This window comes from Quercus suber, unplaced genomic scaffold (assembly GCF_002906115.3).
Source record: "Quercus suber isolate HL8 unplaced genomic scaffold, Cork oak 2.0 scaffold_117, whole genome shotgun sequence".
NCBI lineage: Eukaryota > Viridiplantae > Streptophyta > Magnoliopsida > Fagales > Fagaceae > Quercus > Quercus suber.
In genome coordinates, this window is record NW_027069582.1 from 1,060,755 (window position 1) to 1,132,843 (window position 72,089).

Here is a 72,089-nt window from a genome sequence, read left to right on the forward strand (position 1 = left end):
ATCTCGGTCGTGTCCTGGAAGTATCCGGGCCGTTTCTGATTATTTAAAAAATACATAAAATAAAATACAGCTGGGACACGCATGTAGCCATGTCCTAGGAATATCCTGTGTTGCGTACGCATATGACACGGACACAACAAACAATTTGCCATGTCCATGCTTCCCAGCTCTCAGCAGTCCAATAATTTCTAATAAGATCAAGCTATGGACCTAATAAAATAATAAGATTGAGCTATGATTTTTTTTTTTTATAAGTAACGAATATTTTATTAAAAAACTAAAAACAACCAACCCAAGTACATTGAGAATGTACTATGGGGGCCTAAATCAAAAACCAAGATTACAACAATCAAATAAAACAGGAAGGGAAGAACAAGAAAAATGACAAAAGACCACACTCCAATCAAGGAGCGTGTGTAAAAAAAAAGACTTAATCTCTAACATAGAGTGTTTACATCTCTCAAAGCTTCTAGCATTCCTTTCGCGCCAAATACACCATACTAAGCAATGAGGCACAATTCTCCTCAACTCTATATTTCTATGTCGACCAAACTTACCCTGCCAAGACTCAAACAACTCAATAACCTTTTGAGGCATAACTCAATGAATTCCAAACAAACAAAACACCAACGACCACAACTCACCAGCAATGGGGCAATGATGAAGAAGATGATCCACTGACTCCCCACACTTCTTACACATATAGCACCAATCAAGAACTAGCACACGTCGCTTGCAAAGGTTATTTGTTGTTAAAATCTTACCTAAGGAAGCAGACCATGAAAAGAAAGCTACCCTTGGAGGAACTTTCGATTTCCAAATCATCTTCCAAGGGAAGGATAAGATGGTAGGAAGGTAGAAAGAAAGATATAATCCTCTAACCTCAAAACCTTTATCCTTGCTGGCTTCCAACACACCCTATCTGGACCCAATCCCCGTACCATCGAAGAGTAGACCATATCCATAAATAGATCAAAGGATTCTTGTTCCCAATCTTGTGAAGGGCGACGAAATTTAGCATCCCAATGAATCCTCCCACCAGACCAACACATCACCTCCGCTAATGAAGAATCCTTTGTTCTACTAATACAATAAAGTTCTGGAAACACCTCTTGAAGAGTACAATCTCCACACCACAGATGCTTCCAAAACTTCACTCTAGTACCATCCCCCACATCATACAAAAGTAGTTTAGAAAAACTCATCCAACCACTCCTAATATGTCTCCACAAACTAACATCATAAGCACAGGTCACCTTTTTCGTGCACCAACTACCCCAATCATTCCCATATTTCACCTCAATAACCTTCCTCCATAGAGCATCGGTCTCCATGCCATACCTCCATAATCATTTTCCTAACAAGGCAGAATTAAAACTCCTCAATCGTCTAATACCCAACCCTCCAACCTGCAACGGCTTACAAACCTAAGCCCAACTAACTACATGTAATTTAGAATCACCATTAATACCACTCCACAGAAAATCTCGTTGTAACTTCTCCATACGATTTGCCACCTTCCCAAATAAAGGCAGAAGGGAAAAGAAGTATGTAGGTAAGGAGGAAAGAGTACTTTTAATAAAAGTTACCTTACCCCCCTTAGATAGATACAACCTCTTCCACCCAGCTAATCTCCTTTCCATCTTCTCCAAAATAGGGTTCCAAATTGATAATTCCTTAAATTTAGCTCCTAATGGTAGCCCCAAATATCTTAATGGAAGAGAGGATTGCCTACAACCCAACATCCCCACCAGAACATCCATATTGTGCACCACCCCTATAGGAACCAACTCAGATTTCCCCTAGTTAATCCTTAAACCTGAGACCTCCTCAAATCTAGCCAGAATTGCTCTCAAACTAGCTATTTGCATAGGATCAGCATCACAGAAAATAAGAGTGTCATCAGCAAATAAAAGATGAGACACTAACACCGAGTTGCCAGTCGTATTACCTACAGAGAAGCCTGAGAATTAACTAGTAGTAGCTATCACATCCAACATACGACTCAAACCCTCCATAACAATATCAAATAGCAACGGAGACAAGGGGTCCCCTTGCCGAATCCCCCTAGAACTACCAAAAAAATCAGAAGGACTTCCATTGATCAAAATGGAGAATTTAATAGTCGAGATGCAACACATTATCCATTTTCTCCATTTCTCTAAAAACCCACATCGCTGAAGCATATACATTAAAAAACCCCAACTCACATGGTCATATGCCTTATCCACATCCAACTTACACAACACTCCAAAAACACCTGACTTCAATCTACTATCAACACATTCTGAAGCAATTAAAAAAGAGTCCAATATTTGTCTACCTTTCACAAATGCATTCTAAGAATCTGAAATAAGCCCATGTGCCACCCTTCTAAGACGATTGGCCAACACCTTAGAAATTATCTTATAAATCCCACCAATTAAGCTAATAGGCCGGAAATCCCTGATCTCCACAGCATCCACCAATTGAGCTATGATTAGACACAGGCCTTGGAAAAAGTCACCAAATCACATTGGGATAATGCTCCGATGACACTAAGACTTGATCAACCAAATGTACACCCCTTCCTCTAAGGGTAGATCAATTAAGTTCTAAATTGAAATAAAATCACTAAATTCTGTCATATTGGACTGTATCTAACACATCCAACCCTTTCACTTGGGAATCTTATAGCATTAAAGTACACAAGCCAAGACACCTTCATGATATGCCCCCAAACTCCTCACCTAGGGTTCTTCCAAGTCAGTCGTCATTCAGACTGCAAACCCCTCACATAGTATCAAAATCCCAAGTCTTCTAACAAATAGCCATCAATTAACTCATCCAACCTTCTTTTAATTCCTAACACAACCCTAAAACCATTTATTCAACAATTCTAAACTCTAAATTAACATATTCTCCTAATCCTAAACCCACCAAAACCACACATAGACAATTTACCCAATTTTTCCTATGTCATGTCATGTCATCTCATCAATTTTAGTTTCTTGTAAGGACACTATAATGCATTTCTTTCACCATTATTTCACCACCATACATCTACTGGACTGTTTAAACCCCTCAAATTCCAGAACAACAACCACAGCATCACAAGTGAAGTGTTAAAACCCCTTCTTTGTGAAGCTCCCCACCCATGTTATGGCCCGAACTTCTAGCATCATATTAATTGAACATAAACTAGCAAGATTTGAAGAAACCCGAGGCACATAAATGGTATATTAGGCCCAAATCACTTACAAAATACAGACACAAAGAAAGAATGATTGAATTGGGGGGGGGGGGGGGGTGGTTGAGATCTCTTTAGTTAGCTCATTGGAAGAGGTGGAAGCTACTTGAGGAAGGTCTCAAACGGCCTGTATTCACAACCACTGCTAGGTTGCCATCAGTGATCAATCAAGTTTACCAACCTTCCAAGAAGCTAGATATTTCAACTTACTTCTGGATTAGGCAATGCAGGCACACCAATTTATTAGAGAGAGAACGAATCATCCCACTGGTAAATTTCAAGGACAACCACTGCCACAATTCTTAAACTTTCAATTAAAATGACACAATGCTGCAAAGTTTACAATCAAAGCTTATTAAAGAAACAACAACATCATGATAATTAATATAAAGAAAAATCTACCTTTACCAGTAGTATCTAGTTTAGATACAATGAGGTGACCATAGGAATCTACACTTCCCAACATCAAGTAGTCAGTGCCTGAAAATATCAAATCTGGTTAATTAGTTATGAACGTCAAGACCTGCTACCACATTAAGAATCCTGAAACAAACAGTAGAAAATAATAAAACAATGAAAGTTGCTATAACATTATCTGGGAATAATATCATTAGTACCTTGATCAAATGGTCTACATTTTAAAGATTTCATTCATTTATATAGGTATTTGGAACCACCAAAGCCTTCCCACTTTCCCCAACTATAAAATTTGATATATTTAACCCAATTGATAAAAAAAGCATACATAAAGTCTAGAACTCAATTTCTACAATGCAATCATTTTTTCTATACACATCTATAATCATGAACTTTAATGTGAAGAATGCAAAGTATTGCCAAATGAGGAAAGCATAAATAGGATGATCTTACAGAAACAAGGAAAAAATTGTCTAACACACCACAAATGCAACTCAGCTGTCCAACTTTAGAAGCATACATTTGAGACGAATTATTGTCAAAACAACCCACACCAGTGTTGCATAACATTCAACAGTTTCTAGTAGAAAGAAAGAACTAAACCTTATTTAGACTTGATTATAACTTCAAAATGTTCATTCAGGATCCAATTAGAGGTAAGGACCCACCAATGTTCCAGGTGACCTGCCAAACCCAACTATCATCTTAAGAATATCAAAAGATAAGAGACGGTGAAGTTAGAATCGGTCATTGTTGGGCCAGATGTTTTTAAGAGAACTTTTTCTTTGTCTAGCTTAGCAGGAGGCAGAATAAAATTATGGAAATTTCCCCACTATGTTTTTAATAATTTCAATAACAGCACCTTCTCAAAAATTTATCATAAAGTTAATACGTTTGAAGTTTGGAAGTAGATATAGAGTTGGATAACATTTAAGTTACATACTTCTCAAAAGCAAAATTTTGTGGTGTCATCACAGCTTCAAAGATGTCCTTTCTCCATCTTAAGCATATATTCCTTAATTTTCCATTTCTTTTTGGTTAGTTCCTCAATTTTATACTTCATACCATTAACCTGAATCAACCAAGTCAATTTAAATTTCATACACACACACACACACACAGAGGAGAGAGAAGAACCATATTTCTCAAATTTTGAATTAAAAATTTACAGTTCACCCAAATAATCTTCTTTTATCCAGTAGCAAGCCAATTTATTATACCAAGATAAACGTGGATAAATAATATATAACCACATTATATCATACCCTTGGGCTGCAATGTATCTAGCTTCTTCTTTTTTAATATAAGAAATAAATTTAATTGAACACACACACACACACAAAATAAGGGCACAATCGTTAAACACAAACAATACAATAGAAAACACCCTAATACTAATATAACATCTAAAATTCAAAACATCTAAGAACTCCAACAAGTTCGAAGAAGAAAATGAAGTTAGTTTTAAAAAATCAACTGCACAGTTGCTATGCAAAATAGAACTTGCAATGGAATAGCTAGTGTTGTTAAATATTTATTTGGTCGTTTGGTTGTGCTTATTCTTGCTAAATAGCTGTTCATGGGGAATAAATATTCCTTGTCAAAGAGGTGGAAATAGGTATTCCTAAAACTAATGAATAGTTAAATTGATAAAATGGAAAATTAATTTGATAATTTTTATGAGTTATGATTAACAATAGAATACAAATAGAAATGAGACTAAGAAGTAAATTTAAATATAATTATAATCATAAATTATAGATTTATTATTCTAACCTTATGTTTGGATGGAGGGATATGGAGACAAAGTAGAAAAATTAAGATCATCGGAATAGACTAAAACTTAGTACATTCCAACCAACCTCCCCTCTCCCCCATCCCCCTCTGTCCCAAACATACCCTAAAAGATCATTTATTTTCATATTATTGTATATTAAATTATACATTTCTTGATATTTAGTTACATTTGTTTGTATTAGTAAGTTACACATGCGGGTGTGGGTCTTGAAGCCACAATCTTACCCTCTGTTGTGCTCTTACAAGGGGAGAGGTGCTGTTTGTAGCAAACCTCATTAATTACAAAAATATTACATCGTTACAATTAAATTAGGGAAACGCTAACGAGTGCCCTTAGAACACTGTTTAATAATCCATTTAAAGAATGTTTTTATGGGAAATGAAAAAAAAAAATTAATATTTTGACAGCTTTTTTCATTTCCCATAAAAGTAATATCAAAACTTTCTTTAAATGGATTATTAACCAGTGCTCAGCATTTCCCATTAAATTAAACAGATCATAACCTATTACAAATAAAATAAAAATAAAAAAAACTACACTTTTTAAAGTAAAACTGTTACAATGTGTTCTTACTTCAACCATCATTTGAAAATTTTTCAATGATATGCATAATTATATAATAATACTATAAGATAAATTTTCTTCATTCTGGTTTCTATTCCACTATGGAACCAAATAAATGAATAAGAATTACAATTTCATTCCTCGTAATATTTGTTCCAATTCCTACTCTTTTTTATACAACATTCCAAACATTCCCTTAAATCTCATTGGTGAGGATGAAACATTCCAACTGAAATTGCACCACACAGTGAAAATGAAGCTGTTTAATCGAACAGATTGCCACAAAGCAAATTAACCCTGCAAACTCCTAGCAACTTTGTTTATAATATTTACCAAAAAGAATTTAATCAACCAAAACAGAAAATAACAACATGAAAAGACAAAGGCTCTTATTTTTATTTATCAGAAAAACAGATTCCAATAATTTGATCATCCACAAAGTTCTTACAAAGACTCAATCACACTTAGAACTTGTCATCAGTCTAAGAGTAAACATAATTTTATTCCAAAAGCTTCTTTTTTTTTTTTTTCTTTTTTGATGTGAAACCTTACCGATGCAGGGTCCTTTGGACCCACCCCTAGGGAGTAAACCACGGATGCATGACCCCACCCACCAAATTGTGTATTAGGTAATCCAATGGAATTCCTACTGGGGATCAAACCCAAGACATCTAGGTCTATAGACCATCCCAAGCTCCAACCCTACGCTACACCTTCATGGTATATTTTTATTCCAAAAAGCATAGCATTATATCCATCTGCCAGCAACATTGTGTTTAAAACTAAAAATAAAAAATAAACAAACATAACTTGGGAAACAGCTAAGCACACCAAACATAACTTGCAAACATTGCATTAATACAAATTTATGCTTTTCATCAGCTGTGGCCTAGGCGCCTAGCAAGCAAAATCCAATTGCCAATGCAACAGCCACTTACTCTCAGTTTCTGTAAGCACTATACTCGGATTTCTGAACGATGAGGACAGCGGTTGACTAAGAAAGAGTCCATAACCTTCAAGAAGGAAGATCACAGTTGACGGGTAATAGATGAATAATAGAGTAGCAGATATAGAGTTCTCATTTCCAAGTGTCAAAGAGGATCAAATCTATGCTAATGGACAATAGCCCATGATTCATACCTGTGCCTGTCCAGGGATCAGGAGGCTTTCTTTCCTTTGTAACCAAAGAATCTTCCAGAGATATCTAAAAAAAAATCCATAACCATTATTATTACCCCACTTGTCACGTCAAACAAAAGAAATTATTTTGGAATGCATCAAAAAAGAAGAAGAAGTAAAACATCAATTAATGCTTATGACAAACAAGCAACCAGACTTGTGGTCTTTGCTATTCTGTGCTGCAACCATTCCTCGTTTTCTGTTTGTACTTGTAATGCAAGTTTTAAGTTTTATTCCTTTTGATTTTGTCATTTAACATTTGAATCCCTCATAAAAGTTCAATCCGCTTCTATACAAACAAACCACAATNTTCAGACTCCAGGAAGAGAGTTCTTACTCCGCGTGTCTTATCTTGAAATCTATAATGAGGTCAGTAGCACCAAGATGAGTTTCCCAGTTTGAGACTTGGGATTGCATTTTACAGTTGAAGCTTAAAACTTGCATCAACAGTGATTTGAGTCTGAATGTGTTTCTCTTACATTTGATTGATGTTATTTTGTTCAACCAGAACTTTTAAAAGTTTTATTGTTATAATACTATTGGAGCATGTTTATTTATATCTTTTTGAATATGGAGTTTTTCACTCGTGAACAATTATCATCATTTGAGGTGAAGTAATCTATAAAAAAATGTTTGTTCTTATGTGAAAGTTATTTGATTTGTGGTCTATTTGTGCTTCTGATATCAGGTGATAAATGACTTGCTTGATCCAACAGGTCAGAATTTGCGTGTTAGGGAAGATGCACAGGTCTCTCTCTTTTCCTTTCTTAAAAATTTCTTACTTCTTATTCATGACTGTCTGATTTCATATTTTCTGGTCTCATTTGAGTGTTATCTTTTCAGGGAACCTATGTCGAGGGTATAAAAGAAGAAGTGGTTTTGTCTCCTGGACATGCACTTTCCTTCATTGCTGCTGGGGAAGGTACTTTTACCTCTTCCTGTTGCTATGTTCATTGATTTTTGTTTTATTTTTTTTCAAACAATCTTTTGTATTACATCGGTGACCACTTAAGGTATTCATCACTGATCTCTCAAGTGATGTGTGGCAATGGCAGAGCATCGTCATGTTGGATCAAATAATTTCAATCTGTTGAGTAGCCGAAGTCACACCATATTTACACTGGTAAACATTCCATATGTAGATGAATGATATCTGTTGCTTTATCAGTATTGAATATTGATATAAACTCGATAGGACTAAGTTGCTACTACTGATAAATCTTTGAGTTTGAGCTGTACTTTTTTTTATTGGTAAGTTACACTTATGTAGTGGGTTTTGAACCCATGGTCACACCCTCCACCTTATTCTTTTATGTGGCGTTTGGTACGGGAGAATCCACATTACTTCTGGCATCCAGATTCTTAGGAATGTGATTCCTAGGAATCACATTCCTAAGAATATAGCTATTCCTATGTTTGGTTTATTCCCAAGAATCTTAAATGAATTATTTATTTTTCCCATTTTATCCTTAGATTTGAATGTGAACTACCAAGTCATTTTAAAAAAATGGTTAAAATTGTCAATTTATAAAAATACAATTTCCTTTAAGTTTAGGAATCTGGATTCCCACCTGTTTTAAAGGGAATCCACATTCCTACTGAGAAGGGTTTAAGGGGGGTATTTAGATTCTCCTGGCATCTGATTCCCTAGTATGATTTGTAACCAAACATGAGAATCTTTAAACATTCCTAGGAATTTTAAAACATTACCCTGTACCAAACGCCACATTAAAGGAAGGTCTTGATTGAGCTAAAGTTCATTGTCGAAGTTAGTACTTCATATTATTATTTTGAAATGTTAAGGACTAGCTTCACACTCTCGCTTATGTGTGCACAATCACTGCCAAATAGACATTCAATTCATATTTTCTGTTATATATATATTTATTTATTTATATTCCTGAAGGCATCCTGAGTACCTATTTGGAAATCGGAACTGAAAATTGGGTGCTACTTTGTGAATCTTGAGGTGGCCATAGGTCCTAATATGTAAAAGTTAGCATTTTCAATGGCTGATTTATGAATGTGATTTTATATGAAATAAAATTTCTGTAAGCTGTGTTGTTCATGGAAATTTGGTCATGATTCAATGAATGTGGTATTATTTTGAGGAAATACCTAGTTTTGTTTTATGAAAGTACACATTCAAGTACTTTTTAAAAATTATTTATTTCATCATTGGTGCTATACTCTATCTTCAGATTCAATTCTTTCTTGTCTTCTGTCTCTAACTCATCAATGCATTTGCAGATGATTGAAAGTAGTGCCCATGGTGATGAGTACGATGGAGTGATCTTCTCTCAACTCGTATGATAAGAGCATTTATTTATTTTTGTTTTTTCAAGAAGATAGAATGTTATTTTTAAGTACATGGTTGACTCATTGGTCTCTCTCTCTCTCACAGAATTTGATTGATCTTGCCGGATCTGAGAGCTCAAAAACTGAAACGACTGGACTACGGAGAAAGGAAGGATCTTACATAAACAAAAGTCTTCTAACTCTTGGAACGGTTTACTATTGAAGTATATAAAAAAAAAAAAAATACCAGTTTAAAATTATAATTGGGTCAAGTATTTTCTACCTAAAATAGTCTTTTATGATTTGATCTGTGAATTATTAGGAAACATTATTTTAGTTTCTAAATAAAAAGGATAGTTTATTTTAGATTAAACACTAACATTAAAATGACAACATATGGTTTACTTTATATTTAATTTTAAGGACAAAACATAGTTACGGATCTAGAATTACTTAAATCTCTCATTTGAAATCAATTACATGGTTGTTTTGGCCAATACACCAAAAAGAGTATTATCATTCTGAATGAAAATTAAATTCAAAAATTATAACAAAAATGAAAAATAATGTGGAACTTGAATCATGGACATTTTTACTAGAAACACTAATGTGTCGTTTGGTACGGGAGAATCCACATTACTCTTGACATCCAGATTCGAATCACATTCCTAAGAATGTAGCTATTCCTATGTTTGGTTTATTCTCAGGAATCTTAAATGAATTATTTATTTTTACCTTTCTATCCTTAGATTTGAATGTGGACTACCAAGTCATTTAAAAAAAATGGTTAAAATTGTCAATTTATAAAAAATACAATTTCCTTTAAGCTTGGGAATCTGGATTCCCACCTGTTTTAAAGGGAATCCACATTCCTACTGAGAGGGGTTTAAGGGGGGAATCCAAATTCCCTTGGCATCTGATTCCCTAGCATGATTTGCAACCAAACATAGAAATCTTTAAACATTCCTAAGAATCCTAAAACATTACCCTGTACCAAACGCCACATAAGAGGTATCAACTAATTGAGTTATAAAGTTTTTGGTAGTACAATATTTTAGTACTTTATTGACAATATCTAAAAGAAATTTGCAAATGTGAAAGTAAAGTGTATAGGCCAAATTTTGTAAGAGAGATATAAAAGAAGAGAAAAAAAAAATGGATATGTTATTAGGAAAATGCTAGAAGCCTAGAACTATTACAAATTTTATGACAAAAAATTTACAAATTAATGTGAAAATAAATGTGATTGACGGTGTTCAACCATTTAATAAATGAATATTTGAATAATATTTTTTGTGTGAATAGTGACACATTAATTTGTAAGTTTTATATAGTATAATCCGTAGTATCCTTAACTTCTTTTATTGGGTTCAACCAACTAACTCAAAAATTTATGTTCAAAACAAGTCCAACAACTTATTAGATGCTCAAAACCCAAATTAAAACAAAAAAAAAGTTGAAATTAAACTTACATATCTTTTTTTTTTTTTTTTTTTTTGAGAATCAAACTTACATATCTATACATTTATATATCGTTAACATCTCTGTATCATTTGATGCATGAGCATGATATTGATCAATATGTACCTTCAATCTTTTTTCACTTAATTTGGTACGTATCGTACTGGTCTTTATCTATTAATATAAGCATTAACAAGATTACGTGTTGATCAAAAGCGTTCAAAAAAAGTGATAAATGTTATTTGTTGATCAAAACCAAGTATTAGAATTAAATTAGCACTTGACTTTTCTGATAACGACGGGGAGAATAGATGGAGGGGTCAGAATTTGAGATTTTATTAACGAAGTTTGTGACCGGGGAAGGTTAAGACTCACTTTATGCATGTGCAAGTGCAGCGTCAATATTGCCCTTAGATGTAGCAAAATTTGTTTTTGAACTCCACGGTCCCCTCCACTATCAAAACAAGCAGCAGTCCAATTTGATTTTTGCTTTGTGGCTACGTTATCATCATATGCGTATTATGAAAAGCACTCATAACTCATAAGCTGCTTCTTCTTCTTATTCTTAGTTTTTACTAGTAGCTAACTGGTGTGTAGGGGTGGCAAATGGGTGAGTTTGGGGTTAGGGTGGGAATAATTGGGTTAGGTATATAAAATTCATTTACCCATTTATTGCCCATTTAACTAATTAAATCAAATCCAAACCCAACCCAACCCAACCCAGTAATTATAGGTAAACCCAAACTCACCAAATTACCCAATAATCAAAATTACCAAAATGTAACTAAAACTTGAAAATGACCAAAGTACTCATAAAATCCTTAAAATTTACCAAAATACCCCCTAACCCTAAAAAAGAACAAACATACTAAAAAAAATACCACTAAAATGACCAAAATATCCTCAAAACCTAAAAAAGGGCCAAAACATCTCCAAAACCTAAAAATTGACCAAATACCTCTAAAACCTAAAAAATGACTTAAATATCCCTAAAAGTAAGAAAATGACCAAAATACCCCCAAAACTTTAAATTACCAAAATACTCGCTAAACCTAAAAAAAATGACCGAAATACTCCTGAAACCTAAAAAAGACCAAAATACTCCTGAAAACCAAGAAATTGACCAAACTACCCATGAAATACAAAAAAATGACCAAAATACCCATGAAATACAAAAAAAAATGACCAAAATACCCCCAAAACGTAAAAATTGACCAAATACCCGCTAAACCTAAAAATTGATTGAAATACTCCTGAAACTTGAAAATGACCAAAATAATCCCTAAACCTAAAAATTGATCAAAATACTCTTGAAACCTAAAAATTACAAATATACCCCCTAAACCTAAAAAAAGTGACAGAAATACCCCAAAAACCTAAAAATTGACTAAAATACCCACTAAACCTAAAAAATTACCAAAATACCCCTCAACACCTAAAAATCACCAAAATACACCATAAACCTAAAAAATGGTTGAAATATATCTAAAACCTAAAAATTACCAAAATAACCCCTAAATTAAAAAAATGACTAAAATACTCCAGAAATTGAAATACCACCTAAACCTAAAAAATAAATGATACATTTTTAGGTTTAGGGGGTATTTTGGTCAATTTTTAGGTTTAGAGGGTATTTTGGTAATTTTTAGTGGTTTTGGGGTATTTTGGTCATTTTTAGATTTAGGGGGTATTTTGGTCATTTTTTAGGTTTAGGGGGTATTTTAGTAATTTTTAGTGGTTTTAGGGTAATTTAGAGTTGGGTGGTTTGTATAAAGAGAAATGATATGTCTACAACATTTTTACAACAAATCCTAAGTGGTAGGTTGTTACTGGTTGTTATTGTTGGGGCAAAAAAGTAATCTTAGTGTTAGTTTCAAAATTTGAACCAATAACAACTAACCACCTGTAATTTGTTGTAAAAATGTTGTAAAATTGTTGTAGACGTAGCATCTCTCTTGTATAAATGATACATGGATCATAATTGGGTCTAATTGTGTACTCAATTAAAACTTAATAAACATTAATGTTAATTGAGTCTCACTTAAGTGGGTGGGTTTGGGTAGATTTTGCCACCCCTACCCGTGTGATGCACAACAAATTCTTTAGCATATCATGTCTAAAATAAATTATGTCAAACATATAACATGCATGCACTGATAACAATGATCATTGTATTTTCATAGTTTTGCAAGTCAACTTAACAAAGTCTTATCAAATTAGTTGCTAACCCATGCATCCTTTAGATCAAATGTTAATATGTTCAGATGAAAAACGTAGTCTAAACATCTCTTATAATAAATTGTCAAAATTTTACTCAAGATCTTTAAAAATGAGAAATATACAAATATATTAAGTAATATATTAACATACTCTTACATTTTGTTTAATAAGTATTAAACCACAAAAGAATTAGTAAACAAAATAAATATATAATTGTGCTTACATCTTCAAGCTAGCTTTATCCAATGCTTTTTTTTGGGGGGGGGGGGGGGGTGGTTGCTTTCAATTTCTGATTCTCTTTTGTTCATTGTTAGAGTTTAGATCCATACAATATTCTAAAAAGATCAAACATACTTAAAAAAAAAAAAAGATACTAACCAAATAGGATCATGCCTTTAACTCTTCCAATTAGTAAGTTCATAAGAATTTTATTAAACACGTTGGTCATTTTATAGGTTTAGAGGGTATTTTGTCATTTTTTAGGGTTAAGGGTATTTTGGTCAATTTTTAGGTTTCGGGGTTATTTTGGTCATTTTTAGGTTTCGGGGGTATTTCATTCATTTTTTAGGTTTAGGTGGTATTTTTCATTTTGANGTTTAGCGGTATTTTGGTAATTTTTAGGTTTTTCCTGGGGGGTATTTCGATCATTTTATTAGGTTTAGAGGGTATTTTGGTAATTTTTAGGTTTCAGGAGTATTTTGATCAACTTTTAGGTTTCAAGGGTATTTTGGTCATTTTTAAGTTTCAGGAGTATTTTGATAATTTTTAGGTTTAATAAGTATTTTGGTCAATTTTTATGTTTCAAAGGTATTTTGATCATTTTTTAGATTTCAGAGGTATTTTAGTCAATTTTTAGGTTTTCGGGGTATTTTGGTCATTTTTTAGGCTTCGGGGGTGATGATGGAAAAGAAAATCAGTAGGCTGAATGCTTTAGGCTTCAATGGGCTAGTGATTACTTGAGAGGCTTGAAAAGAAAAAGACAAGATCAAAGTTGACTAGGATGAACCGGCCAAGAACCTTATGATGCTTAAGTTAGTTTTTTCCTCTGGAACGTTAGAATTCCAATTTTTGGGAGTCATGAGAACTTACCTCCATTAGATGTAGATAAGTGTTTTTATAGTGTGCTTTGGAGCGGTTACTTGTTTCACAACTTTCCCAATATTTGTGAAAGTTAGAAGATTTAGACTTAACTTCTACAAATCGCTATAGAAGTTGGAATGTTCAATCTTATCTTCTATAATTGTTATTGGAAGTTAAGTATTTAGTAGGAAGTTGCAGCGTTGAACCAGGATCTTGCCAATGTTTCAAAATAGTAACACGTAGTACGATTCACTAGTCTTTTGTAGGTAAATCTTTTTGGAAATTTCCCTAGTGTTAGGGGGTTGTCTAGGTGTTGGGGCTAGTCCAGGTGCTTTCCTGATGGACGACCCTCATGCCCATGAATGACCGTCCTATGAAGGATGACCATTCCCGTCTTCTTGACTTGGACAACACTCATGGACGAATTGAAGTTTATTCAATCTTCAGTTCACCATTAGTTGCCCCCTTGTCCAAGAGTCGTCTAGAGCATTATAGAATTTATTGCTGTTCTTTGGATGTGTGTTTTTTATGCCAGTGATTAGATATTGTGCCATATGTCATGACCACATTGGTGATTGGTAGTGTCAATTTAATTTTTCGAGGAATATACCTCGTGTCATTCTTTAGTTGGTCACGTCGTTTCAGATGCCAAATTTCACTGTCTATAAATAGTAGAATTCCTTTCCTACCCTTCACATTTCCAAAATTTTCTCCCTTGACATTCGTCGCCCAGTGCCTCATCTAGAAGTATTTTCACGTCCTTAGTCTTCCTCTATCTAGAGCTAAGTATTCTCCTCATCCTCGTTCTCAGGTTTTCCTTCAAATTTCAAAATGTTTAAGGTTGTCGTCTCTTTGTCTAGTAATAGCGTAGATAAGGCTATAGACAGGTACCATGACTCAACTAGTTATAGTGGTTTTAGTAGGAGTAGCAGTAGTAGGGGGAACACCACGGACGAGGAATACACGTTTGGTGTTCCTGGGGTTCCTCTAGAGGTTTTCTAGGAACATCTTAGGATAAGGGCAACTTCCGGATCTTGAGTTGGTACCTCGACGAGTGTTCCTTCATCCACTCCTTTAAACGAGGTAGAGACAGTGTACATTTATGCTATAGGCATTCCTTCTAAAATAGATGAAAGGAGACTTACTACATTTAGGAGTTGGTACCAAATTCCAGACGACCTTAACCCTAGGTTAGCTGTCTGTGGGGAGTGGTGTTGCAACTCTTGTTTTGGGATAAGCGTCTATGAAGCTTACCTTTTAAGGGGACTTAGGTTACCCCTTAATGCCTTTGCTAGGGAATTACTAACTAGGTTAGGTTTAGGAGTGTGTTAGTTTAACCCTAATGCATGGAGATTGGTCGTTTCTATGCAAGTTTTATGGAGGGAAGTGTTTGACGGGGATCGTCCTCTCACTGTGGACGAGTTCCTCTTTTGCTACAAACTCTCAAAGATTAACCAGTCTTTTATCAATTCACAGCCAGAGGCAAAGATTGTAGATTAATAGTCATTGGTAACGTCTGATAGAGACTGGAAGACAGAGTTTTTCTTCGTCTCTGGTTTTTGGTCTGGGCACCTTGTTGAGGTTGGTAGGGATTCATTTGCCCCCTATACTAGAGAATTAGGGAACCTTCGTCTTGAAGGTATGTTCTTTTTATTTATTTATTGTGTGTATATATATATATAGTGTTTTTATCCTTTACTTATAATTGTCTAACCCTTTTCTTTCTTTCTTTTTAATTTTTTTTTTTTTAGCTGTTAAACGACCATCTTTAAACAAATTTTATCATGACCGCATCCAAAGAGCTCGTCTATACGTTGATAGGAGTTTCCATTCATTGGTCACCCTTCAACGTCTTGCCTCATGGGGACTCGGTCCTAAGCCATTTGCTGAAACTATAGCTCATGAGTTCACTGTTCGTAGACGTGAGTTTTCTTTTTACTTAGAATTTATTTGAGTATTATTTGAGTTATACTCTTTAGCTAAACTTTAATATTTTTCTTTTAGGGATGGCAACCATGAAAGAGAATAAGGGAAAGGAGGTGATGGGTGAGGTAACCAGGCCTGAGGCTCAATCCCAGCTTCATCCTTCTGTTGAGGACAAAAGGAAAATTTTATCCAAGACGCTTGACTTGGGAAATCTTCCCAGTCGTTGAGGAAAGAAGGTGAAGCATGGGTCGTCTAAACTTGGGGTTGTCAAGCCTAGCCTTCCTATATCTTAGCCATCCGTCCAAGTCCTTGATGTAGACTCGTCTATTCCCATCAAAGTCACTCCGTCCAAGACCAATGCGCCTACCTCGTCTCAGCCTTCTCAGAGGGTTCCTATGAACCTTATTGAAAATGAGGATTTGGCTTGGGAATGTTTTCAGAAGGCTGTGATTGATGAGGATGTGGCTGCTTGCTATGACATGTCCTTGAAGGAATTTGAGTATTTTGCTGTTCATGATCCCTTCAAGGTATGTAATCTTACTTTTGTCTCGTCTTGTCACTTTTACATTTTTCTTGTCTAACAAATTTCCTTTTTTTTTTTAAGGCAATGTCAAAGTTAATCGCAGCATCTAAGCAGGCCTTAGAGATGGGCAAGACGAGGATACAGCTTGAGACAAGGATCCAGGAGGTCAAAGATGACTGCAGAGGTTGGGTTGAGGTGGCAACCAAGAATAAAGACGAGGCCAAGGAACTACAAAACCTCGTCGAAGAGCTCAGAGTTGACATCATTGAGAAGGACACTCATCTTGACTACCTTCAAAAAAGGAATGATAAGCTGAGTACCCTTCTTAATAAGGCCAAAGAAGACGATGTGGTGGAGTTTAGAGCTTCCAAACAGTTCACTGATCTGTTGGACACCAACTACACAGCTGGCTTTGAAGATCTTCGTATGGACGCTATGGAAAACTTCCCTAAAGTTGACTTTAGCTCCATCAAGCTCAACCTCAGTGCTGCAAGCTCTCTCATCCGGATGAGTTCTGAAGATGTTAATATTGAAGATGATGCCACCACTCAGCTTGCCCAGGACGAGTCTAACGTTGGAGATGACCCCCCACAATGAAGATGTGAAATTTTAGCGTCTTAGTTTCCCTTCTCTCTCTCTCTCTCTCTCTTTTATTATTATTAAATTTTTTTTTTTTTTATTATGAGGTCCATTGTTTTGGACCATTTGAAGTTATTCAAGTACATTTCACTCGTCTATAATTTTTGGGATGAGCTTCTAGATAGTTGCTTTTTAGGCTTTACTTTATAAGGGTTTTTGGACGGTGGTTGTCTACCCTTTTTCTAAACTTTTATGAATGAATGTTTATTTCCATCATTTTCTATTAAACATGTTATTGTATGGACGTATTTTTCTTCATTTACATCATCCATGTTATACTGGTTTGAGTGTGGTCCGTCCACTCATGAAGGCACATAGCTCGTCCATGTTAATATAAACTCCTCATGTTCAAAATTTTACCATTCTTTAAATTTTGTAAGTATAACTCATTTTATGAATGGCATGGGTTTTTGCCAGCTTTAATCATCCAGAGATTGGATTGTTTTGGCTGGATATTTATCCATGGAATTTGAATATTCTTGTGCTGCCACTTGATGCAACTATGCCTTCTAAGCTTAACTTTTATTATTCTTTTTTTTTTCTTCAATTTTGTGCTGCCTAAAAGAAGAATAAATTGACAAACCATAGAAATCAAAAATTGGGGGAAAAAAGAAGAAGATTTTTTTTTTTTTTTTTAAATGGACGAGAAGAAGTTAAGTTGATATTAAATTATTAAGTTTTTGTGTCTATCAAACTTTATCCAAGGAAGTGATTTCAAATTAAAATTTTTATCAACTTAAAAATTATAGGAGAAAAGATAAGAACAAAAAAAAAAAATCATATCTATTTTTTTTTTTTAAATCTATAAAAAATTCTGTGATTTAGTGAAGCCACTTAGCGCAACTACGGTTTTTAAGCTCTATTTTTATTATATAGTATATGATATATAATAATCGATTATTGTTATTGTTTTTCTTTTTTAGTCTCTTAGTATGAGACATTAGCATAAATTTTTTATTGAACAGATGGACAAAGATCTTCTTGTACACGCCATGGTGACAGTAATAGTAAATTAAGTCGTATCATGAATATAAGAATTTAATTAATTTTGTTTTACATTTTTTTATTATTTATTTTTTGGAATAACTTTATTTCATTGCAAAGAACCAAAAGATGCAGCTTGTAGCTAGCCAGCTACAACGGAATTAACCCCTCACCACCGCTTTTTTAGTTACAATGGCCTAGCTTTAACTTCAGCTATGAAATGATCTTTTTCTTCAATAATTTCAGCTTGCTTACATTATAAAAGACACTGTGTCTTATGCAAGCTCCCTTTTTTCTTTTCTCATGTTGTTTGGTAAGGTAATATAATTGCACATTTTTTAATTCAGAAAGCAAGGTTTTCTTTTTCGTTACAAGTCTGAATATAGTCTATTCCACCAAATTTAGACTCCTTTGTTTTGACCGATTTACCAATCATTTGAATAATAAGTTGCAAGTTCTTTTTTCTCCAAAAAGAAAAAGAAAGTGAAACTTTGTATTTTTTTTTTGAAAAACTCAACATTGTCAAACTACATGATAAAAGCACTAATGCTATAGGGATATGTTCAAAAATGAAATAAATAAATAATAATGCATTATTTATTTATTTATAAATCATAAGATGTTGGGATAAACAATTTGAAACAATTATTTTATAATAAATCTTGTAACAACAGATTATTACAAACATAACTAATATATAATTGTATTAAACATTTAAACTATTTAATTATGTAACTTTGACTATGTTTATTTTGGTCCTCTACCTTTAACCTGTATCTAATCTGTAGTCATTCCTTCCAAAATTTTTTGGTGTGTTGCTGTTAAGTGATTCAAAATGACGTAGTTTAGTTATTAAAAATATAAAATAATCATAATATTAAATATTAAAAAAATTCTCATTGTCACCGCGCATCTTTAGTGCGACGGTCATTTTACAAATATAAGTGCTTGTGGAGGGGGGTAAGTGCCGGGGTTCAAGTCTTTAGGAGGGAACTTTATGCACATATACACTTAGATTATGTTAGAGTTGAATTTCTATCTTGTATTAAAAAAAAAAAAAAAAAAAAAAATCTCATTTATACCTTCTTTGTGGACGGCCATTTTGGGCTCTTGACTTCCTCTGATATGGACCTTGAAGTAGAGTCTCGCCCATGACCATTTGTTTGATCATGAAAGTATAAGATGAAAGATTGTGTTAAGCTGGTCAACGAAGAATTTGTTGCTGCTAACAATGGCTTCCATTTGAGTGGAGGGGTGGTAGGCAACAATATTCTTCTTGACCCAATTGGATACCCCAATGGAACCTGAATCTAGAAAAACTTAAACAGAACAAAAAATGAAGGTGAATGTGAAAAGTTTGTTTGATTCTTGGGAAAAATGTGAAATTCCGGATTTGGTTGATTTTGCTAATAGCTATTAAGATTTGTATATTTGGTTGAATTTGTGTATATAAATGTTGTATTTGGATAAAAAATTTTGGTTGAATTGTATAGAAAATTTGGAGAAATATTTTTTTTATTTAAAAACTTCAAGGGGGAAAAAAAAGCAATACTTAACCACTGTTGCTTGTTGGATACTAACTACAACCCACATGTGTTGTAAGCCCTTGTTTGGGAGGAGAGAATGGAATGGAAAGGAATGAAAATCATAATTTTAGAATATTATTCATTTCCCTTGTTTGGGAGTTTTAATGGAGGGAATGGAAAGTTCATTCCCTTACTTGGGGGTTTAAGTGAGAGGGAATGAAATAGATAGGAGAGAATACTCATTCTTCTCCATTCCTTTAAAATCTTAAATTTTCATTCCTCCTGAAATTGAGAAGAATGGGAGGGAATGAAATTAAATTTAATGAATTTTTTTATTAAAACTTCCAAAATGCCCCTATATATTCAAACCCTTTATTTAAAAATAATGGTTTAATAGTAATATTGTCATAAAATGAATCAATTTCATTCCCTCTATGTTACTCCCAAATAAGATTACTTATATTCTATTCATTTTCATTCATTTTTTATTCATTTATTTTAAAACATCTTAATTCTATTTCGTTATTTTCCGTTCCTTTCCATTCATTTATTTTAAAACATCTTAATTCCATTCCATTCCATTCTTTTTCCATTTCTTTTCTGTACTTGAATACATTCTATTCCATTCCCTTATGATTATTCCATTTCATTCCCTTATGAATTCCCAAATAACATATTAATAAGAATACTAAGGGTACGTTTGGTACACTGAATGTAGATTACATTAGGAATAGTAATCTTTATTACTGAGAATAGAAGATATTGTAATGGAATAATTATTACTGTTCATAAGTTTGGTTGTTACACATGGAAAACTTGTAAAAGAAGATGTATAAGGAAACTTTACATTTTTGGAAATATATTAATTTTAAAACCTATTATATACACTAAGGAATAGCTATTACATCCATTTTAAAGAGGAATAGCTATTTTTCAATTTAAAGAATAGTTATTCCAATGTAATTATTAATCCATGTAATAAAGATGCAACCAAATAACCGAATTGATATTACACATATTCGCTATTCCATTACAGGAGCTATTACAGCGTACCAAACGTACCCTAAGGGCATGTTTGATAAACTGTAATTGTAATTACATAGGAATAGGAGTAGATATTACAAGGAATAGAAAATGCTATAATGTAATATTTATTACTATTCATTTGTTTGGTGACAATACAATAATAGAACCCTAAAGATAATGGAATGAGAGTATTTTAAATCAAACTTAAGATATATTTTAGGAAATATCTTATTCATATAATTATATTTACTAAAAATATTTTTTTTTTTTAATTTGAAAAAAATATTAATTATTTTTCATAATTTTTTATTTTCATAATTGTTATATGCATATGAAAAGTTTGTTTATTTAGAAATATATTAATTGTAGAAATTAATACACCTACTAAGAAATAGCCATTACATCTCTTTTAAATATGAATAGTTATTCCACATTTTAATGAATAGCTATTCATAAAGAATGACTATTTCCTGTAATAAAAATATAACCAAACTATTAAATACATAAACTATATGAATAACTATTGGGGTACGTTTGGTATATTGAATGTAGATTACATTAGGAATAGTAATATTTATTATTGGGAATAGAAGATATTGTAATGAAATAATTATTACTATTTATAAGTTTGGTTATTACATACGGAAAACTTATAAAAAATGATATATAAGGAAACTTTATATTTTTAGAAATATATTAATTTTAAAACCTATTATATGCACTAAGGAATAACTATTACATTTATTTTAAAGAGGAATAACTATTCTTCAATTTGAAGAATAGTTATTCCAATGTAATAACTAATACATGTAATAAAGATGCAACCAAATGACCGAATTGATATTATACATGAATAACTATTCCATTACAGGAGCTATTATAGCCTACAAAACGTACCCTTATATTACAGTGCTCATTACAGTTTACCAAACATACCCTAATCCAATTAATAGCATTAGTTAGAAAGGTGTGATAGTCCTTATAATTAGAATGATTTGTAACTCTGTTGTGAATGTGTGAGAGTTACACGATAATACTTTGTTTGATTTGTTTTGTGCATTAGTGTGGAACCATCTATTGTTATTATTTTGCATTAAAAAAAAAAAAAAAATCTTTTCAGTAATTATAAGGTCTTCATGGTAGACAAGTGGCGTGATCCATCATTCCACTAAAATATTCCCACATGTTTAAAATGGCTGAGTTAGAATTTTTTTATAAACAGAAACTGATTACTGACTCGGTAATTTTAAACAAGTAAGAGTTTTTTAGTGGAATGGTGGACAAGTCACGTAATCCACTAAAGGACCGTATAATTTCTCCCAAAGCTCACTTGACAAGGGTAGTAGTGTGCCAAATTAAGAGAAGTTGCAATGACTTTCTCTTTATTTAGTCCATTACCTTTTCTTCACAAGAGGGTTCTCGCTATTGCTCCACTTTTTGGCCAATTAACAAGCAAGTGGTACAACCATTTAGAAACCGCTTATAAAAAACCTACATGAGACTGCCAAGGAAAAATCAGCTTTTTTTTTTTTTTTTTTTTTTTTTTTTTTTCAAGAATTAGACAAAAATCATGTGCATGAATGACAAATGTCCATGATTTTTAGCTTGTATGACTTGGATTGAGAAGTGCCACTTTATGTGGTCCTACTCCTAAGCTAACCAGTGTCATCAATTGGACTTACATGATTTAATGCCCATATTAGTGATTTTTGGGCTGATTACGTGGGGCTTAACAAGCATGTGGTCATGTTAATGGCCTTTCTGGGTTTACTTTATGGGTGTAGGGGCCTTTTTTGTGTACTGTGCATTGGGCTGAGCTGCCTCCTGTAGTAATGAGCCCGAGTATTCTGAGTAGAAGAGTTGAGACCGATCCAACTGTAATTCAATTTAGGCCGGCTTGTGCACAAACTAGGCCTCGTCTGCCAGGAGTGTACTTATCGCAGACAGAGATATTTCAAATGAGTTACAGCAAGCAGATATAACAACAACAAAAAAAAAAAAAAACAGAATACAGTGACCTTTTCTTAAGGAACACCAAGCAAAAATTGAAGTCAAGTGCATCAACCTGGTGTGCATGCCAAGATGGAGGAGGACGATATGGTGCATTAGAAAGGTGGTAGTAGGAGAGATTTGTTATAGAGGCTGGATCAAAACTTAGGTATATATCTTTAATTATAGCAGTATATATACTAGGTTTCTCATATAAATTTGTTTTTTTGAAATAAAAAATTCTCAATTAAATTTAAGTATATGTTAGCACTGACCCAAAAATTGCAAAAACTAAAGAAGTATGATATTTTCCAAGAGAAATTAAATTAAATAAAATTCAATTATTATTATTATTATTATTGATGAAGCCAAATTTGTCAGTTGTCAAGTTAGTCCAGACGGAGTGTGACCAAATGACTTTGGATTCCTACACAAGACCAGAAATGGGGTTTCTCTTGGGAAGGTCATTGTCATGGTGCCAACCAATGAGCCTCTGATGGCAAAGTCAAGTACTGAAAGATGAAATGACAAAGAACTAATAATGTTATAATATGTGTGTGTACCTTTGTTTGAGGTCTGATTTAGTTTATATAGTTACTTGCTTTTCTAGCCGTTGGAGGTCTTCAATGGAAGCCTTAATGACTTGGGTAACGCTTTTGGTGGTTTAATGTGGTGTTTTTAATATCTGTCCAATGGTCATGCTAGCTTTATTCGTCCGTTTAGTAATGGAAGGTGTATTAAATACATATTTATGGCTTGTTGATTGTCCAAAGGCCTCTCTGGATGATGGTATTTTCTTGGTTCATCAACCCCCTATTCTGTGATCATTAAGTCCTTGTATTGACGAACTTAGGAATATGATAAGTCATTTCATACTAGCTGTGAACTTTGAGATCCCATTTCTTACGCATTTAATGAGATGTGACAGCGCTGCATGCTACGTGGCCTCGTGTCATGTGTTGGTTGGTTGGACGTGGGCACTCCTTTTGACGAGGATTTTGTTTTTCCCATGCCTCAGTTTTTTTGGAGGCATTTATAGGCCTGTTTGCTTCTTCTTCTTCTTCTTCTTCTTCTTTTTTTTCTTCTTCCTTACTCCATTTTTCTTGCAACTCTTTTCTACAACTTTCTTCTTCTTTGAGCTAGAGCTTCCTAGGCCTTCTTTTCTCCAGGTATAATCCTTTTTAAACCCATTTTACTTTCTTTTCAATGTGTAAATGGTAGAGCTTTTTGAAGTTAGGAATCTTTGTCCCTCAATTTCTTTATTTTTTGCTCGCTCAGGGGCTTTTCTCGAAACTTCTAGTGGCCATTGCCCCCACGTTGGTCTTTCTATTTCTATGAATAGTGCATTTAGGCCAGTTTTGACTGATTTGTATCCATTGTTGCGCCAATCCTTGAATTGGTATCGTTTGTTGTGCAAAATGTTTATGGAAAAGAGAGAGAGAGAGATCCGTTGTTAGGTCGAGTGAATTGGAGATGGGTTTATCATCTAGTGATAAACTTATAGGAATGAAGGTAGACACTACTACTTCGAAACCCTTTTCCTACAAACCCTCTTCCTCCAAATGCTTGTCTTCCACTAAACCTAGGACCTTCCATGCCCTTGAGGAGTCATGTGGCTTAGACTAAGAGACACTTTTTAGGTTTAGGGATTGGTTTCAGTTCCCAAATGGGGCTAAGATTTGTCTTCCTCGTGAGAACAAAAGAGCTTGTGCCTTTGCCCACAGCAAGGTCTATTTCTACAAGGCTGCGTTTTTTAGTGGACTTAGATTCCCCGTCCACCCGTTTGTAATGGAGCTCCTCCACTATCTCAATATTGCTCTGGGGCAACTTATGCCAAACTCATGGCAGACCGTTATTAGTTGCATGACGATTTTGTTGATTGCAAATGATGGAGATATGATTAGGATGAACGAACTTTTACATTTGTATCGTCTAAAAGAATCTAAGCAATTCGGGTATTATGAACTCATACCTTAGGATAGGAAAGCTAGGATTCTAGTTGATTTCTCTTCGTCATTTCGACATTGGAATTCTAGGTACTTCTTCATCTCTAGTAGTGGTTAGGAGACTTTGTCTGATGATTTTTGGGATGATGTACCTAAGTTGCTGCATAGGTGGGAGGTTCCAAAAATTGGTGCGTTTCCTTTGCAAAAAACTCTTAAATATTCCTTATCATTGTTCGTCATGACTCTGGTTTTCTTCTATGTGTTTGTTTTGCAATTACAGTCCATCCAAGGTTGAAAAGCAGATATAAAGGACGAGTTGACGCAGCTTTTGATTATGCGAGGACTATCGATGATTTTGATAAGCTCATCGATCCTTGTGTCCTGCATCGTCATTTCCTAGGGCCCAAGTCTTCTCCTTTTGTCTTGAGGGCCTTGTTGAGGGAAGAAAGAAGTACGTTTTCGTTTTTTAATTTTTTTTATTTATTATGCTGATCATACCTTATGTTGTTGCTTCAGAGATGGCAACCAAGTTTAGTTAGGAAATGTATGCTCGAATGAAAGCCAGGAAGAATGAGCCTCTTTCTAGCATTGGCTAGAAAAGGTCATGAGTGGTTGAGAAAGAAGTCATCGAGAAGGCTTCATTTGCTCTCGTTCTTCAAGAGCCTAGAGTTGCCTCCCCAACGGTTTCCCTTGAAGAAATCACTCCTCATCAAAAGAAGCGTAAGAGTGGTGATTGTAAGGTTGAATTTAGTCAACCATGTATTGGCTTTATTCTGTCCCAAATTTGTTTATAATTCAACAATTAGAAACCCTGTATTTAGGTGAGAATTATGTAAGGGTTGTGTGTGAGAGAGTGTGAAGGTTTGATTAAGTGTGTGCATTCAAGAGCAATCTCGCGATTGGAATTCGCGACTAACTCGTCAGTGGTGACTTGCCAGAAGTGTCACACGTGTGGAGCATGTAGGAAGTTGAAGGGTCATGATAGCTGGATCACTATAGGAATAAAAAAAAAAAAAAATACAATCTGGCCATTCTGTTAGTTGGTGATTGGAACTTGTGACTCATCCCAGTCGCAAGTCATTCGCCAAAGCCCTCTGTTTTGCAGAAAAAATGACTTTTCACATTCATTCCCATACCCTACTATAAATATGCTTATACCCATTAAATGTAGAGAGTTTCCAGATAGAATTTTGAGAGATAAACCCTAGAGAACAACAAGATTGATTCATCCACAATCTTATACTTTTGATTCTCCAAATTCCTCTACTTTCACCCTCTCTATAGACATACCCTTGAGAGGAACTTTAGTAGAATCTTTACTTCACCATATTCATATCAGTGAGAAGGTTATTTGGTGCTTGGGAAGCAGTTCAGAGATGACCAATTCATTTGGTTGATGCAATGGGCTTATTGCTGGATCTGGTAAGCTAAAGAAAACAAGGTTAGGCTTAACCATATTGAAGCAAGAAGCTTGGAGGGCTTAGGTACATCAAGTAGATTAGGCTTGGAGGGTCTATTGCTATTCATGTATCCCAATTGATTTTCTAGTGGATCATTTCACCACTTGGAGAGTGGTGGAGAGGTTTTTTGCTGAGTTCTTCGAATTTCTCTTCGATAACACGTGCCGGTGTTATCTTGTGTATGCTTCTCTCTAACCTTTACTCTTTGCATTTAATTGTTGTTGTGTTGTGATTAAATTATGGCTTAGAGTAGTTTGATTGTTTGGGTATAGCTTATATTTATCATTTCGCACATACATTGTTTGAATATAAGCTTGTGTTGGTATTTTTAAAATTAGGGGTCTAAACATTCACTAGTGTTTTACACACCAAGTGAACATTCAGTGATAAAGGAAATGATAAAATTGGGGCCAGCGTTTGAGAGGATGCTGCCACAACCTTGGGGAGGAAACACAGCATCGTCACTCTTGACAACCTTAAAGAGCTTTCTAGGATTCCTTCTCACGAAATAGTGAATTGTCACATCCCTAAGCTCGTCTAGGTATCACTTGTTCATTTTGTATGTTTCCTTTCCTTAGAGTGATTTACCTTCATCCTTACACTTATGAGTGCTAGTTGTTAGGGGAGACGATCCATATTACCATGAAGTATCTTACCAATGAAGAGAAAGTGGTTATGGCTAACTTTAAGGTGGACGCGCTTGAGGTTGAGAGTTCCAAATTGAGGAAAGACCTTATTTCAGTAATGGAAGAAGGAAACACTGTCAAGGAGAAAGTCAAGGCCTTGATTGAAGAGCTCAGGGTTGAGAAATTGCTGATGGTGCAAAATGACAAGCAACTCTAATCAGCCAATCAAAAGATCAAATTTGTAGGAGTCAAAGCCATGCAAGATTTTTAGCTTATTGAAGAGTACAACAATGTTCTGTTCATCTTGTATTTCAAGTGCTTCGAACTTCTCAGGAGGTATTTGACAAAGCACAATCCAGGGTTTGACTTGGAGGGCTTGGATTTTGAAGACAAAGAAATAGATGTTGACGAAGCTGCTGAGGCCACTACTACTGCTGATGCTGAGGGCAATGTACTTGAGGCTGAGGATGATGCCCCAGGACCCATGGTTGGAGATGATGCCCCTGCTACATGATGTTTCTGCTTAAGTTCCTTTATTTTTTATGGTGTCCTATTTATTTTTGGGCTTTTATTTTCAAACATCTACCCTACAGAACTTTTAGGTTTATTTTGAACAATATTTCCTCTTTATGCTAAAGTTAATTTCTTCTTCATCCTCTGCTTTTTTGATCGTTGAATGCTTACCTTTATATGTGTTGGCTTTTTATCCTTTGGTATTGCATGGATGCCCATAAGATTCTACATATTGGATTTTGCATTTGCTTTTGGTTTGTCAAATGACCTGCACCCTCCTTGAGAGGACTTTTGTTGACTTGGATTCTCCCAAAAGGATCTAAGCCACTTTTGTTTGTCCAATGGTGCAAACTTTGCTTCAGGAAAATTTAGATCATTTGAATATTTGTTTGATTTTTGTCTTTAGGAAGATTTGCACCAGTCTAGTTCATTGTATGATTCGCATTTTCCTTAATAGGATTTTTGTCATTTGGGTGTTTCATGTGATTTACATCCTCTTAGATGAGGGTTTTATCACTGGCCTTGTCTAGGTGATTTATATCCTTTTTGTTTAAGGATTTTTTATCATTTGCCTTGTCAAGGTGATTTATATAATTTTTGGCTAATGATTTTTATCACTGGCCTCATCAAGGTGACTTATATTCGTTAAGAATTTTTATCACTGGCCTCGTCAAGGTGATTTATATCATCTTTAGTTAAGCATTTTTATCACTAATTGGTTCTCCTTTTGAACACTCATTCGAACACATTTGTGAAGATTGTGACTAAATAATTCTTTGATTGAGCTACTTTAAAACATAAGTAAAAACTGTCAATGATTACAAAACTTGCTATCTACTGATGATACCTTTTAAGGTGTACAATGTTCCACGGATGAGGTAATCTGCTTCTGTCCATGGATTTCAGATGGTAGCTTCCTTGTCTTGAGTAATGGATGATCTTGTAGGGGCCTTCATAAGTTGGTCCTTGTTTTCCCTATGTTGGATCTTTGGTCGCTGGTGTGACTTTTCGTAGGACAAGGTCTCCTATACTGAATCTTCTGAGCTTCACTCTTTGGTAGTAGTAACTGGCCATCTTTTGCTGGTACTTTGCTATTCTTTGGGATGCCTCAGCTCTTACTTCATCTAGGCAATCCAAGTTCACCTTCAGTTTATCATCATTACCTTCTTCATCAAAAAACTCTCTTCGCATGTTGGTGACCCATACTTCGACAAGGATTACATCTTCAGTGTCGTAGGTGAGTTTGAACAATGTTTCTCCTATTAGGGTTCTGGCCATGGTTCGGTAGGCCCATAGGATATTTGGTAGTTCATTAGGCCATGCACCCTTTGCTTCCTCTAGTCGAACTTTGATGATCTTCAGCAATGTTTGATTAGTTACCTCCGTCTGTCCATTGGCCTGAAGGTGTCCTGGTGAAGAGAATTGGTTCTTGATACCAAGGCTCGAGTAGAACAACCTGACTGTCAAATTCGTGGCCATTATCTGAGATGATTGTTCTTTGTATGCTGAACCTGCAAACTATGTTCTTCCATACAAATTTCTGTATTCTAGCTTCTGTGATGGTTTCTAGGGCCTTTGCTTCTACCCACTTTGTGAAATTGTCAATTGCTATAAGTAAGAATTTTACCTACTTTTTACCTTAGGGCAAGGGACCCACTATGTTGATTCCCCATTGAGCAAATGGCCATGGTGATGTTATGGTCGTCATCTTCTCCCTAGGCATTTATTGGATGTTTCCATACCTCTGGCATTTATCACACCTCCCAACGAACTCATTTGCTTCTTTCCGCATCATAGACTAAAAATAACTAGCCCTAATGATCTTCCCTACCAAAGACCTTGCTCCCGAGTGATCTCCACATATACCTTTGTGAACTTCTTCCATAATATATTGAGCTTTTTCTTGCTCAACGCATCTCAAGTAGGGTAGTGAAAAGCCCCTTTTGTAGAGTATGCCATTTAGGATTGTGAACCTAGTAGCTCACTTCTTAATCTTTCTTACCTCTTCTGAATTTGATGGCAATTGTCCATCTTTGAGGTATGATAGGATTGGGGTTATCCAACTAGTGTTATCTTTTATTGAAAACATGTGGAACTCTTCGATACTAGGGGACTTCTGTATTTCTAGCATCATATTTGGCTAGCTTGTTCTGTCTTCTGATGACGCATATCTAGCCACTTCATTTGCTTCTGAATTCTGACTTTGTGGGACTCGTATGAAATTCGCCTGCTCCAACTCTCTAATTATTTGGTTCGTCAGCTTCAAGTAACTTTGCATCTTACTTTTTTTTTTTTTGCTTCATATTCACCATTGATTTGCCCTATTACCAACTTTGAATCTCTTTTCAATAGTACATTTCTAGCTCTTAAGGATTTTGCCACCCTGAGCCTCGTTAGTATCACCTTGCACTTTGCTTTGTTGTTGGTGATAGGGAATTGGAGTTGTACTCCATATTTCAGGATGTCTCCCTTTGGGGAAGTAATGATGACTCTAACTCTACCCATCTTTTGTACTAACGATCCATTCTTGTGAACCGTCTGTAGTGTTGATGTATCCTGCATATTCTCATCTTTTAGTAAAGTAAACTCAGCAATCAATCATCTAATACCTGGCCTTTTATTGCTATTTGAGGTTCATACTTAATGTCAAACTGGCTTAGTTCAATATCCTAATGTGCCATTCATCCTACTACTTCTGGTTTGTTCATAGCCTTCTTGATTTGTTGGTTCGTCATGACTAGAATCGTATTTGCCTGAAAGTATGGACGCAATTTTTGAGAAACAACGATCAGAGCAAAGGTGATCTTCTCTATGCATGGGTATTTTGCCTCTGTTCCTTGGAAAGCTTGGCTGACACAGTATGTTGGGCATTGAACTTTAGACTCCTCTCAAATGAATGTAGCACTTACGACTGTGGCTGATATTGCTAGATACAAGAATAAATCATCGCCTTCTTTGGACAGACTCAAAAGTGGTGGGTTACTCAGTTAATGTTTTAACTTCTAGAATGCTATTTCATAATCGTCTGTCCAGGAGGAAGTCTACTTGAGAGTCTTGAAGAAGAGCATACACTTGATTGTTGCCTTAGAGAAGAACTTGTTGAGGGCCGCGACTCTTCCTGTTAGTTTCTATACTTCCTTGATGGTTTTGGGTAATTACGTCTCTAGTATGGCCTTCACCTTTTCTGGGTTGGCTTCAATTCCTCGTTGCGACACCATGAAACCAAGGAACTTCCTGGAGGAAACTTTGAATGCGCACTTCTTTAGATTTAACTTCATCTTGTATTGCCTTAGTATTTCAAAAGTTTCCTTAAGGTTATCTAGATGGCTTCCTTCTTCTTTACTCTTGACATGCATTTTGTCAACATAAACCTCCATGTTCCTTCCAATCTGCTTGTTGAACATCTGGTTCACCAATCTCTGGTAAGTGGCTCCTGCGTTTTTCAGCCCAAATGGCATGACTCTATAATAATAGAGTCCCTAATTGGTGATGAATGTTGTCTTCTCCTGATCCTCCTTTGACATCTGGATTTGGTTGTAACCTGAGAATGCGTCCATAAACATCAGGAGCTTATGTCCTATCGTTGAGTCAACGAGCTGGTCAATTCTTGTTAATGGGAAGCTATTCTTTGGGTAGACATTGTTTAAGTCCATGAAATCTATACACATTCTCCATTTTCCGTTTGGCTTTTTCACCATGACGATGTTGGCTAACTAGTTTGGATAATAGATTTCTTGAATGAAATTGGCCACCAACAATTTGTGTAGTTCATCCATTATGGCTCTATTTCGTTCAGGAGAAAAAACCCTTCTTCTTTGCTGGATTGGTTTTCTTTCGAGATTTACATTCAGGCAATGTTGAATAATATCATCGAATATGCTGGGCATGTCTTCATGACTCCAAACAAAGACGTCTAGATTCTTCTTTAGGAACTTGCCTATCTCTCCCTTCATAGAGGGATTGAGGCTCATCCCTACTTTTGTTACCTACGTCGGCTCCCCTTTTACCAGTTCAATTGTTTCCAGTGCCTCAATTGCTTTTGAATTCTCCTCCTTACGTTTGGTTCTCCTTTGAGGCCAGTATTGCTTGATAGCATTCACAAACTAAAACTTGGTCTCCCTTTATCAATCCTACGCCATATTTTATTGGAAATTTCACCTTCAGGCAGTATGTTCACGTTGTGGCTTTCCAACGGTTGAGTGTGGGTCATCCTATTTTCAAATTATAGGATGAGGAACAATCAACTACCAAAAAATTAAGTTGTTTGGTTACATGGAGAGGATATGAGCCAGCTGTGACCGTTAGTGTTACTATTCCCTTCGGGTATACTCTATCTCTGCTAAAACTGACAAGGCAAGATTCAAATGGACGAAGATTCTTTGGATTTACTTGCAGCTGCTAGAAAGCTGACAGGTAAATGATGTCAGTAGAGCTCTCCTTGTCTACTAGAACTTGTCTAGTGTTGAATCCTTCTATCATAAGCATGATAATCAGTGGGTCATCATGAGGTTATTTCACTCCTCTAGCATCTTCCTTTGAAAAAACCATGTCCATGGTTTCTCTTCTTCTATGTTTCAATAGTGGTGCTGTGTGGATTCTGTTGATTTTTCTTTGCTGTGACTTCTTGAGGGACTTGAAAGATCCCCCCTGCTGTTGGGCCTCCATTGATCATCCTTATTTCTCCTATGACGCTCTTTGGGGTTGTTTCACTCCCCTAGCATCTTCCTCTGAAAAAACCATGTCCATGGTTTCTCTTCTTCTATGTTTCAATAGTGGTGCTATGTGGATGCTGTTGACATGTCTTTGCTGTGACTTGTTGAGGGACTTGAAAGATCCCCCTACCGTTGAGCCTTCATTGATCATCCTTATTTCTCCTATGACGCTCTTTGGAAGATCTTGCTGTTTTTCTTCTTCTCTGGGCTTATCTTTTGATCTTGCCCGTTGTTCATGCTTGTACCATCTTGGCGTATCTTTCTTCACCAATTTCTGTAACTTCCCTTTCTAGATCAGCTTTTCTATCTGTTCTTTTAAGTCCCTACATTCCTTCGTGTAGTGTCCATGATCTCAGTGGAAATGACAATACTTCTTCTTATTATGAGTGCAATGTGAAAAAAGTGGCTTTGACCATTTAAGCGGATGATCATCCTTAATTTGCATCAAGATTTTGTCAACAAGCATTACTAGGGGTGTGAAATTTACTGTCCTTCTAGTCTTATCATTCTTCAGCTTGACGTTGTCATGGCTAGACAAATAGTCTCTTCTCTCCCTCTTTTATCCTTTCGATTATTCTTGAACATTTCTCCTTTCTTTTCGCGTGTCCCCCACTCCAATGCTGCTAAAGCATCTTCTGCGTTCATGTACTTCTGAGCTTTCAATAGCATCTCTGTCATTGATCTTAGAAGGCTCTTTGCAAGTGCAACCACAAACTATTTGGACTTTAAACCGGCCTTGAAAGTGGTCAGTTACACTTTGTCCTCAGCTTCATCCACCTCTAGCACTTCCTTGTTGAATTGCTCCACATACGATCTCAACGATTCCCATTCTTCTTGCTTGATCATGAGCAGGTGATCTGCTGGTCTTTTCTACCATTGTCCATTGACAAAGTGGCTTACAAACAAATTGCTCAGCAGTTCAAAGTCATCTATGGATGATTGAGCCAATTTGTTGAACCATACTCGTGCGACTCCTTTAAGGGTTGTTGGGAAAGACTGACATAAGATTTTGTTTGGGGTTTGCTACAGGCTCAAGGTCATCTTGAAGGTGGTTATGTGATCTAATGGATCCTTAAAATCATCATACAACTCAAGTTGAGGAAGGTAGAACTTCGGTGGTAAAGGGCACTCCAGGATCTTTGTTGTGAAAGGAGAATCAGTCCATTTCACCATTCCGTCCAAATTCTTAGTCTTCTTCTCCTTCATTGCATTTTTTAGTTCATCCATCTACTTTCTCATGCTTTTAAGAAGGTGGTTACTCGCCTTGTCATATGGTTCCGTCCTCCTTGAACCATCTCTCTTGTGGTTGTTCTTCGGGCCTTGGGCCTCATCTTTGTTCCTATTGATTTCGATCCTTGTTGGTGAGCGATTTTCCTCTTTTTGTAGTTGTTGTCTTATCTCTTAATTCAGCCTAGTGAGTTCTTCTATATTGGGCGCGAGCGTTTGAATCTACAAAGCCAATGCTGTTGAGTCTTGCAGTACGTTGGATTCCATTTGGATATTGAGAATGGTAGAGCTACGTTTTCAAACTAGAGTTCGAAAGTTGTTCCCCATAGACGGAAACAAATTGATGGAACCAAATTCGTCAATTATCAGGTTCTTCCAGATGAAGCGTGACCAAACGATTCTGGATTCCTGCATAAGACAAGAAATGGGGTTTCTCTTAGGAAGGTCACCGGCGTGGTGCTAGCCAATGAGCCTCCGATGGCAAATCAAGTACTAAGATATGAAATGACAAAAAATTGATAATTTTATGATATGTGTGTGTACCTTTGTTTGAGGTCTGATGTAGTTTATATAGTTACTTGCTTTTCTAGCTATTGGAGGTCTTCAATGGGTGCCTTAATGGCTTGGGTAATGCTTCCAGTGGTTTAATGTGGTGCTTTTAATATCCGTCAAACAGTCATACTAGCCTTATTCGTCCATTTAGTAATGGAAGGTGTATTAAATACATATTTATGGCTTGTTGATCACCTAAAGGCCACTCTAGACGATGGTATTTTCTTGTTTCATCAATTATTAGTATTTTGATGGTACAATTATTATTTTTAAATAATTAAAAAAAAAAAATCTAATGTACTGCATTTGAAGAGGTATACTTAACTTTTATCCTAAGGTTATAAGATATATAATTGCACTAATTATTGTTTTTACGAATAATATTTTAATTTAAGATTAACTAGAATGTTTGTTTCATTATTTAAAGTCAATGTGATACTGTGATAGTAATTAGGGGACTAATTAGGGCAAACACTACAAATTTATTATATTAATTTTGATATATGACTTTGCCAGTTTGCCCATCACCTAGCCTAGCCAATGTAATTATTTGCTAATTTTGATCTTGATTATGGACTTAAAAATAAACTCTTTACAATTTAATTTAAAATTAGGAAGTAAATCATATAAAGTTCATCATTCAAAATGATCATTGCAAATGATACTCATATAATCTTAAGGTAAATAAACGCAGACAACCCTTACAATACTTAATTTGAGCACTAGTTCTGCCGTTTATCCTTAAAAAAAAAAAATTAAGCACTAGCAATCCACATTTTCAGACCAACAGTCAATAAAGCTACACGTCCAGCATTTTAATTTTTTTTTTTTTATAGTATTTTTCACAAAAACACTAAAAGCATTGCATCCGAGAATGTAAAAAGTTCTATTTTGTATTCTCAAAACCTATTTTATCTATTTCACAATCTTATTTTACAACTCACTTAACATTTTAATTTCTATTTTTACATACAACTTATTAAAATAATATAACCTACAACATTGAATAATATAAACAATTCATTCTCTCTTCTCTTCCCTTCTGTCTCTCTCTCCAGTAAACCCACACAACCACTTTCCAATTTCCACCAAAACTCAACCACAAACACCAATTCTCCACCGCTAAAATTATCCAAAAAAAAAAAAAAATTGCCACCACCACACCACCACAGTCAATCCCCATCCCAAAATCAAACCCATAGCAAAAAAACTCACCACTAAAACCCAACCACCATTCCTAACCCAACCATCACTGAAACCCACCAAAGCAACCACCACCCCAGCAGCAGCAACAACCACCAAACGAAAAAAAAAAAAAAAAAAAAAACCAAAACCAAAGCAGCTGCTGATCTACCATGGCAACAACCCCACGGTCGCCACCACTGTTGCACCAGACACACACCATCACCACATCCAACTCACAAAACCCACAAATCCACCATCAACACCACCAGTAAACTCACCCAAAAAAAAAAAAAAAAATACACACACCACCACCACCTCCAACCCACAAAATCTACAAATTCACCATCAACACCATCGGTAAACCCATCCATAAATCCACCATGAACCACACAAAAAAAAAAAAAAAAAAAAAACCTACTAGTGAGTAGAGAAACACCATGAACCACTAGTAAATCCATATTCGTCGATTTCTTGGGGTGATATGGCAGTGGTCCGGTCTGGTGAGAAAAGTGGGTGAGGGAGGCGGAAGAAGGTGAGAGAGAAAGGGTGAGGGAGGCAGAGAAAAGAGGAGGAGGTAGAGAAAAAAGAGGGAGGCGAGAGAGATTGAAGGTAAGGGAGGCGGATGGAGGTGGAGAGCAGAGAGGGTGATGGAGGTGGAGAGGATTGGGGCCAAAAAGGTGGGGAGTAAATTTGTGAGGGAGAGTGCATAAAGAGAGAGAAAAAAAATAATAAAAAAATAGATAGTTGGATGAGAGAAACAATTAAATATGATATTTTAGTTTTACCTTCCAGCTACAGTAAGTTACATATACACCATCTGACTGTTCATAGTTGGTAAAATATTTTAAGTATACCTACTCAAATGAAGCTTAATTAAGGCTTGTTGATGGCTAAAATAGCACCTGAGGGGGATTTTTACGCCTCTCAATGCTAATGCTCTAAGTCATAAGCACTTAATAATAAGTAAAAAGATAAAATTAGTTATAGGCAGCTGAGAACCATTAACTTTTTATCACCTAAATTTTGTTGTAAAACACTAAAACTGCTGTACTGATTACTCGTGGTGTAACTGGTTCAAAAATAGATTATGCTGGGCCAGCTCTCTCTCTCGACACGCACACACATATTCAGCCAGCTCTTGCCACCTCAAAAGATTATCCACATAGCTCACATGGCAAAGGTGCCCATGTTGATGTCACAATGGATAATCCAAATGATTAAGCCGACTTCCATTAAAAATTTAAAACTTATTTATTCATTTATAAATTTTGCTATGAAGCAAGAATTTCATTGAAATAATAAGGAAAATTATGGACTTGATTATGAAAAAAGGAAAATTATGGACTTATTGTGTTGCACTGTGAGCAGGCTGTTAAATTGTGCATAAAATTGGAAAAATGATGAGGGAGCTACAAGCATATTCCTTCTCAGTAATCATAGCATCTGACACAATAGATCATAAAAAAATTGGATAATGGAATTAATAAGTACTTTTTACCGAAGTACCGTCAAGCAAACTACTAAATTGCAAGTTCCAATTAGTTTTTTCACACAAAATTGCTTTAGATTCATGGCCTAATTTTTGGATTTGGGAGAAGTTTGGTGTTGTAAACGTCAATGACTAAATGTACCGTACGTAGCACCTAAATTCAGCTACAATAATTTATAAAACATTTCTTCTCATGATGCATCGTCATAGAGTAGCAATGACCACTTCCTCTTCAAAATTTGGCAAATTTGATTGCCTTTCAATTTACAATCGCACTATAAGATATTGTGGTATGTTTCACTTATCCTTCTTTAGAAAGGTCTGCGATGAATGTGCCTCCAGCACATTTTTTTCATCCTTTTTCCAAATGACCATCAAGGCATCAAGCCTACATGATATAAACCTTAACGGGCATACCAACAATTTATCCCCAAATGTTTTATATATGATTCAATGACGGCCCAAAAAAAAAGAAAGAGTACAGAATATTTTCTAGCTTTTATATGTCCAAGAGCTCTCGGATTTCATATATCAACCACGAATTATAAATGGCCAGAAAATCAATTTTGTAACGATCATAAGTAGATCTGATAGAACACAAAAATTTCATCCTACAAAAAAGGTCAGTGTTTTGAATACACAATATTACAAACTTCTCAGATCCATATATATAGGCACTGCAACAAGAGGTGAAAATTCCACACCTTGCACAACAGGACAAGAAAAGAGCATCTTATTTTTCCTTCTTAAAGAAAGCAAGCCAAAAACAACACTACAAATTAAGCTCCTCTATCCTCATCCTTATGCAGCTAGCAGTCTCTCCTAGCTGATACAAACAAGCGCGAAGAGAACCAACTGTAGTGCGTGCGTGTTAGTAACATGGTGTGCATGCTAGTAGGGTGGAGGAGGGCGGTACCAAGGTGGAGGAGGACGATAAGGGTCTAGAAATGGTGGTGGAGGTGGACCATGAGGTGGAGGATGGGGTGGTGCATAGGGGGGTGGGGGTGGTCCAGGTGGATGATGATGATGATGATGATGATGATGATGATGATGAGGTGGTGGTGGTGGTGGTGGAGGATAAAATTCAGGACGTGGAGGAGGTGGTGGAGGACCGTATATGTGCGGTGGCGGTGGCGGATGTGGGCCCGGTGGTGGAGGTGGATGTCTATGAAAAGGCATAATTTTTTTTAGGAACCTTAGTTGCAAAGAAAGGTAGGAGCTAGGGGAGGTTCATGTTGGTTATGGAGACATGAGATAAGATCAAGAATTGGACTGGTTTATATAGAAAATAGTTGTGAAATTAATTTGGTGCAGGAGAAGTTTCGGGATAACATAAAATTTATTGACTGTATTTTTGTTGTTGATAAAGATATAATTTATTGACTGTTAGTTGTAAGACTGGTAGATGAAACTAGCTAGGCATAACCTTAAGCCCTAAGAATTAATCCCCGTTAATTTGAAGTCCAACAGTGGTGTGTCACCTGTTCAAAAAGAAATCTGCCCATTGGCCACATCTACATATGATAAATGTAGCATTCGCCCAGCACCTCAAAAGAGACTCACATGGTAATCTCAGGTCAGGTTGTGCTAATGTGGTAAATTTAATATTTGACAAAATTTTAAAAAATGAACCAAACTAATATCCATAGGACATAAGAAAAAGTATCTAAGTTTTGCCCATAAATAAGTAGCTACCACACAATGTAAAATAAGTTTTTACCATACAATCTCAGTAACAACATTTCATTGTTTCTAATTCATTCTTCTTTACCATCCTAGATTATACCTCAAATTATACTTTATACCCTAAACTTTCATAATGCACAGTTAGCACTCTAAACTATAACTTGTGTTATACTTTACACCTGGCAGGAAATTTTTTCGTTATTTTGGATGGAAAACCAAAAATTAAGGTGCAAAATGTGATCGGGAGTATAGTTTAGGGACAATTTGACCATTTTACGTGGTATCATCCATGATAATGGTAGAATTGACGAGTGTAAAGTGTAGCACAGGTTATAGTTTAAGGTGCTGTGCATTCTAAGGGTGCAAAGTGTAATTAAAAGTGTAGTTTAGGGTGATAAAGTGTAATTTCTCTCATTCTTATTTAGCATGTATGATAAGTTGGACTATGTTTTAATGTATAATAGAGTGATGCTAAGGTTGCGTTTGGCTTAGCTTAAAAAATCAGTTTTTTTATTTTTTATTATTTAGCTTATTTTTGTTACTATTTATGGGCCCCATTGCACTTTTTGGTACTATTCATGAATTCCATTGTACTATTTCAGCTACCTTTTAGCTTTATCTACAGTGCTTTTAACAAAAAAAATTTCTGTTTCAGTTAAATAAGTTGTTCCCAAACAGACTCTAAAAATACTAAGTCCTAATAATATTATAGATTTTACAATTTATTTCTTATATTAATGTGTTAACTTTTGAATGTAAAACAAAAATTCCATTATTACCCTTCCGCTACACCGGTGTATTGAGTCATTAACCAATAAAAGGACTAAAAATAATTTATTTTTGTAATTAAAATATATACATAAATATATTATATATATAATTTTTTTTTTTTTTTTGTAAGTGAGAGCATTCTTTTATTTGGGAGCTTTAGATAATTGAATCAATTATTTAGCTGGCCCTATGTGCAATGTACGTGGCTTATTTATCTCAACTAATAAAGTGAGTTATATTTATCACACATGACGAGTCACATGTCATTTTGTGATGGATGGGATGGTTGGAGCGAAAGGCTCCAAACATGTTTGAAACTAAATATTTTTTCTTTTTTATTCCAAAATGAATGCATTTCTAAAACCTGACCATAACATAAGTTTCACAGCCTTGGAACTTGCTTGAAGTTTCTAGAATGATTGGAGTGGACGTGGAGGGCATTTTATCGAACGATTAACACGCACAATACAAAGCAGTAAGATATAGACAACAAAATAAGACATAAAATGAAGTTTATAAAAATAAATTATTGCATTGTCAATTCTGCCTACAAAAATATAAACTCCTGGTTTTCATAATTAAATAGCAATGAAATAAGAGGTTGCAAATATTGCACAATGTAATTGAAGTCATTTTGTTTTACCTTCTTAAGGAACACCAAGCAAAAATTGAAGTCAAGTGCATTAACACGGTGTGCATGCCAAGATGGAGGAGGACGATATGGTGCGTTAGAAAGGTGGTAGTAGGAGAGATTTTTTATAGAGGCTGGATCAAAACTTAGGTATATATCTTTAATTATAGCAGTATATATACTAGGTTTCTCATATAAATTTGTTTTTTTGAAATAAAAAATTCTCAATTAAATTTAAGTATATGTTAGCACTGACCCAAAAATTGCAAAAACTAAAGAAGTATGATATTTTCCAAGAGAAATTAAATTAAATAAAATTCAATTATTATTATTATTATTATTATTATTATTATTATTATTGATGAAGCCAAATTTGTCAGTTGTCAAGTTAGTCTAGACGGAGTGTGACCAAATGACTTTGGATTCCTACACAAGACCAGAAATGGGGTTTCTCTTGGGAAGGTCATTGTCATGGTGCCAACCAATGAGCCTCCGATGGCAAAGTCAAGTACTGAGAGATGAAATGACAAAGAACTAATAATGTTATAATATGTGTGTGTACCTTTGTTTGAGGTTTGATTTAGTTTATATAGTTACTTGCTTTTCTAGCTGTTGGAGGTCTTCAATGGGAGCCTTAATGACTTGGGTAACGCTTCTGGTGGTTTAATGTGGCGTTTTTAATATCTGTCCAATGGTCATGCTGGCTTTATTCGTCCGTTTAGTAATGGAAGGTGTATTAAATGCATATTTATGGCTTGTTGATTGTCCAAAGGCCTCTCTGGATGATGGTATTTTCTTGGTTCATCAACCCCCTATTCTGTGATCATTAAGTCTTTGTATTGATGAACTTAGGAATATAATAAGTCATTTCATACTAGCTGTGACCTTTGAGATCTCATTCCTTACGCATTTAATGAGATGTGACGGCGCTGCATGCGATGTGGCCTTGTGTCATGTGTTGGTTGGTTGGACATGGGCACTCCTCTCAACGAGGATTTTGTTTTTCCCATGCCTCAGTTTTTTGGAGGCATTTATAAGCCTGTTTGCTTCTTCTTCTTCTTCTTCTTCCTCCTTATGCCATTTTTCTTGCAACTCTTTTCTACAACTTTCTTCTTTTTTGAGCTAGAGCTTCCTAGGCCTTCTTTTCTCCAGGTACGATCCTTTTTAAACCCTTTTTTACTTTCTTTTCAATGTGTAAATGGTAGAGCTTTCTGAAGTTAGGAATCTTTGCCCTCAGTTTCTTTTTAAACCCTCAGTTTCTTTATTTTTTGCTCGCTCAGGGGCTTTTCTCGAAACTTCTAGTGGCCATTGCCCCCACGTTCATCTTTCTATTTCTATGGATAGTGCATTTAGGCCAGTCTTGACTGATTTGTATCCGTTGTTGCGCCGATCCTTGAATTGGTATCGTTTGTTGTACAAAATGTTTTGGAAAAGAGAGAGAGAGATCCGTTGTTAGGTCGAGTGAATTGGAGATGGGTTTATCATCTAGTGATAAACTTATAGGAATGAAGGTAGACACTGCTGCTTCGAAACCCTTGTCCTACAAACCCTCTTCCTCCAAATGCTCGTCTTCCACTAAACCTAGGACCTTCCATGCCCTTGAGGAGTCATGTGGCTTAGACTAAGAGACACTTTTTAGGTTTAGGGATTGGTTTCAGTTCCCAAATGGGGCTAAGATTTGTCTTCCTCGTGAGAACGAAAGAGCTTGTGCCTTTGCCCACGGCAAGGTCTCTTTCTACAAGGCTGCATTTTTTAGTGGACTTAGATTCCCCGTCCACCCGTTTGTAATGGAGCTCCTCCACTATCTCAATATTGCTCTGGGGCAACTTATGCCAAACTCATGGCGGACCGTTATTAGTTGAATGACGATTTTGTTGATTGCAAATGATGGAGATATGATTAGGATGAACGAACTTTTACATTTGTATCGTCTAAAAGAATCTAAGCAATTCGGGTATTATGAACTCATACCTTAGGATAGGAAAGCTAGGATTATAGTTTATTACCCTTTGTCATTTCGACATTGGAATTCTAGGTACTTCTTCGCCTCTAGTAGTGGTTAGGAGACTTTGTTTGATGATTTTTAGGACGATGTACCTAAGTTGCTGCATACGTGGGAGGTTCCAAAACTTGGTGCGTTGCCTTTGCAAAAAACTCTTAAATATCTCTTATCATTGCTCATCATGACTCTGGTCTTCTTCTATGTGTTTGTTTTGCAATTACAGTCCATCCAAGGTTGAAAAGCAGATATAAAGGACGAGTTGACGCAGCTTTTGATTACGCGAGGACTATCGATGATTTTGATAAGCTTATCGATCCTTGTATCCTACATCATCATTTCCTAGGGCCCAAGTCTTCTCCTTTTGTCTTGAGGGCCTTGTTGAGAGAAGAAAGAAGTACGTTTTATTTTATTTTATTTTTATTATGCTGATCACACTTTATGTTGTTGCTTCAGAGATGGCAACCAAGTTTAGTCAGGAAATGTATGCTCGAATGAAAGCCAGGAAGAATGAGCCTCTTTCTAGCATTGGCTAGAAAAGGTCATGAGTGGTTGAGAAAGAAGTCATCGAGAAGGCTTCATTTGCTCTTGTTCTTCAAGAGCCTAGAGCTGCCTCCCCAACGGTTTCCCTTGAAGAAATCACTCCTCATCAAAAGAAGCGTAAGAGTGGTGATTGTAAGGTTGAATTTAGTTAACCATGTATTGGCTTTATTCCATCCCAAATTTGCTTGTAATTCAGCAATTAGAAACCCTATATTTAGGTGAGAATTATGTAAGAGTTGTGTGTGAGAGAGTGTGAAGGTTTGATTAAGTGTGCGCATTCAAGAGCAATCTTGCAACTGGAATTTGCGACTAACTCGCGAATGGTGACTTGCCAGAAGTGTCACACGTGTAGAGCATATAGGAAGTTGAAGGGTCATGATAGCTGGATCACTACAGGAAAAAAAAAAAAAAAAAAAACAATCTGGCCATTCTGTTAGTTGGTGACTGGAACTTGCGACTCATCCCAGTCATGAGTCACTCACCAAAGCCCTCTGTTTTGTAGAAAAAATGACTTTTCACATTCCTTCTCATACCCTACTATAAATACCCTTATACCCATGAAATGTAAAGAGTTTCCAGATAGAATTTTGAGAGATAAACCCTAGAGAACAACAAGATTGATTCATCCACAATCTTATACTTTTGATTCTCCAAATTCCTTTACTCTCACCCTCTCTATTGACATACCCTTGAGAGGAACTTTAGTCGAATCCTTACCTCACCATATTCATATCAGTAAGAAAGTTATTTGGTGCTTGGGAAGTAGTTTAGGGAGGACCAATTCATTTGGTTGATGCAATGGGCTTATTGTTGGATCCAATGAGCTAAAGAAGACAAGGTTAGGCTTAACCATATTGAAGCAAGAAGCTTGGAGAGTTTAGGTATATCAGGTAGATTAGGCTTAGAGGGTCTATTGCTATTCATGTATCCCAACTGATTTTCTAGTGGATCATTTCACCACTTAGAGAGTGGTGGAGAGGTTTTTCACCGAGTTCTTCGAATTCCTCTTCGATAACACGTGCAGTGTTATCTTGTGTATGCTTCTCTCTATCCTTTACTCTTTGCATTTAATTATTGTTGTGATGTGATTAAATTATGGCTTAAAGTAGTTTGATTGTTTGGGTATAGCTTATATTTATCATTCCGCACATACATTGTTTGAATATAAGCTTGTGTTGGTATTTTTAAAATTGGAGGTCTAAATATTCACTAGTGTTTTACACACCAAGTGAACATTCAGTGACAAAGGAAATGATAAAGTTGGGGCCAGCATTTGAGAGGATGCTGCTACAACCTTGGGGAGGAAACACAACATCATCACTCTTGACAACCTTAAAGAGCTTTCTAGGATTTCTTCTCACGAAATAGTGAATTGTCACATCCCTAAGCTCATCCAGGTATCCCTTGTTCATTTTGTATGTTTCCTTTCCTTAGAGTGATTTACCTTCATCCTTACACTTATGAGTGCTAGTTGTTGGGGGAGACGATCCATATTACCATGGAGTATCTTACCAATGAAGAGAAAGTGGTTATGGCTAACTCTAAGGTGGAGGCGCTCAAGGTTGAGAGTTCCAAATTGAGGAAAGACCTCATTTTAGTAATGGAAGAAGGAAACACTGTCAAGGAGAAAGTCAAGGCCTTGATTGAAGAGCTCAGGGTTAAGAAATTGCTGATGGTGCAAAATGACGAGCAACTCTAATCAACCAATCAAAAGATCAAATTTGTAAGAGTCAAAGCCATGCAAAATTTTTAGCTTATTGAAGAGTACAACAATGTTCTGTTCATCTTGTATTTCAAGTGCTTTGAACTTCTCAGGAGGTATTTGACAAAGCACAATCCAGGGTTTGACTTGGAGGGCTTGGATTTTGAAGACAAAGAAGTAGATGTTGACGAAGCTGCTGAGGCCACTGCTACTGCTGATGCTAAGGGCAATGTACTTGAGGCTGAGGATGATGCCCCAGGACCCATGGTTGGAGATGATGCCCCTGCTACATGATGTTTCTGCTTAAGTTCCTTTATTTTTTATGGTGTCTTGTTTATTTTTGGGCTTTTATTTTCAAACATCTACCTACAGAACTTTTAGATTTATTTTGAACAATATTTCCTCTTTATGCTAAAGTTAATTTCTTCTTCATCCCCTGCTTTTTTGATCGTTGAATGCTTACCTTTATATGTGTTGGCTTTTTATCCTTTGGTATTGCATGGATGCCCATAAGATTCTGCATATTGGATTTTGCATTTGCTTTTGGTTTGTCAAATGACCTGCACCCTCCTTGAGAGGACTTGTATGATTCGCATTTTCCTTAATAGGATTTTTGTCATTTGGGTGTTTCATGTGATTTACATCCTCTTAGATGAGGGTTTTATCACTGGCCTTGTCTGGGTGATTTATATCCTTTTTGTTTAAGGATTTTTTTTATCATTGGCCTTGTCAAGGTGATTTATATCATTTTTGGCTAATGATTTTTATCACTGGCCTCATCAAGGTGATTTATATCTTTTTTGGCTAAGGATTTTTATTATTGACCTCGTCAAGGTGATTTATATCCGTTAAGGATTTTTATCACTGGCCTCATCAAGGTGACTTATATTCGTTAAGGATTTTTATCACTGGCCTCGTCAAGGTGATTTATATCATCTTTAGTTAAGCATTTTTATCACTAATTGGTTCTCCTTTCGAACACTCATTCGAACACATTTGTGAAGATTGTGACTGAATAATTCTTTGATTGAGCTACTTTAAAACATAAGTAAAAACTGTCAATGATTACAAAACTTGCTGTCTACTGATGATACCTTTTAAGGTGTACAATGTTCCACGAACGAGGTAATCTGCTTCCGTCCATGGATTTCAGATGGTAGCTTCATTGTCTTGAGTAATGGATGATCTTGTAGGGGCATTCCTAAGTTGGTCCTTGTTTTCCCTATGTTGGATCTTTGGTCGCTGGTGTGACTTTTCGTTGGATGAGGTCTCCTATGCTGAATCTTCTAAGCTTCACTCTTTGGTAGTAGTAACTGGCCATCTTTTGCTGGTACTTTGCTATTCTTTGGGATGCCTCAGTTCTTACTTCGTCTAGGCAATCCAAGTTCACCTTCAGTTTATCATCATTACCTTCTTTGTCAAAAAACTCTCTTCGCATGTTGGTGACCCATACTTCGACAAGGATTACTACTTCAGTGTCGTAGGTGAGTTTGAACAATGTTTCTCCTATTAGGGTTCTGGCCATGGTTCGGTAGGCCCATTGGATATTTGGTAGTTCATTAGGCTATGCACCATTTGCTTCCTCTAGTCGAACTTTGATGATCTTCAGCAATGTTCGATTAGTTACCTTTGTCTGTCCATTGGCCTGAAGGTGTCCTAGTGAAGAGAATTGGTTCTTGATACCAAGGCTCGAGTAGAACAACCTGACTGTCAAATTGGTGGCCATTATCTGAGATGATTGTTCTTGGTATGCTGAACCTGCAAACTATGTTCTTCCATACAAATTTTTGTATTCTAGCTTCTGTGATGGTTTCTAGGGCCTTTGCTTCTACCCACTTTGTGAAATTGTCAATTGCTATAAGAATTTTACCTACTTTTTACCTTAGGGCAAGGGACCCACTATGTTGATTCCCCATTGAACAAATGGCCATGGTGATGTTATGGTTGTCATCTTCTCCCTAGGCACTTATTGGATGTTTCCATACCTTTGGCATTTATCACACCTCCCAACGAACTCCTTTGCTTCTTTCTGCATCATAGACTAAAAATAACTAGCCCTGATGATCCCCACCAAAGACCTTGCTCCCGAGTGATCTCCACATATACCTTTGTGAACTTCTTCCATAATATATTGAGCTTCGTCCTGCTCAATGCATCTCAAGTAGGGTAGTGAAAAGCCCCTTTTGTAGAGTATGCCATTTAGGATTGTGAACCTAGTAGCTCACTTCTTAATCTTTCTTGCCTCTTCTGAATCTGATGGCAATTGTCCATCTTTGAGGTATGATAGGATTGGGGTTATCCAGCTAGTGTTATATTTTATTGAAAACATGTTGAACTCTTCGATGCGAGGGGACTTCTGTATTTCTAGCATCATATTTGGCTAGCTTGTTCTGTCTTCTGATGACTCATATCTAGCCACTTCATTTGCTTCTGAATTCTGACTTTGTGGGACTTGTATGAAATTCGCTTGCTCCAACTCTCTAATTATTTGGTTCGTCAGCTTCAAGTAGCTTTGCATCTTACTTTTTTTTTTTTTTGCTTCATATTCACCATTGATTTGCCCTATTACCAACTTTGAATCTCTTTTCAGTAGTACATTTCTAGCTCTTAAGGATTTTGCCACCCTGAGCCTTGTTAGTATCACCTTGCACTCTACTTTGTTATTGGTGATAGGGAATTGGAGTTGTACTCCATATTTCAAGATGTCTCCTTTCAGGGAAGTAATGATGACTCTAACTTTGCCCATCTTTTGCACTAACGATCCATTCTTGTGAACCGTCTGTAGTGTTGATGTATCCTGCATATTCTCATCTTTTAGTAAAGTAAACTCAGCAATAAATCATCTAATACTTGGGCTTTTATTGCTATTTGAGGTTCGTACTCAATGTCAAACTGGCTTAGTTCAATAGCCTAATGTGCCATTCATCCTACTACTTCTAGTTTGTTCATAGCCTTCTTGATTTGTTGGTCCATCATGACTAGAATCGTATTTGCCTGAAAGTATGGACACAATTTTTGGGAAACAACGATCAGAGCAAAGGTGATCTTCTCTATGCATGGGTATTTTGCCTCTGTTCCTTGGAAAGGTTGGCTAACACAGTACGTTGGGCATTGAACTTTAGACTCCTCTCAAATGAATGCAGCACTTACAGCTATGGCTGATATTGCTAGATACAAGAATAAATCATCACCTTCTTTGGACGGACTCAAAAGTGGTGGGTTACTTAGATAACGTTTTAACTTCTAGAATGCTATTTCATAATCGTCTGTCCAGGAGGAAGTCTACTTGAGAGTCTTGAAGAAGAGCGTACACTTGATTGTTGCCTTAGAGAAGAACTTGTTGAGGGCCACGACTCTTCCTGTTAGTTTTTGTACTTCCTTGATGGTTTTGGGTAATTACGTCTCTAGTATGGCCTTCACCTTTTCTGGGTTGGCTTCAATTCCTCATTGCGACACCATGAAACCAAGGAACTTCCTGGAGGAAACTTTGAATGCCCACTTCTTCAGATTTAACTTCATCTTGTATTGCCTTAGTATTTCAAAAGTTTCCTTAAGGTTATCTAGATGGCTTCCTTCTTCTTTACTCTTGACATGCATATCGTCAACATAAACCTCCACGTTCCTTCCAATCTGCTTATTGAACATCCGGTTCATCAATTTTTGGTAAGTGGCTCCTGTGTTTTTCAACCCAAATGGCATGACTCTATAATAATAGAGTCCCTAACTGGTGATGAATGTTGTCTTCTCCTAATCCTCCTTTGACATCTGGATTTGGCTGTAACCTGAGAATGCATCCATAAACATCAGGAGCTTATGTCCTACCGTTGAGTCAACGAGCTGGTCAATTCTTGTTAATGGGAAGCTATTCTTTGGGCAGACATTGTTTAAATCTATGAAATCTATACACATTTTCCATTTTCCGTTTGGCTTTTTCACCACCATGATGTTGCCTAACTAGTCTGGATAATAGATTTCTTGAATGAAATTGGCTACCAACAATTTGTGTAGTTCATCCATTATGGCTCTATTTCGTTAAGGAGAAAAACCCCTTCTTCTTTGCTGGATTGGTTTTCTTTCGAGATTTACATTCAGGCAATGTTGAATAATATCATCGAATATGCTGGGCATGTCTTCATGACTCCAAACTAAGATGTCTAGATTCTCCTTTAGGAACTTGCCTATCTCTCCCTTCATCGAGGGATTGAGGCTCATCCCTACTTTTGTTACCTACGTTGGCTCCCCTTTTACCAGTTCAATTGTTTCCAGTGCCTCAATTGCTTCTGAATTCTCCTCCTTACGTCTGGTTCTCCTTTGAGGCCAGTATTGCCTGATAGCATTCACAAACTAAATCTTGGTCTCCCTTTATCAATCCTACCCCATATTCTGTTGGAAATTTCACCTTCAGGCAGTATGTTCATGTTGCGGCTTTCCAACGATTGAGTGTGGGTCATCCTATTTTTAAATTATAGGATGAGGAACAATCAAGTACCAAAAAATTAAGTTGTTTGGTTACATGGAGAGGATATGAGCCAACTGTGGCCGTTAGTGTTACTATTCCCTTCGGGTATACTCTATCTCTGCTAAAACTGACAAGGCAAGATTCAAATGGATGAAGATTCTTTGGATTTACTTGCAGCTACTGGAAAGTTGACAGGTAAATGATGTCAGTAGAGTTCTCGTTGTCTACTAGAACTTGTCCAGTGTTGAATCCTTCTATCATAAGCATGATAATCAGTGGGTCATCATGAGGTTGTTTCACTCCTCTAGCATCTTCCTTTGAAAAAACCATGTCCATGGTTTCTCTTCTTCTATGTTTCAATAGTGGTGCTGTGTGGATTTTGTTGATTTTTCTTTGCTGTGACTTCTTGAGGGACTTGAAAGATCCCCCCCGCTGTTGGGCCTCCATTGATCATCCTTATTTCTCCTATGATGCTCTTTGGGGTTGTTTCACTCCTCTAACATCTTCCTCTGAAAAAACCATGTCCATGATTTCTCTTCTTCTATGTTTCAACAGTGGTGCTTTGTGAATGCTATTGACATGTCTTTGCTGTGACTTGTTAAGGGACTTGAAAGATCCCCCCATTGTTGAGCCTTCATTGTTCATCCTTATTTCTCCTATGATGCTCTTTTGGAAGATCTTGTTGTTTTTCTTCTTCTCTGGGCTTATCTTTTGATCTTGCCCATTGTTCATGCTTGTACCATCTTGGCATATCTTTCTTCACCAATTTCTGTAACTTCCCTTTCTGGATCAACTCTTCTATCTGTTTTTTTAAATCCCTACATTCCTTCGTGTAGTGTCCATAATCTCAGTGGAAATGACAATACTTCTTCTTATTATGAGTGTAGTGTGAAAAAAGTGGCTTTGACCATTTAAGCAGATGATCATCCTTAATTTGCATCAAGATTTTGTCAACAAGCATTACTAGGGTGTGAAATTTACTGTCCTTCTAGTCTTATCATTCTTTAGCTTGACATTGTCATGGCTGGACAAATAGTCTCTTCTTTCCCTCTTTTATCCTTTCGATTATTGTTGAACATTTCTCCTTTCTTTTTGCGTGTCCCCCACTCCGATTGCTGCTAAAGCATCTTTTGCGTTCATGTACTTCTGAGCTTTCAATAGCATCTCTGTCATTGATCTTAGAAGGCTCTTTGCAAGTGCAATCACAAACTATTTGGACTTTAAACCGGCCTTGAAAGTAGTCAGTTGCACTTTGTCCTCAGCTTCATCCACCTCTAGCACTTCCTTGTTGAATTGCTTCACATACGATCTCAACAATTCCCATTCTTCTTGCTTGATCGTGAGTAGGTGATCTACTGGTCTCTTCTACTGTTGTCCATTGACAAAGTGGCTTACAAACAAATTGCTCAGCAGCTCAAAGTCATCTATGGATGATTGAGCCAATTTGTTGAACCATACTCGTGCGACTCCCTTAAGGGTCATTGGGAAAGACTGACATAAGATTTCGTTTGGGGTTTGCTGCAGGCTTAAGGTCATCTTGAAGGTGGTTATGTGATCTAATGGATCCTTAAAATCATCATACGACTCAAGTTAAGGAAGGTAGAACTTCGGTGGTAAAGGGCACTCCATGATCTTTGTTGTGAAAGGAGAATCAGTCCATTTCACCATTCCGTCCAAATTCTTAGCCTTCTTCTCCTTCATTGCATTTTTTAGTTCATCCATCTCCTTTCTCATGCTTTTAATAAGGTGGTTACACGCCCCATCATATGGTTCCATCTTCCTTGAACCATCTCTCTTGTGGCTGTTCTTTGGGCCTTGGGCCTCATCTTCGTTCCTATAGATTTCGATCCTTGTTGGTGAACGATTTTCCTCTTTTTGCAGTTGCTGTCTTATCTCTTAATTCAGCCTAGTGAGTTCTTCTATATTGGCCGCGAGCGTTTGAATATGCAAAGCCAATGCTGTTAAGTCTTGCAGTACGTTCGATTCCATTTGGATATTGAGAATGGTAGAGCTACGTTTTCAAACTAGAGTTCAAAAGTTGTTCCCCATAGACGGAAACAAATTGATGGAACCAAATTCGTCAATTATCAGGTTCTTCCAGATAAAGCGTGACCAAATGATTCTGGATTCTTGCGTAAGACAAGAAATGGGGTTTCTCTTAGGAAGGTCACCGGCGTGGTGCTAGCCAATGAGCCTCCGATGGCAAATCAAGTACTAAGATATGAAATGACAAAAAATTGATAATTTTATGATATGTGTGTGTACCTTTGTTTGAGGTCTGATGTAGTTTATATAGTTACTTGCTTTTCTAGCTATTGGAGGTCTTCAATGGGTGCCTTAATGGCTTGGGTAATGCTTTTGGTGGTTTAATGTGGTGCTTTTAATATCCGTCAAACATACTAGCCTTATTCGTCCGTTTAGTAACGGAAGGTGTATTAAATACATATTTATGGCTTGTTGATCACCTAAAGGCCTCTCTAGACGATTGTATTTTCTTGTTTCATCAATTATTAGTATTTTGATGGTACAATTATTATTTTTAAATAATTAAAAAAAATCTAATGTACTGCATTTGAAGAGGTATACTTAAGTTTTATCCTAAGGTTATAAGATATATAATTGCACTAATTATTGTTTTTACGAATAATATTTTAATTTAAGATTAACTAGAATGTTTGTTTCATTATTTAAAGTCAATGTGATACTGTGATAGTAATTAGGGGACTAATTAGGGCAAACACTACAAATTTATTATATTAATTTTGATATATGACTTTGCCAGTTTGCCCATCACCTAGCCTAGCCAATGTAATTATTTGCTAATTTTGATCTTGATTATGGACTTAAAAATAAACTCTTTACAATTTAATTTAAAATTAGGAAGTAAATCATATAAAGTTCATCATTCAAAATGATCATTGCAAATGATACTCATATAATCTTAAGGTAAATAAACGCAGACAACCCTTACAATACTTAATTTGAGCACTAGTTCTGCCGTTTATCCTTAAAAAAAAAAAATTAAGCACTAGCAATCCACATTTTCAGACCAACAGTCAATAAAGCTACACGTCCAGCATTTTAATTTTTTTTTTTTTATAGTATTTTTCACAAAAACACTAAAAGCATTTGCATCCGAGAATGTAAAAAAGTTCTATTTTGCATTCTCAAGACCTATTTTATCTATTTTACAATCTCATTTTACAACTCACCCAACATTTCAGTCTCTATTTTTTCATTCAGCTTATTAAAATAATATAACCCACAACATTGAATAATATAAACAATTCATTCTCTCTTCTCTTCCCTTCTCTCTCTCTCTCTCTCTCTCTCTCTCCAGTAAACCCACACAACCACTTTCCAATTTTCACCAAAACTCAACCACAAATACCAATTCTCCAACGCTAAAATTATCCAAGAAAAAAAAAAAAATTGCCACCACCACACCACCACAGTCAATCCCCATCCCAAAATCAAACCCCATAGCAAAAAAACTCACCACTAAAACCCAACCACCATTCCTAACCCAACCATCACTGAAACCCACCCAAGCAACCACCACCCCAGCAGCAGCAACAACCACCCAAAAAAAAAAAAAAAACCAACACCAAAACCAAAGTAGCGCTGATCTACCATGGCAACAACCCCACGGTCGCCACCACTGTTGCACCAGACACACACCACCACCACATCCAACTCACAAAAACCACAAATCCACCATCAACACCACTAGTAAACCCACCAAAAAAAAAAAAAATACACACACCACCACCTCCTCCAACCCACAAAAATCTATAAATTCACCATCAACACCACCGGTAAACCCACCACTAAATCCATAAATCCACCATGAACCACAAAAAAAAAAAAAAAAAAACCTACTAGTGAGTAGAGAAACACCATGAACCACCAGTAAATCCATATTCGTCGATTTCTTGGGGTGATATGGTGTTGGTCCGGTCTGGTGAGAAAAGTGGGTGAGGGAGGCGGAAGAAGGTGAGAGAGAAAGGGTGAGGGAGGTAGAGAAAAGAGGGGGAGGTAGAGAAAAAAGAGGGAGGCGAGAGAGATTGAGGGTAAGGGAGGCGGATGGAGGTGGAGAGCAGAGAGGGTGATGGAGGTGGAGAGGATTGGGGCCAAAAAAGTGGGGAGTAAATTTGTGAGGGAGAGTGCGTAAAGAGAGAGAAAAAAATAATAAAAAAATAGATAGTTGGATGAGAGAGACAATTAAATATGATATTTTAGTTTTACCCTCCAGCTACAGTAGGTTGCATATACACCATCTGACTGTTCATAGTTGGTAAAATATTTTAAGTATACCGACTCAAATGAAGCTTACTTAGAGCATCCGCAGCTGGGCATGGATATGCCAAATGTAAGATTGATTTAGCATAAAAGTCCCAAAAACACCTAGCATTTGGAGTTGTAAACCTTCAGAATTGTAAAAATTTTTACAATTCTGCTACAGTAGCATCTTATTAATAAGATGCTACTGTAGCACAATCCTATTTCTAAAAATTATTTTTTAATTGTCTCTCTCCTCTCTCTCTCTCTCTCTCTCGTTATTTCCTTTTCTTTTCTTTATCTTCCTTCTCTCTCATTCAGCTTTCCTCTCTTCAGACTCAACCCCATAGCCACCACACCATGGCCTGACCCACTGTCACCGGCCATGGCAAGCCACCACCCAGTCATTATTTTTCTTCTCTCTCTCGTTGCAGATCAGTGTGGTGGCGTGGAGATCGGCGTTTGGGGTTTGGCGCAGAGATCGGTGTTTGGGTGTGGTGTGGAGATCGGCATTGGGCGTAGAGATAGGCGTTGGGCGTGGGATGTGGAGATCGCCGTTGGGCATGGAGGTCGCCGTTGGGCGTGGGATGTTGAGATCGCCGTTGGGCATGGAGATCGCCGTTGCGCATGTGGAGATCGGTGTTGGGCGTTGGGTGTGGAGATCGGCGCAGAGATCGGTTTATGGGTTTTGTTCATTTATGGTGCAAGTTTCTCATTTATGGGTCTGATTTTGCTGGGTATTTGTTGGTCATTTGTGGGTTTTGTTTTGGCGATGGTGGGTGATGGGCAGTGAAGCAAAGGTAGTTTGTTTGTGTTTTGTAGCCTTTTTGGATGGTGGAGGTGGTGGTGGTTTCAGTGGAAGAGAGATAGAGGAAGAGAGTTAAAAATTGGTGGGTTTTGTTTTGGCCGTGGTGGGTGATGGGCAATGAAGCAGGGGCAGTTTGTTTGTGTTTTGTAGCCTTTTTGGATGGTGGAGGTGGTGGTGGTTTCAGTGGAAGAGAGTTAAAAATTTGTGGATTTTGTTTTGGCGGTGGTGGGTGATGGGCAGTGAAGCAGGGGTAGTTTTTTTGTGTTTTGTAGCCTTTTTGGATGGTGGAGGTGGTGGTGGTTTCAGTGGAAGAGAGACAGAGGAAGAGAGTTAAAAATCAGAGAGAGGAGAGAGATGAGAGAGAATAGATATGGATTTGGGATATATTATTTTATTGGGTAGATATATTATTTTAAAGAGTAGAATAGGAAAATAAAAGTTGGGATGTTGAATATATTGTAAAATTGGATGGTATAATTGATAAAGTAGCTTTTTGAGATGGTAAAATAGGATAGGATAGGATTTCCGGCTGCGGATGCTCTTAAGGCTTGTTGGTGGCTAAAATAGCACCTGGGGGGTTTTTACACCTTTTAATGTTAATACTCTAAGTCATAAGCACTTAATAGTAAGTAAAAAGATAAAATTAGTTATAGTCAGATGAGAACCATTAACTTTTTATCACCTAAATTTTGTTGTAAAACACTAAAACTGTTGTGGCTGTTCTGATTACTCGTGGTGTAACTGGTTCAAAAATAGATTAGGCTGGGCCAGCTCTCTCTCTCTACACACACACACACACACATTCAGCCAGCTCTTCCCACCTCAAAAGATTATTCACATAGCTCACACGGCAAAGGGGCCCATGTTGATGTCACAATGGATAATCCAAATGATTAAGCCGACTTCCATTAAAGATTTAAAACTTATTTATTCATTTATAAATTTTGCTATGAAGCAAGAACTTCATTGAAATAATGAGGAAAATTATGGACTTGATTATGAAAAAAGGAAAATTATGGACTTATTGTGTTGCACTGTGAGCAGGCTGTTAAATTGTGCATAAAATTGGAAAAATGATGAGGAAGCTACAAGCATATTCCTTCTCAGTAATCATAGCATCTGACACAATAGATCATAAAAAAATTGGATAATGTAATTAATAAGTGCTTTTTACCGAAGTACCGTCAAGCAAACTACTAAATTCAAGTTCCAATTAGTTTTTTCACACAAAATTGCTTTAGATTCATGGCCTAATTTTTGGATTTGGGAGAAGTTTGGTGTTGTAAACGTCAATGACTAAATGTACCGTACGTAGCACCTAAATTCAGCTACAATAATTTATAAAACATTTCTTCTCATGATGCATCGCCATAGAGTAGCAATGACCACTTCCTCTTCAAAATTTGGCAAATTTGATTGCCTTTCAATTTACAATCGCACTATAAGATATTGTGGTATGTTTCACTTATCCTTCTTTAGAAAGGTCTGCGATGAATGTGCCTCCAGCACATTTTTTTTCATCTTTTTTCCAAATGACCATCAAGGCATCAAGCCTACATGATATAAACCTTAATGGGCATACCAACAATTTATCCCCAAATGCTTTATATATGATTCAATGACGGCCCAAAAAAAAAGGTGTACAGAATATTTTCTAGCTTTTATATGTCCAAGAGCTCTCGGATTTCATATCTCAACCACGAATTATAAATGGCCAGAAAATCAATTTTGTAACGATCATAAGAAGATCTGATAGAACACAAAAATTTCATCCTACAAAAAAGGTCAGTGTTTTGAATACACAATATTACAAACTTCTCAGATCCATATATATAGGCACTGCAACAAGAGGTGAAAATTCCACACCTTGCACAACAAGACAAGAAAAGAGCATCTTATTTTTCGTTCTTAAAGAAAGCAAGCCAAAAACAACACTACAAATTAAGCTCCTCTATCCTCATCCTTATGCAGCTAGCAGTCTCTCCTAGCTGATACAAACAAGCACGAAGAGAACCAACTGTAGTGCGTGCGTGTTAGTAACATGGTGTGCATGCTAGTAGGGTGGAGGAGGGCGGTACCAAGGTGGAGGAGGACGATAAGGGTCTAGAAATGGTGGTGGAGGAGGACCATGAGGTGGAGGATGGGGTGGTGCATAGAGGGGTGGGGGTGGTCCAGGTGGATGATGATGATGATGATGAGGTGGTGGTGGTGGTGGAGGATAAAATTCAGGACGTGGAGGAGGCGGTGGAGGACCGTATATGTGCGGTGGCGGTGGCGGATGTGGGCCCGGTGGTGGAGGTGGATGTCTATGAAAAGGCATAATTTTTTTTAGGAACCTTAGTTGCAAAGAAAGGTAGGAGCTAGGAGAGGTTCATGTGGTTATGGAGACATGAGATAAGATCAAGAATTGGACTGGTTTATATAGAAAATAGTTGTGAAATTAATTTGGTGCAGGATAAGTTTCGGGATAACATAAAATTTATTGACTGTATTTTTGTTGTTGATAAAGATATAATTTATTGACTGTTAGTTGTAAGACTGGTAGATGAAACTAGCTAGGCATAACCTTAAGCCCTAAGAATTAATCCCCGTTAATTTGAAGTCCAACAGTGGTGTGTCACCTGTTCAAAAAGAAATCTGCCCATTGGCCACATCTACATATGATAAATGTAGCATTCGCCCAGCACCTCAAAAGAGACTCACATGGTAATCTCAGGTCAGGTTGTGCTAATGTGGTAAATTTAATATGTGACAAAATTTTAAAAAATGAACCAAACTAATATCCATAGGACATAAGAAACAGTATCTAAGTTTTGCCCATAAATAAGTAGCTACCACATAATGTAAAATAAGTTTTTACCATACAAACTCAGTAACAACATTTCATTGTTTCTAATTCATTCTTCTTTACCATCCTAGATTATACCGCAAATTATACTTTATACCCTAAACTTTCATAATGCACAGTTAGCACTCTAAACTATAACTTGTGTTATACTTTACACCTGACAGGAAATTTTTTCGTTATTTTGGATGGAAAACCAAAAATTAAGGTGCAAAATGTGATCGGGAGTATAGTTTAGGGACAATTGGACCATTTTACGTGGTATCATCCATGATAATGGTAGAATTGACGAGTGTAAAGTGTAACATAGGTTATAGTTTAAGGTGTTGTGCATTCTAAGGGTGCAAAGTGTAATTAAAAGTGTAGTTTAGGGTGATAAAGTGTAATTTCTCTCATTCTTATTTAGCATGTATGATAAGTTGGACTATGTTTTAATGTATAATAGAGTGATGCTAAGGTTGCGTTTGGCTTAGCTTAAAAAATCAGTTTTTTTTTTTAATTTTTTAATTTTTTATTATTTAGCTTATTTTTGCTACTATTTATGGGCCCCATTGCACTTTTTGGTACTATTCATGAGTTCCATTGTACTATTTCAGCTACCTTTTAGCTTTATCTACAGTGCTTTTAACAAAAAAATTTCTGTTTCAGTTAAATAAGTTGTTCCCAAACAGACTCTAAAAATACTAAGTCCTAATAATATTATAGATTTTACAATTTATTTCTTATATTAATGTGTTAACTTTTGAATGTAAAACAAAAATTCCATTATTACCCTTCCGCTACACCGGTGTGGACAAAATAAGAAATGATTGGGGAATGAAGTTTTCTCAAATTGGATTCTTAGCTGCATATCTTCGGTATCCTTTGAAATCCTTGTAAATGGAGGTAAATCTGAGAGCTTCAAACTGAATAGAGGGCTTAGGCAAGGGGACCTTCTCTCCCCTTACCTTTTTATTTTGGGGCAAGAAATGCTTTCTAGGATGTTGGACAAGGAACTGAGGCAAAGAAACATCAGTGGAATTAGAACAAGCAGAAGTGGACCCATAATCACACACGTGATGTATGCGGATGACATCATTCTATTTTCCAAAGCCTCTAAAAAAGATGCTACAATAATCAACCACATCCTAAATAAGTACTGCCTTTGGTCCGGTCAACAAGTCAATACGGAGAAGTCAGGCATCCTTTTCTCTAAGCACACTCAAAGCAATACATGCAAATCTTTGAAGAGTATTCTCTAGATGAGATCACTCAAAAAAGATACAACATACTTGGGTGCGCCTCTCCTCCTGTCTAGAGCACTTGCTAAAGACTTCTTTTACCTCCAATCTAAGCTTGAAGCCAAGCTCACGGGATGAAGGACTAAGTGCCTTTCGTGGGCTGGAAGAAGAACTCTCATATGCTTGGTTGCCCAATCGATTTCGAATTACAGCATGTCCACTTTCAACGTCCCTAAAAAAGTGTACGAAAACCTTGACTCCCTTTCCAGGAGATTCTGGTGGAATCCTAAGAAGCCAAATGACAATTTTCTCGCTTGGAGATTGTGGGATAAGCTCTACTATCCAACGAGTCAAGGCGGCCTCGAATTCAAAAAAGCTAAGGATATTAATAATGCACTTCTTGCCAAGCTCACTTGGATGATTGCCTCCAAAAGGGACAGCCTTTGCATGAATATCCTAAGGTCAAAATACAGATTTCTAAGGATTGGTTGCACTTTGAGCCCCTCAAGCGAGCTTCACCCATTTGGAAAGCTATTAAGCATGCAAAGAAAATCATTGTAAAAGGAGAGTGTTATACCATTGGCAATGGGACCTCCATTAATGTCTAGACAGATCCATGAGTACCCTGGATAGAAGGATTAATCCCAACCCCCAAAGAAGAGGCGTATACCTAACAACCTATCCTCGTAAGCCATCTAATTGACCTTGATCTTCACCGTTGGAACCATCATTTAGTCAAAGAGCTATTCAACCCCCCTTCGACACAAGACATCCTATCCATCCCTATTCCATCTAGACCATTCCCTGACAAACTCATATGGACGCCAGACCCAAAAGGTAACTTCTCAGTCAAATCGGCATACCACACGTCTCGCTCCCACCTCCCCTCCTTACCCCTTTGTGGTATTTGCTAGAATAAACTAATAATAGCTTAATTTTGCATATTTATATCATTATTAGAAAGAATTATAATACTTATTTTGAGTTAATTCATGCATTTTATAGTTGGTTTTGGAATAATGCTAAATAATCAATTTTGTGTTTAATTGAATTTTAATGTGTGAATTTGTTTTTAGTAGGATGATGAAATTAAATAAGTGGATTTGTTCAAAAAAGAAATCTAATGGACTTTAATTTTACAAGGGCCATGATGAAGTCAAAGAAGGCCAACCCAATTAAATTCAAGTCCAATTAGAGCAAAGAATCAAATGAAATTTGCACCAAATCCAAGTCCAATTCAGATTAGGATTCTAGCCTGCGCACCAGTTAGTATTTGGAGTGTAACTTTCATCTTAGATAACCAATTGAGATAATTTAAGTTGGGATGGAAAGCTAACTTAAAGGGCTACAACTTTTTAGTGTACCAAAAACGTTGGTTAAATGAAGCCTAAAAAACCTAGGATTTTCTCTAAACGGGAATTCAACTTGTAATAAGATTCATGGATCTATTTAAAGGCTTTTTAGGAAAAATTCAGAGGGGAGAGTTGATGTAGAACATAATTTAGGTTTTCTTAAAGTATCTTTACAGTTTTTAGAGTTTTATTTGTGTTATGGCTTGCTAGAAGCCTTGCTAAGATAAGGGGTGAAACCTAACCATTTATTGGTATGTTTTTAACAATTATTTATAGGTCTTAATGCTTATGTTTTTATGTTTTTGATTGTTTTACTCATCTAGAAAAGTGTTTAGTTCTGTATAATCCTTTGATTTATCATAGACTCTAGGCATGTTAAATGTTTAGTATTCCCTGCAAACTAATTCACTAGCTTTGTTTTACCTAAAATCAATCAATTGCATTAAACTACCTTAGACAATTAATTCTTGAGTTTTTATTGTTAAATCATCTGACTAAGATCATCCTTCGTATGAATTTTAGTTGAGTTATAAAATAAATAATGTTAAGACTACCAATAGATGTGTTGTGTATGGATCCCTAAACCTTGGCACCATAATATATTATTATTTTCTCTCAATTTAAATTACCTTTACTAAACTATCATAAATCTCTTCCGTTAAACTTTATTATTTTAGTTTTATTCTCTTGTGGTTTGCTAATCAATTCCCCTTTCCCTGTGAATTTGGCCTCGGACTTACCGAGTTATTACTTCATTACAATCCTGCACTTGGGAGCATTATTTAAGTTGTAGCAAGTTTTTGGCACCGTTGCCGGGGAATTAGGCAGTTAGAGAAGCATTCCACTTCGCTTGGAGAGGTTTTCGGCATTAAATTTCTTCACATATTTGGTAATATCTCTCCAACTCTTTTCTTTTAAAGTAGTTTAGTCTTCCTTCAGAGTTTTTCTTTTATTTTTACTTCTTTTCATTGTTAAAGGTATTTCTTTTCTTTTTCTTTTACTTTCTTTCTTTATTATTGCATGTTTGGTGTCATGATAGTGATAATCGCTTGTTTAGAATTGAGTCTAATAATTTGTTGGCAATTTATTTGATTCTTTCACACATTTTGATTCACTTGATATCATGGCAGACTTAGAGAGTAATCATGGTGATGAGAATAATTTAAATAATGAAAACTTCCATGCTCACCAACCCATTAAAACTCTCAAGGATTATTTGCAACCTACTAGGAGTAGTGCACCATCATGCATCATTTTTCCAACTAATGCAAATAATTTTAATTTTAAGCCCGGTATGATTTCATTACTTCCTAAATTTCATGGCTTAGATTCTGAAAATCCTTACCTACACTTTAAGGAATTTGAGGATGTATGTTCTACCTTCCATGACCAATCATGTAATGAAGAGACCATTAGGTTGAAGTTGTTCCCTTTTTCTCTTAAAGACAAGGAAAAACTTGGCTTAATTATTTGAGACCTAGGTCAATTGGTACTTGGCAAGAGATGCAAATTGAGTTTTTAAAGAAAATTTTTCCAATTCATAGGACATTCACTTAAAAGACAAATAATGAATTTTCACAAAAAGATAATGAGACATTTTATCAATGTTGGGAAAGATTTAAAGATTTGCTTAATGCTTGTCCACATCATGGCTATGAAACTTGGCATATAATTAGCTTTTTCTATGAAAGTTTAACTCCAAAGATGTGCCAATTTGTAGAGATGATGTGCAATGAAGAGTTTTTGAATAAAGATCCTGATGAGGCTTTTGATTATTTTGATCTCTTAGTTGAGAATACCCAATCTTGGGATACCACTGATAGCTCAGATAGGTCTAGAGCATCCACTAACCCCTTTGGGAGTGGTAAGTACCAACTTAGGGAAGATGATGACCTTAGTGCTAGGGTGGCTAGTCTAACTAGGAAGCTTGAAGCCATGAAATTAAGGAAGGTCAATAGAATCAATATTGTGCCTAAAATTGATGAAATTTGTAGAATTTGTGAGAGTATGGAACACCCTACCAATGAATTCCCTACAATTCCAGCTTTTGAAGAGGTGTTGCATGATCAAGCAAATGCTATGAACATGGTGAAAAAATCATACCCTTACCCCTATTCAGAGACATACAATTCAGAGTGGAGAAATCACCCAAATTTTAGTTGGAGGAATGATAATGTGGTTGCACCTCCTACACATGGTTCTTCAAATTTTGTCCCCTATAATCCCCCTCCAAAGAAGAGCCTTGAAGATGCTTTGTAACAATTCATGCAAACTCAATCTACCATTAATAATCAGAAGTCACAAGCCATAAATGAAATTAGGAGCACTCTCACTAAATTGATCACATTCATGAGCACAACAGAAAAGGGTAAGTTTCCATCTCAACCACAACCAAACCCCCAAGGTTAATTTTGTGTTGATAATTGTAGTTCCCCTGAAAATAAAGTGAGTCAAGTTAAATTTGTAACTACTCTTTGTAGTGGAAAAATCATTGAAAAAGATATTCCTAAAAGCAATACACATGATGAGTATTCCAAAATAAAGAGTAGTGATGAAGTCCTTGAGCCTAAATCTAATGAAATTGAAAGATGTCCTATCCCTACTCATTTTCCCTAAAGGTTGATTTCCCCTCAAAAAGTGAATCAAAATTTTGAAATCCTTGAAGTGCTTAAGCAAGTTAAAGTGAACATTCTTCTTTTGGATGCCAAAAATTAAATTCCATCATATGCTAAAATTTTGAAAGATTTGTGTACTATTAAGCGTAGGCTTAATGTACATAAGAAGGCATTTTTGACTAAACAAGTTAGTGCAATCATTCAAAACAATAGACCTCCAAAGTTTAAAGATCCAGGTTGTCCCACTATTTCATGTGTGATTCATAATTCAAAAATAGTGAAAGCTTTGCTTGATCTTGGGGCAAGTGTGAATCTTTTGCCATACTCAGTGTATGAGCAATTAGGTCTAAGCGACTTAAACCCATTCCCATAATTTTACAACTTGCCGATTGATTTGTGATTGTTCCAAAGGGTGTTGTTGAGGATGTTTTGGTTCAAGTGGACAAATTTTATTTTCCTATTGACTTTATTATTTTGGACATGCATCCGGATTCTAATGCTAATTCTCAAATATTTGTGATTTTAGGACACCCATTTCAGCAACTTCTAATGGATTGATAAATTGTAGAAGTGAAGTCTTAAAATTATCTTTTGGGAATATGACCCTTGAGCTTAACATTTTTAATAATTGTAAGCAAACTAGGGATGAAGGGGATGTGCATGAAGTTAACTTGATTGAAACAATTGTTCAAGACCAAATATTAGAAACTTGTCTAGTCAATTCACTTACCTGTGGAATTGGAACATAAATCATATTGGGCAATAAAGATGTTTAACTTTAACTTAGTCAAGGCTAGTTCATTGAGCAAATTGCAATTGAATGAGTTGGAAGAAATTCGGCATGATGCATATAAGAATTCTAGGATTTCTAAAGAAAGAATGAAGGTTTTTCATGACAAACAAATTGTAAGGAAATCTTTTGAACCATCTCAAAAAGTTCTTTTGTATAATTCTAGGTTACATTTGTTTTCCGGAAAATTGAGATCTAGATGGACTGGACCTTTCATTGTTAAAAATGTTTTCCCCCATGGTGTCATAGAAATTGAAAATCCTAAGAATGGTAACATATTTAAGGTAAATGGACAACTTCTTAAGCCATTTCTTGAGAATTTTTCACAAGAGGAGGAATCCATTAATTTGGAGGATCCCATTTATTAAGACTTGCCAAGCAATTGGCATTAGTATTTGTGTTGTAGTTTAGATTGTGTGTGTGTGCGCGTGTTTTTTTTTTATTTTTATTTTTTTAATTTTATAATTTTATTATTTTTGTTGTTTTGTTTTAGTAACCCCTTTTGCAGGTGTTACAGCTTTTTTCTGTTCATTTATGTTCATCTCTTTAAGGTACTCTCCGTAATCTTAACTCTTTATTGTTTTTCCTTGTTATCATTGAGGAAAATGTAAGTTATAGGTTGGGGGAAGGAACTTGAGATGATTTGCATTTGTTTTTATTTTATGTTAATTTTTTTGGGTTATTTTTAGTGATTATTTTTTTTTTTTGTTTTTATAGTCCAATTTTCAAAAAAAGAAAAAAAAAAGTGTTGCTTTAGCAAGAGTTTTAAGTCAAAGTTCTTTATGCTACTTCTATCTAAAGAATTCCATGGTTTTTCATGCTCAACTACTATGCACATGCCCTTTAGCCACATGAACATGTTTCTTGGTTGAGAACTAGAGATGACTTTGAAAATCTTGAAAACAAAATGTAGAGACTATAACCCAAGTGAGTTCTTGAGCCATTCATTATTTTAGAGGGTTATTTTCTTTTGACCTCATTTTCATTTGGAAGCACATAACTTTGTTGTTGCTTAGTCACATTATTCTTTGATTTGGTCGAATGCTAAGAATTCATAAAATTTTATGCCACACCTAAATATGTTAAAGTCATGGATTTTGAAGAACTATCCCAATCCTTAAGAGATGATTTTAGGTCAACTTTGTTAATTTTGAACCTTTATTATTTTCTTTCTTGATACATTACTGCTAGTCACCCATTTGAGCCTATTATTTTAGCCATTCTTTCTCAAACCCTTTCCTATGGTGTTCCAAGAATGAATGCAATCAAATTGTCTTATTACAATAAATTTGTGGTGAAATAGTTGGAAGAAAAGGAGGACTCACTTAAAAAAAAAAAGGAGTCAAAAATAGGAAAGGAAAAATGTTGAAAAAAAAGGGAATGTGAAAGAGGAAGAAATAGAGAATGAATTTGTTGATGAAATTTTGAAAAAAGAAAAAAAAATGAAAGTGCGATATTCAAGAAACTTGAGAGAATAAATTAATTGGCATATATTCAAAAGAAGTTATCTCGCTAATTATTCTTGGGAATACTTTTTATTTTTACATATACCCTTTGTTCTAAATTCCTCCTCTTTACCCTACATTACGTCCCAATGAAAGTCCTATTTGATCTTAAGGAATGTATGGTTTGAGTCTTGACATGACTAATCAATGTGTGTGGTGCAATATTCTTAGTGTTTGGCATCCTTTCATGAGACTATAAATGTCCTTTATTTTGCTTCACCATTCTTCATCTTATTTATATGTGAGATATTAGTCTTTGTTCTATATTATTCTGCTCACATATGTTTGAGAGTGTTAAACCCTTTTCGGAGTGATTTTATTTGTTGAGTGTTAACAACTATGAGATTTGAGTTGAAGCAAAACTTTGGATAGAAAAGCCGTATTTTATCTTAAGACTAAGATTGTGTTTGTGTTGGCTAAACTATTCACACACTAAGTATTGATGGCATGTGGAATGGCTTTGGTAGTTGTTAGTGTTTTGACCTTTGATTAACTATTTCTACTAAAGTAATAATTTTTTGTTATTTTGTGTCTTGCCTCAAGTCACTTAAATTGCTAGAGACTAGCAATGAGCTGGTTGGGGAGTGTGATAATAGCTTAATTTTGCATATTTATATAATTATTAGAAACCATTATCATATTTATTTTGAGTTAATTCATGTATTTTATAGTTGGTTTTGGAATAATGCTAAATAATCAATTTTGTGCTTAATTGAATTTTAATGTGTGAATTTGTTTTTTGTAGGATGATGAAATTAAATAAGTGGATTTGCGCAAAAAAGAAATCTAATGGACTTTAATTTTACAAGGGCCACGATGAAGTCAAAGAAGGCCAACCCAATTAAATTCAAGTCCCATTGGAGCAAGGAATCAAATGAAATTTGTACCAAATCCAAGTCCAATTCAGATTAGGATTCTAGCCTGCGCACCAGTTAGTATTTGGAGAATAATTTTCAGCTCATATATCCAATCGAGATGATTCAAGTTTGGCTGGAAAGCTAATGTAAAGGGCTACAACTTTTTAGTTTACCAAAAGTCCGAATTATGAGGTTAAATGGCCAAAAACGTTGGTTAAGCGAAGCCTAAAAACTTGGGATTTTCTCCAAATGGGAATTCAACTTGTAATAGGATTCCTAGATCTATTTTAATAGGCCAAGAATGTATTGACCCTTTGTGATGAATTAATTGATTAATTAGCCAATTTTATTAATTAATCGAATTAACATGTAAAATGTGTGGCAACACAAAAAAATCACGAAATAACTAAGTATGCAGTGAAAATTAAATTGACACAGTGATTTGTTTTCGAATGGGGAAAACCTACACGACAAAAACCCCACCGGGTGATTTTAAGGTCACTACTCCCAATAATCTACTATTAACAAAACAAGCGGTTATAAGTAAAGAAATCCCAGTACCTTATACCAATTTACAGTTGAACCTTTACCCCCAATACCCAATTGGACTTGTTTTGTAATGACAATCTCTCATTTTCAGTGCACGGCTCCCAGTATGTGACTAACCAATTGTGTGGATCCCAGTACGTGACTTGATCACCAACTTGAGAATGATGTTGATTGTAAAGTTCTTCTGTTCATCACATGACGAAGATCATGAAGTTGCTTGGTTACAAAATTCTATGGTGTACAAACACAACAGCTTCTTGAAGAGAAAGAAGAACTACGGCAAACTAGGTTTCCGGTCACACTTTTCTTCACACTTGTGGAATTGTGCTCTTGTGTAACTTGCGTAACCTTTTACGACCTTTAGAATAATCCTTATATATGTTTAGGGTTGTGAAAAAAGAAAGCCCAAACATATACTCATGGATTGGATGAAAAACAGTTTTGAAAAACTAAGTTTCATAAACCTTAATAGATAGCTATCTATCGAGCTAGCTGTCGAGCCACGGGCTTTAGCAGCTTTTAAACCTCGATAGATGTTAGTTGTCGAGTTTTAAAATCCAACACTTCATTACTTGATTGTTGGACAGACTTGCATGGCTTTAACACTTGAACTTGAAACATTGTTTCTTGAAGCATTAAGCATATCCTAAATCTACCTAATTACAAGTAAAGTGCATTTTGTCAAAAGATTAGCCAATTACATAAAATAGTGACATATGCATTAAATCACATATGCCCTAACAATCTACCCCTTTGGAAATTTGTGACAAAACCACAACAAACAAATGAGATATGAGAGAAGTCATAAATCACTTAACCTATATTCACTTGTTGAATACAATAAAATCTATTCTAACACAAACTCTTGAAAAACTTTGCAAGAAGAGAGTTTATGGCTAGTAGACTTTGACAATCTGTATTTCTGAAATACTTTAAATAAAACTCATCAATGTATCTTAGTGTGAAACAGAAATAATAGATTGCATAATTTAATAAGAAACATTTGTATAAAAATAGAAAAGAAACAACAAATGGAGAGATAAGTGAAAGAACATATATAAAAAAAATATATAAACCAAATATAAATACAATGTATGTCAAAATGGTCACAAGACCAATATACAAAAGATAATGTATTTGAAATAGAAAGAAAAGAAAAGATACAAAAATCCTCACTACATCCCTCAATATACACTCCCCCTATCTCCTAAACTAACCCTCTCCTTACGAGTATGACTACTCTCATCTAAAAACTACTCCCCCTTTTTGTCAGGAGTGACAAAGGGGTAAGTACATCAAGTAGACATCTCATCATCACTACGCGAGCCATCAACATCATCCTCAGCATCATTAGCATTGCCGGAGCCATCATTACTCTCATTCTCAAAGGCTGGCAGAGATGGAGAGGAAGCCACTGTGAAACCACCCATCATAGCCTATCATTGTGCGATACGACTGACATAGGTGTTCACCTGACACAACTCATTGCTAAGAGTGTCAAGGCAAGCATTCATGCATACAAGTTGTGCCATGATGGCCTCAAGTGTCACTCCACTCGCTGAAGAAGAAGAAGCAGAGGTGGATGGAGTGGTAGAAACTGGAGGAGCTGCCATCTGTGTCTGGGGCTGCCTCAAGCGAAGTTGTGCAAGACTCTGCTTGACAGTAGCGGCGTCAATGGCACACATAAAAGAGAAGTGGGGAGACTCAAGATAGGAGACAGAAAAATGTCGAAGGAGTCTCGTGATCGCGGAAGGAAAAATGAGCTTATCACGAGTTGCCGTGTCCTTATAGATATCTATAAGGGAGAGTATAAAGTGTGAAGGGAAGTCAATAGAGATATACTCAATGAGGGATAACAAAAACCGAGCATGAGGCTTTGTGATAGTGTTATAGTGAGACAATGGATGGAGAACAAATGTCATCATTGTGTTTAGGAATCTTGGACCTTTAGCAAAGGCTAAGCAAGAGGTGTTTTGATTGTCACCCTAAGATAATGGTATCTCACAGAATAGAGACGCGAGCTCATCTTTGGACACTGTCCTTAGACGTATAGAACCAGAGTTGTTAGGATGCGCTACCCTAGGGATGTGTAGTACCTCAAATACAATATCCAGAGTAACTACCATGCGTATACCCCGAATGCAAGTGATAAACTGGGTTATAAAGTAATCAAATCCATGCATATTGGAGTAGAACTCCTGTATGATCATGGAAGGGCATGTGACGGGGATGTCACGAAGTGACTCCCAACCCTTACTGTGGATGATAGTGGATAGGTCAGTGTCAGAGAAATCTGACAGAACGACTTGGCATTTCGAATGAATGCCGCGTTGTGAAAAGTTCTCCAAGAAGTCTGATTTGGCCTTTTCATCATGGAACTGGACATGAGAAGGACTAGGGTCATATGGAGGAGAGTAAGAAGATGCCCTAGAAAGAAGATGGTTCCAAGATGGAATGAATTTACATTTAAGTGCCATGACACAACTAACATAAGAGGGAGAGAAAGAGAGAGAGACAATCAGAAAAGTACCAAGTAGTTTTAATATCCATTGATAAAAACAGGAAGGTACATTTGCATGAAAAAGCATGAACATGTGACATGCAAATTTAAATGCATCATAGGCTCAGCCCAATCCAAACCTACTAGCACACAGCATAGCAGCAAACTAAACACATATCTAAATGCATGAAACATTGTTATAATGCGAGTGTGAAACAATGCATGAGGTTTTAAACTAATTTAAGCAACACCCATCCCAGAAATTGCACAAACCTTCATCAATTTTGAAAAACCCCAAAATTTTTCAAAAAACCTAAAACCTAGATCTAAATGCGTGAAATGCATAAAGAATGAGAGATAAAGAGATCATACCAAGTGATTAGAGACAAGAATGAGCCGAAAATCACGTGAAGTGAAGGTTTAGAGAGAGAAAAGTGAGTTTGGGAGGTGAAAAGATAGAAATCTGTCAAGAGATCGAGGAAAGTAGATTTGAAATCTAAGAATCCTATTTATAGGAAAATCATAAACCTCGATTGATTAAGAGCTATCAAGAAGCTATCGAGGTTTAAAACTCATGTTTTAGCTATTGAAGAGCTAACGAGGAGCTATCGAGGGTCAAAAGAGAGGATTTCTCAACAAAGGAGCTCGATGGATTGAGGTAGCTATTAAGTAGCTATCAAGGAGATAGAAAGTTTTTCGATTGATCGAACTAGCTATCGAGAGCTATTGAGATTGTGATAAAGAGAAGTTAAAGTGTCTCGATAGATAGCCTAGCTGTCGAGGGCTATCAAGAAGCTATCAAGATTGCTGAAAAACAATTTTTCAAGGAAAAGAAAAACAAAGATATGAATGCAATTAAGCATTCTCCTCAAACACAGATCCAATCAACATTTTAAGCTTTCAAAATCATCTCTCAACAATAAAAATGATGGGCATTTAGATCCAAAACACACACACACACACCTACTAAACAAATCTAACCAATTTCAAAAACAAGTCAAGACAGTTTAGTGAGCATACATAAACACAAGTATTCCTTGTGATAGCCAAATCACATTGTACCTGCACATGTATCAAAAGTAGCGAAAAATATTGCGTATTGTGTGTAAAAAAATTGCAAGATTGCATAAGTGTCTACATGTTATGACGATTTGAGATATGAGAAAATCACTTTAACTCACATACAATCATAATTGTTTGATGGGGACTATCACCTTCAAGGTACATACTATAACTCCCACATCTCTTAGAATACACGCTTGCAATCATATATAAAGCATTTATTCCTTTTGCTTTTATTTTTCTTTGCATATTTTTCTTTTAAGCAAACCATGAATGGGCATATAAAAGAGAGAAAAGAAATACCGAATGATGTTAAGTATTTGACATTCCACTTTTGCTATATCGAAATATATAAATGTCATTTCATGATTGGCAGGCAACAGTGGTGAGATGGTTATTTATGCATTTCTCTTAGGATTTTCTAGTCCTTCCCATCAAAAAGAGTGATATTAATGTTAAGTACAAGAGATTACTTAATACTCATCATAAACACGAGCCACAAAACTCACTTGCATAGTTGTGCATAGAGATGCTCATCAAAGCTACAAAAAATACAAAGTTTAGAAAACTTTGTTTTAATGGCCATCCAAGGAACACAAGTACCAATGTACACAAACACACACTGTTTTTGTATTTTTATTTTTATTTTTATATTAAAAACAAAATAAAGCAAAACTGAAAAGAAAACAACCAAAAACATGTTGAACAAAACAAAGCAATACATAAAACTAGACTAACTCAAAACACCAAAAGCAAAACATATAAGTAATGCAAAATAAAAAACAAGAAGGGGAGAGAGAGAAAAAGTGACAGATACACTTGGAGCCTTTTTCCTTTCACACCTTGGAAGAACCTTTCCGTTTAGCAAACCCTTGATCCGGTGGTGAGGGGAAAGAGTTAAAACCGTTTAAGTTCGAAAGAAACATAAGAGCTTTAAGAAGATCTCCAAGAGGAACAAAAGAGGATGGAAGCTGATTCTGGCTTCCCGACGTGATCATGTTGTTGCTCTTTTGAGTAGCTAATCACTTATAGCAATTAGGTTGAGTATGTCTAGCTGTGCCACAGTGATGACATAAATGCTGCCTTTTCTGTTTAGGCTTTTGATTATTTCCCTTCTGAGCTCTAGGGTCCTTAATGTCTTTCTTATTAAGTATAGGGGGTGCTCCTAAGATAGATTTACCATTGTCTATGTTCTCACTAGCTAATTCATTCTTTACATCATTGTTCTTAGTTTTAACATTATTAGTAGGAGAAACAAAAATAGTAGTACTTGTAAAAGCAATACTAGAAGAAGAGAAATCATACCCTAAACCGGTTCGATCGAAAGTAGATTTTTGAAGATTGAGTATCTCATTGAGCTTAACACTTGAAGTCCTTTCCAACTGAGCTCTAACTTGGAACAGTTCTGCCTCAAGCTTCTTGGTCTTCTCAACTAAGAAATTATTCTCAAATCTCAGTACTCCAATAGTCTGATTGGCTTCACCAAAATTTGTAGAGATTTCTTATCGCTCGAGCTCCACATTACTAAGCTTCTTGGTGGCCAACCTATACAAATTCTCATACTTTTCGGAGACCTTGTATAACTTTGCATAGGCTATGTGGATGTCATCTTGTTCATCCATCTTGTCAAATTTAGATTCCACTAATTCCTCTTCTTCATCCATATCTTCAACAATCCCCTTAATAGGATTTACAATGGTAGTGAAGGCATTTAGGGTTCTATCATCCTCATTATTGGAGTTATCCTCAGGCTCGATGTCGCTCAAGGTAGTAGCAAGTGCTTTACTTTTTTCGATTGTCTTGAGATAAGTAGGGCACTCTTGTTTCATATGACCGAAACTTTGACACCCAAAGCATTTTGGTCCTGAGGGAACAATGTACTAACCGCCATCCCTAGCATCCTTTTTCCCTTTATCTTGGCTCTTGAATTGTGAGGAACTAGATTGCCTACGGTCCTTATCAAAGCCCTTTGCATTGACATTCTTTGTGAACTTCTTAAATTTGCCTAGTGATGTAGGACTTCATCTTAGAATCTTCATCATCAGAAGACTCATCAGTATCACTGCTCTTGGCCTTCAATGCCATGCTCTTGCTCTTGCTTGATTTCCCGATCCTTGTTAAACCCAACTCATAGGTTTGCAGATTGCCAACCAACTTTGTCAAAGGAATTTTGTCAATATCCTTTGATTCCTCAATCATGGTGATCTTGGCATGAAATATCTCAGATAGAGATTTGAGCACCTTTCTCATAATCTTGGGTTCAGGAATGGTTTCTCCAAGATTTAAAGCTGAGTTCACTATGTCCTTAAGCTTGGCATAAAACACATTGAATGACTCATCCTCCTCCATCTTGATCTCTTCCAAGCTTGTAGTGAGCCTCTAAAGCTTTGAATCCTTGACAGCCTTGGTTCCTTTATAGGTTTTCTGGAGAATGGTCTATGCTTCCTTACCAGTTTTAGTGGTGGATAGCTTCTTGAATTCCTCATTAGTGACTACACTGAATAGAGCATTCAGTGCTTGCTATTGAAGTTTTTCGCCTTAATCTTAGCAACATCCCAATCGGCCGACGCTTCCATAGGCTTGATCCAACGTATCTCCACAGCTTGCCACACTTTTTCATTTAAAGACTGCAAGAAAACTCTCATGCATACTTTCGAGTAAGCATAATTAGTGCCATCAAATAAAGGAGGTATAATAAGAGACTGTCTTCTATCCATGACAAATAGGGGTCAATGGATCACACAGCAAAGATCAACCCTAATCAGAATGTGCCTGCTCTGATACCACTTGATAGGCCAAGAATGTATTTACCTCTTATGATGAATTAATTGATTAATTAGCCAAGTTTATTAATTAATCAAATTAACATGCAAACACAAACAAATCACCAAATAACTAAGTATGTAGTGGAAATTAAATTGACAAAGTGATTTGTTTACGAATGGGGAAAACCTACATAGCAACAACCCCACCAGGTGATTTTTAGGTCACCACTTTCGAGAATCCACTATTATCAAAACAAGCTATTACAAGTAAAGGAATCCCAGTATCTTATACCAACTTACAGTTGAACCTTTACCCCAATGCCCAATTAGACTTGTTCTATAGTGACAATCTTTCTTTTTCAATGCACGGCTCTCAGTATTTGACTAACCAATTGTGCGGATCCCAGTACGCGACTTGATCACCAACTTGAGAAGGATGTTAGCTGCGAAGTTCTTCTGTTCATCACAAGATGAAAATCATGAAGTTACTTGGTCACAAAACCCTATGGTGTACAAACACAGCAGTTTCTTGAAGAGAAAGAAGAACTAGGGCAAACTAGATTTCTGGTCAACTTTTCTT

General features: G+C 36.0%; 2 long non-coding RNA genes and 1 other non-coding gene across 3 annotated transcripts; 1 reads left to right on the forward strand and 2 right to left on the reverse strand.

The window, feature by feature from the left end:
* Positions 1 to 3,281: 3,281 nt before the first annotated feature.
* LOC136068489 (uncharacterized) lies at positions 3,282 to 7,214 on the reverse strand. The gene is made up of 3 exons (XR_010629857.1): positions 7,149 to 7,214; positions 6,947 to 7,021; positions 3,282 to 3,709 (listed from the first exon to the last, which is right to left on the reverse strand). It is a non-coding gene; the product is annotated as an uncharacterized LOC136068489 (long non-coding RNA).
* Positions 7,215 to 7,494: 280 nt separating this feature from the next.
* On the forward strand, positions 7,495 to 8,500 carry LOC136068475 (uncharacterized). Its single transcript, XR_010629830.1, has 4 exons — positions 7,495 to 7,556; positions 7,876 to 7,935; positions 8,031 to 8,109; positions 8,243 to 8,500. It is a non-coding gene; the product is annotated as an uncharacterized LOC136068475 (long non-coding RNA).
* Positions 8,501 to 60,415: 51,915 nt separating this feature from the next.
* LOC112028196 (small nucleolar RNA R71) lies at positions 60,416 to 60,521 on the reverse strand. Its single transcript, XR_002884593.1, has one exon. It is a non-coding gene; the product is annotated as a small nucleolar RNA R71 (small nucleolar RNA).
* Between the last annotated feature and the right edge of the window lie 11,568 nt (positions 60,522 to 72,089).